Source organism: Typha latifolia, chromosome 7, assembly GCF_019914945.1.
Source record: "Typha latifolia isolate L0001 chromosome 7, TyphaL0001v2, whole genome shotgun sequence".
Taxonomy (NCBI): Eukaryota; Viridiplantae; Streptophyta; class Magnoliopsida; order Poales; family Typhaceae; genus Typha; species Typha latifolia.
The window spans coordinates 4,948,166-5,001,434 of NC_133092.1; the positions used below are offsets into that span (position 1 = coordinate 4,948,166).

The 53,269-nt window shown below is 36.6% G+C and overlaps 6 protein-coding genes and 1 long non-coding RNA gene across 10 annotated transcripts; 3 read left to right on the forward strand and 4 right to left on the reverse strand.

Moving 5' to 3' along the window:
* Positions 1-1,601: 1,601 nt before the first annotated feature.
* LOC140791663 (uncharacterized) lies at positions 1,602-5,157 on the reverse strand. Of its 2 annotated transcripts, none has more exons than XR_012109609.1 (6): positions 4,776-5,157; positions 4,587-4,662; positions 3,330-3,460; positions 3,152-3,248; positions 2,900-2,981; positions 1,602-2,121 (listed from the first exon to the last, which is right to left on the reverse strand). XR_012109609.1 is itself a non-coding variant. In XM_073142274.1 (6 exons), the coding sequence occupies exons 1-6, from the start codon at positions 5,052-5,054 to the stop codon at positions 2,101-2,103; spliced, it is 660 nt and encodes a 219-aa protein (XP_072998375.1). In that variant the 5' UTR covers positions 5,055-5,157; the 3' UTR covers positions 1,602-2,100. The 2 variants fall into 2 exon arrangements, 1 of the variants encoding a protein (XP_072998375.1); XM_073142274.1 differs by having other exon boundaries at positions 3,152-3,222.
* An 812-nt stretch (positions 5,158-5,969) lies between these two features.
* LOC140792464 (uncharacterized) lies at positions 5,970-8,707 on the forward strand. The gene is made up of 6 exons (XM_073143486.1): positions 5,970-6,318; positions 7,024-7,135; positions 7,215-7,308; positions 7,458-7,635; positions 7,709-7,778; positions 7,951-8,707. Exons 1-6 carry the CDS (start codon positions 5,993-5,995, stop codon positions 8,278-8,280), a joined length of 1,110 nt encoding a protein of 369 aa, XP_072999587.1. The 5' UTR covers positions 5,970-5,992; the 3' UTR covers positions 8,281-8,707.
* Positions 8,708-11,628: 2,921 nt separating this feature from the next.
* On the reverse strand, positions 11,629-13,284 carry LOC140792628 (probable methyltransferase At1g29790). The gene has a single exon (XM_073143731.1). The coding sequence runs from the start codon at positions 13,103-13,105 to the stop codon at positions 11,786-11,788; it is 1,320 nt and encodes a 439-aa protein (XP_072999832.1). The 5' UTR covers positions 13,106-13,284; the 3' UTR covers positions 11,629-11,785.
* Positions 13,285-16,949: 3,665 nt separating this feature from the next.
* Positions 16,950-29,167, forward strand: LOC140792704 (uncharacterized). Of its 2 annotated transcripts, none has more exons than XM_073143862.1 (10): positions 16,950-17,116; positions 18,714-18,785; positions 19,160-19,284; positions 19,379-19,539; positions 20,025-20,094; positions 20,895-20,949; positions 22,115-22,198; positions 22,835-22,873; positions 26,814-26,860; positions 28,614-29,167. In XM_073143862.1, exons 1-10 carry the CDS (start codon positions 17,030-17,032, stop codon positions 28,717-28,719), a joined length of 846 nt encoding a protein of 281 aa, XP_072999963.1. In that variant the 5' UTR covers positions 16,950-17,029; the 3' UTR covers positions 28,720-29,167. The 2 variants fall into 2 exon arrangements, 1 of the variants encoding a protein (XP_072999963.1); XR_012109794.1 differs by having other exon boundaries at positions 16,958-17,116; positions 22,115-22,221.
* Positions 29,168-38,478: 9,311 nt separating this feature from the next.
* On the forward strand, positions 38,479-41,159 carry LOC140792285 (uncharacterized). The gene is made up of 3 exons (XM_073143176.1): positions 38,479-38,975; positions 39,131-39,399; positions 40,073-41,159. Exons 1-3 carry the CDS (start codon positions 38,774-38,776, stop codon positions 40,688-40,690), a joined length of 1,089 nt encoding a protein of 362 aa, XP_072999277.1. The 5' UTR covers positions 38,479-38,773; the 3' UTR covers positions 40,691-41,159.
* Positions 41,160-42,019: 860 nt separating this feature from the next.
* Positions 42,020-46,015, reverse strand: LOC140792288 (uncharacterized). Its single transcript, XR_012109736.1, has 2 exons — positions 45,322-46,015; positions 42,020-42,471 (listed from the first exon to the last, which is right to left on the reverse strand). It is a non-coding gene; the product is annotated as an uncharacterized lncRNA (long non-coding RNA).
* Positions 46,016-46,359: 344 nt separating this feature from the next.
* LOC140792286 (probable phosphoribosylformylglycinamidine synthase, chloroplastic/mitochondrial) lies at positions 46,360-52,889 on the reverse strand. Of its 2 annotated transcripts, XM_073143178.1 has the most exons (6): positions 52,610-52,880; positions 51,548-51,633; positions 51,169-51,250; positions 46,877-51,078; positions 46,731-46,791; positions 46,360-46,642 (listed from the first exon to the last, which is right to left on the reverse strand). In XM_073143178.1, the coding sequence occupies exons 3-4, from the start codon at positions 51,232-51,234 to the stop codon at positions 46,882-46,884; spliced, it is 4,263 nt and encodes a 1,420-aa protein (XP_072999279.1). In that variant the 5' UTR covers positions 51,235-51,250; positions 51,548-51,633; positions 52,610-52,880; the 3' UTR covers positions 46,360-46,642; positions 46,731-46,791; positions 46,877-46,881. The 2 variants fall into 2 exon arrangements, with proteins under 2 accessions (XP_072999279.1, XP_072999278.1); XM_073143177.1 differs by lacking the exon at positions 51,548-51,633 and having other exon boundaries at positions 52,610-52,889.
* Between the last annotated feature and the right edge of the window lie 380 nt (positions 52,890-53,269).

A 53,269-nucleotide genomic window follows, 5' to 3' on the forward strand; every position in this document is an offset into this window, starting at 1 on the left:
TAAAGAGACACCAAGATAAATTGAAAGATTTCTGAAAACAATATAGCAAGATTATCCTTAGAAACCAAACTGCTCTACCAGAACCCATCAAAATCATATGGAATTCAGAAGATTATCACCTAAATGACAACAAATACAATCTGCGAAACTTCCAAACACATGCATGAAAAATTGCAAGCTAGAGAAGTAATTCAAACAAACAGCATAGATCGATATGAAAACAGTAAGAAAGACAAGATCATTGGCAAAGAAATTAAGTACCTAAATTCTCAGCCACCTGGAAGAAGTGAAATGTGACCTAGAGGACTATGGAGAGAAATTTCTTGATTGATTTCGGATTTATAGACTGTATGCATGGAAAGGTACAAGAAAAAGGTGCAAGCTTTGCAGCCGTAGGAAACTTCACTTTTGGTGGGTGGCCAGAGGAAGGCAATAAATTCAAATTACTCACAACCCGAATGCTTAATTTAATTTATGAGCAGATCTTCTATCTTTATAGGGAATGATTTCTTTCTCCCTTCGTCTTCATAAATTCTATTATTCCTTTCATGCAAGTTTAAGCTGGCAGCCGATCGATCGTCTGCAGAGACCGAATGCAGGGAATTTTTCTTCATTCGTGTACGTGGCAGCTAGATTTGTTCTGATTATATTTAAACCTCCTGGTACAATTATGCACCTCTGTATCTCTGATGGCTTCCCTTTTTTGCATGTTATCTTTTTCTTTTTCTTCCAAAGAAGTATAATGTTTGATCATTTTAAGCAATTGTGATTAACGATAAGGTTCAATCAAAGAGGAAGAACATAGGCTAACTACTCAATTGTCATAATTTGCAGAAGAGAAGCAGAAAATAGCTTTATTGTTCTTTGATTCTAACTGTAATTGATTCTTGCGACACTTTACCCTCCACAATTATCTAATATCTCACTCTTAATGAAGTAGGCAAAAAATATCAAATAATCCTATCTTTCAACTGAAATAAGCGTAAAACGATCCTATGACTGCCTAAAATTTAATACTTTCTTTAAAAAAATTAAACAAACAACTAATGAAAGATGAAAAGAGGCGATTAGGAGAATTTACATAATTTAGAGGGTTAATGTGCCGCCATAAATGAACAAGAAATCTATGTGAAAATAGATAATAGTTAAGAGAGTTTGAATCCTTGATTTTTCACTAAAAATTGCAACTGGGTTTCACTGCGTTGATCGCAGTTTAAATTCCAGCGTAGGATTATGCTGGTTAAATCATGGTCTTGGTAAAACATCCATCACTAAAGCTATACTACCATTAAGTTTCCAAATGATGCTACATAATGCCATTGTAGCCTTTCCATAGACAAGTAGGACAGTTCTTTTACAATTCTCAGCTAATGTTTACTTTATGGATCACCACCTGTTCATATACATCACACATGCCTAAAATAATTTATCTGTCAGCTTCTCTCATAATTAAACATTACAGAGAAATTGCTTAAGCTATTCATCTATTAACCATGAGTTCATACTTACCTAGAGATAAGGCTATCTAATCTGGTCAGGGCTTTTGTGAGCAAGATAAAGTGAACCCAACTATACTGTGAGATAATAAATCAACAATAATCTAATCAAAGTAGAACAATTAAATTGAACATAGTTTGAAATATATTATACAGTAAAAGTTGTCAGCTCAATCAAAATTAGCTGTTGCTAAAGTAGTTGTTAACATCAAAAGGGTAATGATACAATAGTAAAACACCTGTTATTTTATCACGTTAATAATGAATTAACTTAGCAAACTGGGACTTCTCCATTGCTACTCCTGATAGAAGAGAGTCAAGTATAGCACATCTATGAGGATGTCTAAAACCTTGACAGGACCTTCAAAGATAGGCCAGACAGGCCAATAGACCTGCTTATGGGAAATGGACAATGGTTCTTCACGATCTCATATATGATATTGTATCAGGAAATAGGAATTCTCTCATTCCTCGATAGCATTGTTGAATATCCATCCTGTGCTGAAAACCACATTCAAAGATCATAATTGAATTTCCTTCAAGAATCTAATCAGCATTTGTAGATCGACTTTACACTTGATCGAAATCAATTTCTTCAAGAATTTCATTTTAGAGGTCTCATGCCCTGCACAGGAGATTGGGAGAGTTACTTGCAGTTCTACATGGAAGTTATGTATGGAGATATTATTGCAGCCTATCCATGAAAAAGAATAGAAACAGATACACTAGCAAAGAATGTACAAACAGATCTTTTAAGTATATATATTCCCTTAGGAAGCACAAGTGCATGCCTAGTTATATATTCTTGCATAAAAAGAAAAATTAAATTAATCACATAAAACAAGATAACTAGTTCCCTTGTTGAAAGAGCTCCATCTAGAGGTCATACAAGATAATCTGTTATCCTTTTGGATAATGTAACATGTACGTATACAATTCTGTAATCTGTCAAATTTTGTTATTTTTCACAAAATAGTGCAGTAACAACATGTACAGGACTGGCATTTCTCATGGGTAGTGACATGCACTAAAGCATGTCATTAAGGCATGCGATGGATGAAATACTTCAGAAGGCATCACTGGAGTAGGCAGAATGCAATGTGCTCAACTGCAGATTCCTTCAATAGATGTCTAAAACCATCCAGTCTTTCCTTATAAATAATGACAATGAAATAATATCTTACTAAAAGTCATTTCAGCTACTTGCAGGATAGGGTGAGCTACTTTTAGTGTGCAGCCGAGAAGTCAAACACCTGGGAGCCAGTTTAGGAAGAATAATTTTCTGTGGAGAATTTATTGTCTTAACCTGCATTTAAGTTGCAACAATGCCATCTTTTTTACATCCATGTTCTATCATTTCCCAATATATTTGTACCTCACATTAATAAAAATATGCGAATTACCTTAGACGTCCTCAGTTCATTCACTGCCATCCGAAGAGAATCATCTGATAAAATCAATCTTGATAGAGCACCAGTGCTTAGCCTGCATTGTCAGATGGTGTAAACAGAAGCATTCACTGTTAATCTCAAACTCCTCAGTTCCTTTGAGAGATCCAAAGGATTTAACGTAGGATGTTACAAACATATGTACAAGAACCACTTTTCAAATAAAGAGGTTAGTGCAAATACTAAAAGAGATTGAACCATGTATACCCCAATATTTTTGCTGCCTCCGACACTGAACCTTCAACAGCAAATATTAGATCCAGCAAAGACTGCATTCCCTGTCAAAATAAATGAAGTTGAGACACTGCATGAATGCAATTGTCAGGATTGTTCATTCGTGGATAGGGAATTCAGCTGTGTCACTGAGGGAATAGTCTGAGCTTACCAGAGAAAACTTTGGATTATTTGGGCCAATTTGAGGACCAACATCTGATCCTCGGATAGTAGATTTAGCAGGCAGAATCTGAAGAAGATCATGAGGAGGAGCATATCCTTCAAGATCTATTGCCTTCCTGACTAATCAAGAAAGAACAAAAAAAAAGATGAAGAGAAAAAAACTCTCACTATTGGAAGATGAATTTACTTCTTTTAATCATGTCTTAGGAGGAAGAAGGGGGAAAATAATGTGCAAGAATGACAATACCAACATTGTGAATACAAATGGGCAGCAAATAATCATACAAGTAATGAAGATGGTTCTAGCATCAAATATCTGAGTGGACTTCAGAAAGAATATGTTGGTCAAGCAATTAGGCAATAAGGTCTGAAATAATACAATATGTTTCTGCAGGGCCATTAAACCATAGATAGCTAACTTGAACATGCCAAATGCCACTATTCTATTAAAATGAATTCCCACCTAAATAGTAGCATACATATGACTTCTTATCTCAAGCTTGGGGAACCTATCGAAATCGCAATAAACAGGCCTACAACCTAAGCAGAAGGCCCTGCCTTAGATAAAGAAATCTTGATTTGACAAGAGTATGCACTGGCTCAAACAAAATCTAGCAGCTAAATATGACTAGGAAAAGACTCTTTTTCCCCTCTCCTACAGCTTCCTCAGATCTAAGGCCTGACTTAATATGATTAATATAAAGCCCATGTTCATGTGGTGAAATGCACAAACTATTCTGGAAAAGATTTATGAAAATAATATAGATCGTGTTATGCACCTTAACTACATTTTTAGTGCTTCCTTATTTCTCATTGACAAGTTATCTTTCTAAAGTACTACTTGTCATGCTTGTAAGCAAATCAGCTCACCGCTTGAGTGTTTTTTTTCCCTTTTCAATCTGCTCAATTAGTATAAGATTTAACCAATTACATTATTAAATACAGATGCCTTAAGCAAGAGCCGTTCATGCTCCTAGATAAGTCCATCTGTCATCAGCTAACTAATTCCACATAATTCTAAGATAAAATCAATTACGAGACTCTAAGCTTTTCCATAATTTTGCGTACGATTTTTTTTTCTAAAAAAGATTAAAGCAAATGTCAGTAATGCTCCTTTAATTTTAAAACTTATCGAACCATTCGGTTAAAAAGACTACAAGATAGTCACAATCTGCAACTCACAACCAGTTTCAATTCATCAAATAGAAAGACCAAAAGACAAAAAGATAGAAACGTTCTCAATAACCTTTGAGAGCCAACAACGTCCGCAGCCGCGCCAGAGCCGAAGCCCGATTCTTGTGCTGTGACCGATCCTCCACAGCCTGAAAGTGTTCAAGAAGCTCTCAACGAACAAAACCAAGATTTCGATTTTGATGAAAATTAACATGAATTCCAATGAAATGCGAGGAGAAAGGGACATGGATTGTTTATCGACCTGGGCAACGATGCCGGTGGGGAGGTGCTTGAGGCGGACGGCGGATTCACGCTTGTTGCGGTGCTGGCCGCCGGGGCCGGAGGCCTTAAAAGTATCCAAGTCGCACTGCGCCATGAGCTCCTGGTCGGTGAGGACCAAGTAGTTCGTTGTGGAGGAGGAGGAGGAGGAGAAGGAGAGGGTTAGATTACGAGATTGATGGGTTCGCGGATGATGGAGAAGAGGAGGAAGGATAGGCTTCGGAGAAGAGAAGAGAGCCGATCTTAGGAGTAATCGAGCCATTGATTAATGAGAGAGAGAGAGAGAGAGAGAGAGAGAGAGAGAGAGAGAGAGAGAGCCTCGAACTGGAGAAGCAAGCCGATAAAGACTACATTTTTTAGGGGTTAATTACATCTTGACGCCTCAACTATATCTTTATATCAGTTGCACCCCAGAGAGAAAAATAATTTAGAAAGATACACCCCTAAAAACTATTTCACAATTTTTTTTATCATTCACGAGCCCAAAGGCTAGATATGGATTCGACAAAGAGCTAGCCCTCCCTAGATACAGAGACAGTTAGGCTCCACCGAATTTTTATCTACCTAGTTTAGGCTTTAAGTTATATGCGTCGCCGAATAATTGTTCTGAACAAAACGCCGCTGAGACTTGCTCTAAGTTGTTGTGTTGTCAAATTGTCTTCCAAGCTAACCACACTGTCAAACTATCAACCAAATTAAACCAAGCTATCAAATCACCAACCATCAAATAATTTCTCTATAAATATTAATTATTTGGGGTTAGAGTTGAACTCATAACCTCTTTATCAAGGTACCTATCAACTCTACTATAGTTGGCGAGTATTTTACACTTTGTTTGAACAGAGAGAGAAGAAAAAAAAAGAACATAGGGAATATAATTTTCTCTATCTTATTTGGATTTAATCTAGAGAGAAAAGAGAGAAAAATAATAAATTGACCTTGCCTGATTGAAGAGGAGAAAATAACATATTTATCATTAAATTAACTAGCTATAATATCTATAAAATTGCTTTTTAAAATAAATGAAAGTAATACAAACAAGCTATCGCAAGTTAAAATATCTAATACTTAATTATTTTTCTTTAAATTTGTAAATAGAATATCAAAAGATCCAGTACATTGTAATGACCGTTCTGCCCTTCCTCAAAGAACATTTGAGAGGATTGGTTGGGTGTGTGAGAGAGTACCAACTGCTAAGATATGGCTGTTGCTCTGCTTTCCTCGGCTCCGCCCTCTCAAAAACTTCATCTCCTATTCGTTAACAACTCTTCTCACTTCTCTTCTCGTTTCCCTTCTTCAACTTATTCCTTTGGCCATTTGAGAGGTACCCATCATCTCAAAGCTGCTTCAGAGGGCAGGAGCATAGCTCCCAAGCTTGGAGATTGCAGTGGAGAGCTGAGGGAGATTTATGAGAGCTGCAATAGTTGGAGGTGGAAAGAGTATCAAGTTAATTACCTTGTGAAGGGAGTGGGTCCTCCCTTGCTGCTTGTTCATGGGTTCGGTGCCTCTATTGCCCACTGGCGCAGGTAAAAAGACTAAAAAGATCCGATTTTGCTGGGTTTTTTCTTCCCCACGATTAATTTCTCTGTTTTCATTTGAGTTATTTATTTGTCCGTTACTTAGAAATATGGATGTTGGTATTAACCTGTGAACATGGTAAATGGTAAGAATTGCTTCTGAACCCTCTACACAATATGGGTGTGTAAAAATCTGATAGTAGGGTTTTAGGATTATTTAAGTGCATGAGAAATTCTTGACCTTGATAAGATAGAATTGTCGAGTGGATTGGGAAATATAGATGGGGATTTACATAAATCCCTGTCCAAAACTTGGACTTCTGAATACCTGGAATTCATCTTTCTTGATTAGTTCTTGGCATAAGTTTTGGTGTTGAGATGAATCTCCTTATCAATTCCTAGTTGTGTTTCAATTGTGGTCATATTCTGATAATGACTCCAATTTACTTTTAGAATTTAGTTCCTCCTGTTTGGTCCTGTTTGGCAATATATATTTAGAATTAAAATGCAGCTCACATCTTTGCTATCAACTGTTTGGTTTTGCTTACTATTAAATTTCATTCTCTTCCTTACATCGTCAACTTCTCCCATGCTATGTCCTTATGTTTGGCTCTTGTCAACACCGGATAGCTTGTGCAGCGTAGAACTGCCATTTTGTTCCGTCAAATGAATCATCACCCTTGAGTAACATTGGGTTATATATGTCTCGTTCAGGAATATTGGGGTGTTGTCAGAACACCACACTGTTTATGCAATTGACCTGCTTGGATTTGGAGCATCAGAGAAACCATCGGGATTTGCTTACACAATGGAAGTATGGGCTCAGGTAAGTTTTCTTCTTCTGTCAGTGAATCTTTTTTGAATTGATATCCATTACTTAGCCTTACATACTATATGTTCAATAGTTGATGCTGGACTTCTTGGAAGAAGTTGTAAAGAAACCCACGGTGCTTATTGGCAATTCAGTTGGAAGCCTCGCTTGTGTGATTGCTGCTTCAGGTAAAGAAGTTTTAACTTATATAGTTTCAAATTTCAATGATTTTCTGGTAGTTGCTTAAAGCCATTAAGCCTTATGTATGGTTTTATTATATAGAATAAGCTATGTCTTTCTTTTTGGCATGAAATGATGTTTCTCACTGATGAAACAGAATCTACTGGAGATCTGGTCAGGGGTCTTGTTTTATTAAATTGTGCTGGTGGCATGAACAATAAGGCAATTGTTGATGATTGGAGAATCAAACTGTTGTTGCCTTTGCTTTGGCTAGTAGACTTTTTACTAAAGCAAAGGGGAATCGCGTCAGCTATTTTTGAGCGGGTAAAAGAAAGGTAAATTGGCCTGCACTTCTTAGATTAAAAAAACTGACCTCATGTAGTATTCTGATAATTATGGCTGATATAGGGAAAATCTGAGGAACATTTTACTTTCTGTATATGGAAACAAGGACGCTGTTGATGAAGATTTAGTGGAGGTAACATAGAGTTCTAGTTGGTTTCTCTGCATTGTCTTTTATGCACTTTACCCTTGGTGAAATCAATTAATTGAGGTTTCCTTTCACACTCTACTGATAAGGTGTGCATCATCATTACCTATTCATCTAAGCTATAGTAATATTACTGACATGTGGTTGCCTTTATGTGCAGATAATCAAGAGACCTGCTGATGATGAAGGGGCTCTTGATGCTTTTGTTTCTATAGTCACTGGTCCTCCTGGGCCAAATCCTGTATCCTTGATGCCAAAACTCTCTCTCCCTGTCTTAGTCTTGTGGGGAGATCAAGATCCATTCACTCCTCTTGACGGGCCTGTAGGGAAATACTTTTCTACACTTCCTTCCAAGTGTTCAAATGTAAAGCTGCATGTTCTGGAGGGAGTTGGGCACTGTCCGCATGATGACAGGCCGGACCTAGTCCATGGACAGTTGCTTCCATGGTTGGCTACTCTTCCAGTTCCTAATGAGGTTCCAGTTATCTAGTTGCAAACAACACATGGATAATTCATCAACTTTTAAAGAAGTAATTGGCATCAAGAAGGGTTATATGGATATGTTTTAATCAACTTTTTGAGAAGTACATGGCATCATAGAGTATAGTGTGGATATGTTTCACTATTGGAATGAAATGAGAAGGCAGATGCTGAACTGTTGATTCGACTGACAGTACTCAGGACTCTCTATCTGCAGCCATGAGCTATCTAAAATTCATGAAATTCTGTCAACTTCGGCAGAAGATAGAGTGGAAAATAATGAATTGGCAAACTACTAGATAATTTGGAGTTTCAAAGTTACTGTATTTTTATTTTTGCCATTTTTTATTTTGTTTGTATATAGATGAGGATTTCTGCAATATGTACCTTTTTCTGTTGGAAACTTATGGAAATCCTATGCAATGACAATTTGTCTATGGATAAAGATTATGCTCACCTACCAGAATTTGAAAATATGTGTCATATATATATGGTTTTGATCATGCTCCTGATGATGTCTTTCTTCTATGTGATGATTAATTAAACATAGATTCTTGAAAGGATCAGCTGGGAAGTATCCATGTTTTGTAGATCATGGATGTTATCAAGGTGCTATTAATTAATAGTTTTCATGGTACATGTCTTGAGTCATGACATTCGAGGACCTAGTAGATGTTGATGATTAGTTGAGGAGGTCCCAAAGTGATGTTCCTCCGGGTAAATGATTCTCCCAACTTATGTCAAATAATTGTACATGCTATCCTTAGTCCTTAGTATAGTATTTCTGCATACATATAACATTTTTAAGGAAATATTGACTGATTGGTTGTGAAAATTCTGTATTGTCAGAGAAAGAAAGAGCCATATAATCACACTAGTAACAGCCCAATCTATAGTGAATCTTATCTTGATGCATTTTTTGTTCATAAAATTTAAGAATCCTGAATTTCTTCGTCTAGAAAATGGTATGAAATTCTGAAGTTATCTGAATTATAGCCTTACAGGTCATGCATCTATCTGAAGTTGATATATGTGAGTTAGTAGCTTTAGTTATCTAATATGTGACTGATTATCTGAGTTACAGCCTTACAGATCATGCATCTATCTGTAGTTGATATATGTGAGTTAGTAGCTTTACTTATCTAAGATGTGACTGATTATCTGAGTTACAACCAAGGATTCGAGTTTCGGCCGATCCCGATCCAGGCCGAAACCACTCGGTTTCGGCCTGCTGCAGGCGGCTGCTTGCAGCCACCTGCAGTAGACAGCAGCAGCTGACAACTACTGCTGCTGTCAGCAGCAGCTAGAGAGAGAGAGGGAGAGAGAGGAAGGGAGAGTGAGGGAGAGAAAAGGAGAGAGAGAGAGGGAAAAAGCAAGAGAGAGAGAGAGAGAGAGAAAATGAAAGAGAGAGTGAGGGAGAAGGAAAGATTAAAAAAAAGGGTATGAGAGAGAGGAAAAAAGGAAGAGAGAGTGAGAGAGAGGGAAAAGGCAAGAGAGAGTGAGAGAGAGAGAGAAAATGGAAGAGAGAGTGAGAGAGAAGGAAAGATTAAAAAAAAGGGTATGAGAGAGAGGAAAAAAGGAAGAGAGAGTGAGGGAGAAGGAAAGATTAAAAAAAAAGTTAAGAAAGAGAGAGAGAAAAAGATAAAAAAAAAAGAATGTGGGAGAAAATAGATACTTTAGACTAACAATTAGAGGGATAGAAAAGAAGAGAGGGAGAAAAAGAGATTTTTACTTTTTAGGCTTTATATGTGAGTAATTATTATTTCTTATTTTTTTATAATTTTTTCTAAATTTTTAAAAATTTCTCTAATATTTTTAATAATATTTAGAATTTTATTTAATTAAAATAGTCCGATCCGATACAGGCGGCCGATACGGCCGATACGGCCAATACAGCCGATACGTATCGTTTTTTCGGACGGCCGATCCCGATCCCGATACCGATTTTTGGAACCTTGGTTACAACCTTACGGATCATGCATCTATCTGAAGTTGATATATGCGATTTAGTAGCTTCAGTTTTCTAAGATGTGACTGGTAATTTTTCTTTTCAACCTTTGCGTCTGAGTCACATGGTGCTGTTGGAGAATGTTATAGATGAACTTTTGAATCAACAACTCAAACTATAATTGGACATAAGGATCAAGTCAGGTACTTCGATACATGGTATAGTCTTTTACTTCTTCTCTCTTCTTAGTTTCTCTATTTTCATCCTTTTATGTTTATGAAGGTTAATAAGTGGATTTTTGTCACATCAGAAGAAAGGAAGTTAGGTCATAACTATAAGTGAGCTACAACAAAGTTCTAAAGTTTATGCTTTTCAGATAGCACGTGCATAATCTTATTTTTGGTATATTGGAGGCTGCACCTCTCTGGAAACTTTCTGCTCTTCGAGTTGTTACCTTGTTTTCTCATCTTCAATTGACTGTTGATATATACAAAGATATTAGAGGAAATTAAACTGAAAGTGCCTTAAGAGGGAGAGGAAAAAGTGAAAAAGGACTTGAGAAGTACTAACAAGAAAAAACATGATTACTTAGTACATGCCTGAGATTGAGCGAAATGGAGGAAAAAAATCAACAACTTGTTAGTTGAATAAAAAATGCTTGTGTGTGCTGGTTATAATTTTTATTTTTGTTTACTCTGTATCTGTTTTATTTTGGTTCCGCTTCCATACAGGTTCAAGCTATCTACTATATCCTACTCTCTTTTTTTCATTTTTCTTTATTTTGGTCTTTTCCTTCTGGATTTGCAGAATTCTAGGCTGTAGCGGTTGCTTGATGATCATGAGTAATGTCTGCTTCTCCCTTCATTAACTAAGCTTCTTATTGCAGGCTTCCCAGACAACGTATGGAGGATTCTGTGAGGACAGCACAACAAGAAGTTAGGACCACGAGATAGAGAATTTGTTGGCTAGTAAAACTAAAAGATTAATCCAAACTGGCACTCATACAGCTGGAAATCCTCAATTTCAGAAAGAGCTACCTTCTTCCAATCAGAAGTGCAGGTGATTTATTTTTGTTTATTCCAGCACTAGTTGTATGAACAAACCGGTCAAAGTTGCTTGCCTTTTATATGTCTAATGCATTAAATTTTCTTGCTTGTGTTGTAAGTACTTGTATTGTACATACTACGTTCTTCTCTTACTGACATTGTATAGAATTATAAATATAAGAGGAATCGCCTGTCTCATTGAAGAAGGAAATCTGGGGAATAGTAAATTAATTCCTTGGTTTTATCAGCTTCATGACAGAACTTTCTTGTAGCCATTTTACCAAAAACCAACTCTGACAATGTGATGCTGCTACACTGAATTTAGTTGACTTTCATACTTCATAGTTCATACCAAAACAAGGAATAGTAAGACAAAATCCAAAATAATTATCATATTCGAATTTTAGTTTTAAGTCCTACATGACAAACAATAAAGGCAATACAACATCAATGATGCTGAGTTTTTTGCTCATTAAAAGTAATAGAACTTTTTTTTTTTGCTGTGACTGCAGTGTCCCAGCTCAAGACATAGGCTTCTCCAGCAGAGCAGAGAGGTACCACTCGTCCTTCTCAATTCCCCGGTCCAGCTTCCGGCCGGCGTTCCACCTGAGCTTGTTGAATCCAATCCGATTGAACATGGGCACGTACGTTGAGTTCATCTGAGACCCAACGCAGAAAAAGTGATCAAGCCAGAATAGGCCCCCAGGCCTCAGCACCCTATAGATATCATACAAGGCAAACTCCAGGACTGTGTCCGGGATCCAGTTGCTGAGTACATGCATGGAATGGACTATATCAAGCGTGTTGTCGAAGAATGGCAGCCGGTGAGCAACGCTGATATGCATCGGAATTAGCCCCCTCGATGCGATAAAGCTGTTGAACGGGCCGTCAAAGTTCATCGAAGTCGTAACGATGGTGATGTTCCTCTCCCTCATCCTTGCAGCGAAAGTTGCGGTTCCCCCACCGATGTCGAGCCCGATGCGCACTGTGCCAGGTGGTTTCGATGCGAGGACTTGGTCAATCGAGTAATCTATCTCCCCGAACTCGTAGAGCCACCGTTTCTTCTCCCGGCTTGATAGATCAAAGCAATCCTTGCAGTCGTAGCTTCCTTTAGCCTTGTTTCGGTTTACTAGACATGAGTAATTCTTGCAGGTGTAAGGGTCCCAGACAATGCTGGTGTCCGGTGGAATAGTCCACATGCTCTCTGGAAATGGCGTGGGCTCAACGTAGCCAGCCGGTGATTTAGGGTGGCAACGGCGGCGAGGAAGGGGTTCGCACCCCTTCAACATTAGCCTTTGGGCAAAGACGTCGTCGGACGGGCACTCCCCACCGGCTTGGTAGCTCATGTATTGGATCAGCTCATCTTGGAACCGGCGGCATTCAGACCCGAGAACTGGGTACATCTCATCGGTCCCGAGGTTGGGGGTGTAGCCTAAGGGGAGCTTGTGGGGTCCCACAGCAAGCTTGAGCTCCCCGTCGAGGTCACGCTGCCATCCATCTGAGCTTTCGACGTTATCTTTTGCCTTCTCCTGACCCATTTCGGCGATGATGGTCTCGAGAAGGGAATTGGCGACGCCGAGACGCTTGTAGAGCTCGGCGGACAGCTCCTGGCTAGCAGAGAGTTTATTCTGGGTGGCGTTGAGCTCGCGGAGGAGCATGTTAGAGTTGGAGAGGTAGATGCTTGGGGTGTAGCCCCACATCTTAACGCCGACGCCGGAGCCGGAGAAGAGGAAGATGCTGAGCAAGTTGGTTGCTACCAACAACAACAAAAATTTCAACTTGGCCCTCCTCGAATTCTGCTGTTGCAGTGGCTTGCGAGGGTAATCATCCATGCTACCCATCTCTTTCTCTTAAGATTCAAGACAAAGATGGAGATCCAATTTTCTACAGTTTTACCTCATGGTCACTTAATCATGGAACTTGATGGGTTCGAAAGTTGAGACAGAGATTTATATCCTCTGATTCTTCTGTCTCTAGAATCTAGATTGGGAAATTTTATAGAGTGATGGATAAGTAGGGGAGAAGCATTGGGGGCTTCCTTGCTGCTTCTGAAGTAAGGGAGGATGGGTTACTTACGATGCAGAAAGGCGGGAACCACGGGGGTCTCCCCTATAACGGCTAGCAATTTTAAAATCCATTCAGCTCCTCGCGCACTGTAATGCGGCGGGTAGACCGATCCAGCTTTTGGTGTAGAGGCCATGATCCAAGCAAGTATCAACCGGTGACGGTTGTTATTAAACAGTACGATAGAGTTGACATACTGATCAATCATAGATTAAAAAATAAAAGTTTTAATATATTTTATTTTTTGTACTTATATTTTAAAAAAATTATCCTCCTTTACTTTAAAATTTCTTAAATCAGTTTTTATTTCATTTTTATGTGATATAATTATTAAATTTTATAAAACTCAGATTTAATAAAACTTATTATATAATTTGCACAATCTTAAAAGTAAGATAATAAAATATGTGGGTATTTTTTGAAGAGAAAAAACATGTTTATATATTTAATTTTTGAAATTTCTTTGGGGTGCTCCGTTAATTTTAGTCGCAAATTTCTATTCATATTTGAACTGGGACCCCTACTCCCTCACTCTCTCATCCTATGCTAATAAACTTTCTTTCTCTAAAATTAGAAAAGTGTTAAGAGTTTCCAGGAAAAGGAGTAGTAGTGCTTTGGGTTTACTTCTAAACAAGTAGTAATCAAACCCAATAATACAAAAGATTCACCTAGTGGAGTGGAGTGGAGTGGAGTGCTGCCGACAAGCAGGACCCGGAAAGCCTTTGCTCTTAAATAGTGCATGTGATTTGGTGAATCATTAGCATTACGTGGCCCGGCTAATTTGGAATAATTAGGGTTTGTTAATGCTCACTTAGAGGAGGTATATATATGGCTAGCGTAGATCACGAGCACGCATCTCGAGATGACCATTCACACAGTCACACTCACAGCCTTGCCGATGTTGCCGTTTCTTCAACGTATTAAAAGTATCTACCCCTCCTTTTCATTGGGACCCTTCCTGATTTTGGAAAGAACAAAGATCTAGGTGCTTATCATTGAAATAATAATAACAATAATAATAATAATAATAATAATAACCGAGTAAAATCACTCCCAATCTAAGTAAACTGTTGGGAGTCATATCTTATTACATGCATGCACGTACTATGGATTCTTCACATGCCCAGAAGAGGCTCAGCGTTTACTACGAGTTTAGAAGTTAAAAAAATCAACTTTGGAAAGTCATATATACATCAGTGATTGGAGTCTATTAATTATTATTGTGTTGATTATTATAGGAATTAAGAGATTGAGTCCAAGTCTTATGCATGAGAAGGTTGACACTGTGTGTGTCTAGTCTATATATATATAGTTTAGAGGCTCAAAAAGTTATACAAATATAAGAATAATTACAAATTAGATCTGGCGAGCAGTTTTCTCTCAAAAAGAAAAAAAAAATAGTTGTTGATTTCATTTTTATAAGCTTGACATATACAAGAAAATAATAAATATCTTAAGTAACTAACAATAATATCTAAACAAAGTAACGAGATATAATAGCAAGTGCCCTTTGAACTGGATCATTGTGCTTTCCAATAATAATAAATTGTAGGTGACCATAGATGTTGACAAAATTGTTTATTGAATAAGTAAATTTAGGTCCGATAAGAGTACAATATTGGAGAGCATTAACAATTGTGGCACTGGGTAATGAATCTTTTAATGTAGCAAGTCTAAGATAAATGAAGTTCTAAAGCATATCGAGTTGCTTGAACACTTAAAATATATCCAACCTGAGCTTAAAGTCAATTTGTAGCATGGTAATAAGAGACAATCTACAGATATAAGAACAAAGATGTGAGAATTAGATTTGTGATAAATAAAGAGAGGTGCATCAACTTTTGATCCTTTGGATCCAATTCAAAGACATTGGGAGCTTGTTTGAAACCTATAGTATTTTCCAAAGTCAACAAACATAATATGAAAATGTATGATTGATGAACCTCTTTAGTTGTTCAGTATAGACAACCTCATTCAATATACCATGCAAAAATACACTGGACACGTTAAGTTGCTTAATTTGCCGACCAAAATAAATTACGAGAGTAAGAACAATTCTTATAGTGGCAGGTATTCGATTGAAATTTTGAACAAAATCAATCCCATTAGACTCGCTCGTACCCTTTTCCACTAACCGAGCCTTATACTTGTCAATCATGCCATCTTTCTTCTGCTTCAGTTTATTAACACATTTAGTATAAACTATATGTTGATCAAATGGTCTAGAACATAATTCCCATGTCCCATTAGTATCCAGTGCACTATACTTCTTTTCCATGGCCTTAAACTAATTTTCAGACTTGACAACTTGATTGTAACTAGTTGGCTCTGGATCATATATGGCAGTGTGAATGAGTGACTGGATGAGTAATGATATAAAAGAATTGATAAGCAAGGTAAGTCTTGGATTGTAGGTTACTAGTTTGAGATCTAGTAACCAAAACTAGTGGATGTTGGGAAAGTAGGTAGGATATGATGCATGTAGCAAAATAGTAGGTATGTTATGAGATATGAGAGATATGGTTGGTGAAGTAATTACTTCCAAGGAGAAAGTATCATTTTAAGTGAGAGAATTTCCTTTTGATCTTCCTGAGTTATCTCATACATTCTCACAATGACTTTCTGAAACTTCTGAATTTTTTTAGTACAATAATAACCTCATAACGGAAGGAGTTATGTGAGATATTTTTGATAATACAAAAATCATTATGCACAAAATAATAGTCAAAAAATAATTATAAAAATAAGTGATAGTTTAGAGTGAAAAAGAAATCATCCCTTTTAAGAACTGAGCATAGATAGAGTTGAATCAAAGACAAGACTTTGGTGCTAACAGGGAGTCACATTCAAAGAATTGCCTAAGAGAGAGTTTGTTTGAGGTCATATGTCCTGAAAAATAAGCTAGAAATGCTCGTTCATCCAAAATAACATGCCTTGACAAAATGACTTTCTTTGAAACAATATCTAAACACCTATAACCTCTATTATTAGATATGAGTGTCATACGAAAATACACATTTTGCTCCTAAAAGTAAGTTTATCTAAGGCATATGGTCTTAGTAATGAAAAACAAGCATACCCAAAAGAAATTTAAAATTTGTGTAGTCATGAGCACAAGGTATTGAATTGACACTCTCGAAGAACAAACTTATGGAATTTAATTTGAGCGTTATATATATTTATAATGACTTTGATATATTATAATATATTACTAAATTATAATGTGACTATAATATAACATATTAGAATATATTTGTTGTGAAAATATTTTGATATGAAATATTCATTTGTGAAAGTTTAAATTAGAGGAGGGCAAAGTAATACAAATGAAAGTTTGAGAATAGGATTTTAGACATAACAACTTAGGGGTAGTTTGAAATTTACTCTTTTATTAATTTGATTTTAGGCATGCCTTCGTAGAACAGTTAGAGCTCAAAGATTATAGTCGGTATGAAGAGAAGAAAGAAAGAAAGATTATAGTCGGCACCTCGGAAAGTTTTACATGGGGATGTTGCCGTGTTCATTCTGAGAAGAAGTCGGCAAAGTTAGCAGAGCGAGCGCAGATACTAAATGAATGGCCGACTTTTTAATCGGTTTCGAGGATTGTGGTCCGCTCCTCGCCACAGCACCGCTCCTCGCTCGCTCTCAGTCGTCCACAAAAGAAAGGACGGAGAGAGAGAGAGAGAGAGAGAGAGAGAGAGATGCCAATGAGAACCGCGTTCTCCTCCTCCACCTCCTCGGCTTCGCCCGTCTTTATGGCTAAGAACAAGAATGGCCAATCTCAAAAGGTATCCTTCTCTCTCTCTACTTACTCTTCATTTGCTACGAAATCTTGGTTAAGAACATGTATTTGACTCCCTCTGTTGGGTTATTTTGGGTGAGTAATTCTAATTTTTCCACCTCTTCGTCTGCGATTAGAAGAGCGAGAAAAAAAATGTGGTTTTTTAGTTCTATTACCCTTCGAGTTCTGCTCTAGAATAGATTGTAAAGTAGGAATTAGCTCTCTGAGCAATTGAATCAAAATATTCGAACATGGGTTGTCGCCACTTCATTGGATATCACCTCATTGGTGGAGAAGTTTTGATCTTGTTGTTCCTTATGTTAAACCCCCACTGGTTAGGTTTTAGACGAATTGCAGCCAGAGAACATTGGATTATTTCAGAAGTTTACTAATATCATGACTTTCTAAAGAAAAACCCGATATTCTGATTAGGATGAGAATTAATCAAAGTAAAACTATACATGAGGATAAATTTGCCGAGCTCTTTTATATTCTCGAAGGTGGAACACTCTACTACCCAATGCGTCTTATTCATAGGGACAGTGTAGAATGAGAGCGCAGAATATCATAATGTTCTAATTCAACATGGCCTTGTTGCACCATTGCATGCAAATGAACAAGTATACACATTCAAATATGCATTGAAAGTAACAGTGGTAGTATATATATTGTGGAAAGTTTGGTCAGCAAGTAGGTAGTAACTTATAAGTTCTTAATTCTGATTCGATCATCTCAAATAGAATTTTTCAGAGGGTCAGAAAGTTTTTGATTAACCTATTCATCATGGAATGTACATTTACTGTGGAATTTCTGAATCCATTAATTGGGACATAAAGCATATCGTTCTTTTGTTTATTGTGTTGCTGTTTCTCTTAAGATGTCTCCCCACAAGCGGCGTCTTGTATGATGATATCTTCCGTTTGAATAATATAAAGATATATGTTCGGATTGCAACCTCTTAACAATCGTATAGTCTTAGTGTGGTGCAGATCTTTGCTTAAGTAAGCATAATGAAAGTTGCTAAACTAAGTAGTAATCCTACATGCTATTTTTTCCATTTTAATTCCACTTCCGTTCTCCTTGTCCATTTTTACCTTCACATAAATCATTTGTGTTAGTTCTGGAGAAAATTTGCAACTTAAGATGTCTTTGATGCTTGATAGTCGGTTATGTTCCGAAATTAATCTTTTAAATTAGCTATAGAATCTATATGGATAAACCATGTGTACGTGATATATAGATTAGGTGTCACCATCCATTGATTGACTTCCTATCTGTGAAACAAAATAACTAAATTCCACACCTTTCAGTGCATCATAAAGCTTGTAATGGGTTAAAGTAATTTTTGGTCGATCCCAGGTGATTAAAGACAATAACAGAGAAACTGTCCATTCTAGAATTTAGATGTCAGGAAGCATCAAGTTAGAGGATTGAATGTGCTTCTTGTATCATACTTGGATTGCTGCTAACATATCTACAGTCTCCCATGTATGCCTTGAGGCTTGTTATTATATTTGTTTGACTTTATATTTCTTCGCATTATGTTTGTATTTGATTGATAGGAAACTACATCAGGGTCTGATACAAAGTAATTGTGCCTGTAGGGTTCTGATCAAGCTCCTCCAAGGATTACATCAAATGTTAAGCAGAACTTGCAGTTCTTAAGGTTATGGAAGGTATGACATTTAAACTATGTATCTTCAATGGTGAATGTTTTCCATGATTGAAGCTGTTGTAACTTAATGTATGACCCAATTGGAAGGGTTTCTCCTTGTTATTTCGCTGGAAGATTATAGTACTGCATGTCCTCAGCCAATTCTTGGTCTGCATGCTTCAGTGTCTTCCTCTTCTTTATGCCACCTGTCTATAGGCCATTCTGAGGCAGGCTATCGAATTTTAAACTTTGACAAATTAGTAACATAAGTTGCTATGTTTCTATTTGTCTAATGAGATGAAATTTCTTCCATGAAAATATTTAATCTCTGAAATAAACTTGAGCTCCGAGAGGTTGATCAAAGAAAAGTAAATACCTTTGTGTATTGGATTGCAGGATTTTCAAAAGCAGAAAACTAGTACACCTAAGCCTGCCACTAGTTACCGCAAAAAGAAGGTGGTGAAAGAAGATCTTCCAGAAGATACAGAGCTTTATCAAGATCCCACTTCAAACCTTTATTAGTCAGAATCTTTTCTACTTCTACATACTCTGAAGAGTACTCTGCAACGCCATCAGGTGAAATGGCATCCTAACTTCATGTTGGTTTTTCTGTAGCACAAACCAGGGTCTGGAGACTGCTGTTCCTGTTCTTCTTGTCGATGGTTATAATGTATGTGGCTATTGGGCGAAGCTGAAGAAGCATTTCATGAATGGAAGGCTTGATATTGCTCGCCAAAAGCTAATCGATGAACTGATAACGTTCAGCGTACTTAAAGGTTCGTTCTGCTAGCATCAAGTATTTGATGTATCATCTTTTGCTGCTTGTTCACGCCTAACGAAACTGTTTTCATGGACTGTCATATTCTTGGCTTCATGTTGCTTTCAAGTCTTTATGATGGAAGAACTAAATAATATCTACAATGACTATTTATTTCTTGTTTAAAAAACTCTAAAAGAAATCTAATTAGTGGTTAACTTAGATTAGACTATTAATTAGGGTCCATGGAACTGAGTCTCATATTGTAGTCACATGATACAGTTAACCAAAGGTAACATGGGGCATGAATTTGGTGTTAGACCTTCACATCCACATTACTTGAGTATGCTATTTATCTGGTTCTGAAGAATGATCTGAACTCCTGTACTGAACTGTTGTCTTTTTCAACTACATCTTCACTTCCTCAAAATTTAGGAGGTGTCAGTTTCTAAAGCTTTCTAATATGCACACCAACTTATGATGCCATCTTTGCAAGCTATACAGAGGTAAAAGTTGTGGCAGTGTTTGATGCTATGATGTCTGGGATTCCTACTCACAAGGAAAGTTTTGCCGGGTAAGATGATAGCTTTCGACGTGTAAATGTTTTTCTCTTAATGATTTCTGAAATTAACAAACCCAAATCAAGATAGGGCAAGTTTGAGAATTGCCAAACCACTTATAGGTTTTTCTTCCTGAAGGTTTCTTCATATCTTGGTGTCATGTCCAATATTTTCTCATTGAGTTAGATGGTCATGAAATTCAGAGTTAAATTCTACTTGTTTATTAAGGGATTTTCTCTAAATTAATCCATAATATTTGACAAATTATGGTTTGTTCATAAGTATGGTCTTCAGATAATCATTACTAAGCTGTTACGTTGAGATATTCTCCTAGCGGTATTATTTTTTATTGATCCATACTGGCATTTATACATGTAACTTTACAGATTGTTGAGAAGATCATACAACAATGTAATGCATTTCTGGTATATATTCCAGGGTCCCTGACTTGCAAGTTGATTTCAGCATCACATGTAGAATGATTATTGATGGTCGATACTCGATAAATCTTTCATGTGAAAGGCTTCTGGAGATTTCATAATTGACATGAGCTTAGACACATGATTTTCTTTTATGATTTTAATTTCTCCAGATTATCTGGTTTTTTTCCTCAGATATTTTGGAAGGGGGCACCTTTTGTTTGTACAATAGGAGGTTAAGCATTAGGCCATCAGATCAAACTTGATTCTTTTTTCTCCAGCTAAGCCATGTGCACAGCCCTCTATTCTGAACATATATAAATTTTCTTCCTGTTTGATGGTAATCCAGTTAATGATATATAGTTTACTAAATGCTTTTTCTCTTAAAATGACAGGGTTGACATAATTTTCTCTGGCGAGACATGTGCTGATGCTTGGATTGAAAAGGAGGTAAGCAATTGTCAAAGTGGATGAAGATAATTTTGATCATGTTCTATTGTCTGTATGTGAAAAATCTTCGATTGATGTTCAACATGAAGAAGGCTTCGTAACACTTGTGATCTTATGCTTTTCTTGATTAATGCTGGATGCTGCCAGTGTAAGAGATTTTAATTGTAAGTATGAAGTTCTCTAATTCTTTAGTTGGGGATTTTGTTTTAGTGTGATGCAAAATGTTGCTTGGATAGACCCTGTTCTTTGGGGAGGTTTATCTGCATCCTTATTGATATGGAAAGAACAAATAGCGAACTACTTTTGTCAACTTTTAGTGCTTCTGGTTGTTTGGAAACTTGTACTACATAGACATAGACATTTGCATCAAGCATGAATGATCACATTGTGCACTCAGGATATGTTACATTGTTTCCAGGTGACAAGTTATGAGCTTTAATGATTGTTAACCACAAAGCTCTTCCAACTAGTTTGAGAAAATCCTGAGATAGAGTGGACTGGTATCAAATTGGTTTTAATCTTAACTCCAAAATATGTTTCTAATATATACTTTCTTCTAAGGGCAGCAATACTCATCTTTTCTTCATTATACAAATGATGGAAATTCTACATTATCTTCTCTTCATGCTTTTAGAAATTACTCAATTAGAACTATTCAAGAACAATTTGAAAAGTAATAACTGCATCTTTGGCTTACTAAATTTAGGACTGCTATTTATGTCCAAACCATAGAACATTTGGTTACCATGCTTTACATATAGAAATTTGGTGTTGGTTAGCAGAAGCAGAAAGTTTTCTTAAAGCAGATAAGAAGATTGAGTCCATGATTTAGGTCTTTCATGATATCATTGGATTTGTATAATGCAAATTGCTTTTCTGTATTTACATATGATCATGATGTGTCCTCCATGTTATTTCTGTCCTTTCCAATAGTTTTTATAAAATGTACAGAGTTGGTACAGTGTTGATAGTCCCACTGAATCCTTTCTTTCTAATTGCATCTTTTACTTGTGTGAGTGCCTGGTTGCATGTATCTATTTCATGTTGTTTGTCATATTTATACCATTATGAACTTATGATAGGCAATATGTCTTATAGATCTTTTTTGATGGTGTAGTCTTCTTTTGTTGTTGATGACTGGTGGCTGAATTTTTCATACATATAGGTTGTAGCTTTGAGGGAGGATGGCTGTCCAAAGGTTTGGGTTGTGACATCTGATGTATGCCAACAACAAGCAGCATATGGAGCAGTATGCACTTCTCTGATTGTTTGGTAGATACTGATTACGAACTTGATTGCCTTCAAATATATTGATAATATGTTCATGTAATACACATATCTAGAACACTTTATGAGTCCTATTATGGATAGCCAAGTTTTACTGTATGTTATGTAAATATGCCTAAAGTTCATAGAGTTGCACTTCTGAGGAAGTCTCTGATTAGCCATGACTATCACAGTTATATGAGGCCATCTATTTATCATACATATAAATCAGTAATCTTAATGCTTCGGTGAAATATTGCAGTTATATCGGCTGTGTGAATTCAGCAGCCTCTATTCTTTTCTAGTACAATTACAAAACGTTATCATGTTTCCATGGAAATAATATGGGTGTCCAATTTCATGTATCTCAGTCATGTGCTCTTCCAATATGTTTGTTTGGATATGCAAAACTACTGATGGGCTGTCCAATATAATATTCAAATCAGTGAGCATAATCTACATTTTGAAAATGCCTGGAAATCTGATATGCATTATATAATCACATAAAACTCAACCAATTTAGTCATATCTTGTTTTATTTCTTATTTTAGGACATAGTACATTTTTATAATACCCACTTGTTTTGTTGGCAATTAACTTTAAATTTCACATTTCCTAGGGTGCTTATGTCTGGAGTTGCAAAGCATTAATCTCAGAGGTGAGTTAACCTTATTCTTCATTAGTCAATGATAATGTCGTTCTTGGTGATATGGATTGCTGTTGGGCAATCTTTCTCTATCAATGACTTTACAAGCAAGAATTGTCATGCCAGTATCTTGTCGTCATGGGGCGTGACAACACGACATGCATCTAATATGTTTTTTGAAGATTTTATTCGTGCTTTTAGTTTGAATGCATATATATATTAAAGCCTATATTAGAATCTTTATCTATAGATAATATTGTACTATGTTGTTAAAGATATAGCAATAGCCAAGTAGAAATATGATTCAACACATTAACATGATTGAAAGAAAAATTATAAAATTTGAGTTCGAATCAACTCATATTGATTAATCTAACAATTCCTACACTAATTATGATCCAATTTGGATGAATTTGACATTGAAGATTTTTGAAATTTGGGGAATATTTTGAGGGCCCCTTTGATTCATACATTTGAAAGAATACTCTTTATACATCTAGCACCAAAATGCTTAGATCTACGTAGAGAGACTCCTACAAATGATACACAAATTAGTTTTGATAGTGTAAAACAAAGGAAATACTTGAGAGGATGATAGAAAATTTATATTTTGATGGGATTAAAAAGAAATCTTAAGTTCCTCCTAAATCTCCTTTATCTCTCCTCTATTTCTTTGTCTCTAAATTCTACTTTTTCTATTTGGGAAAGTGGCTGCCAAATAGGTTTCGGGCGGTATCCATCTTGTTCCCTTTGGTACCCCATCCGTGTAGGTTGGCACGGCACGAAAATACACCCATGCCGGTTGGCACAACACGGCATGGAACATCCCGTGGCTGGTGCCAATATCCACTAGCACAACCGGTGCCAATATCTACTGGCACAACCATCCTTGTTTATAGGTCTCATTATTGCATATTTCTTATATGACTTCTTAGAAGTTGTGACTTAGGGTAAGAGTCTACCCGGTATATATTTATACTTCAACAATTCAATGCACCTTGCTGATAGAGGACCATGTTAGTCCGTTACAAATTTAGCTAGAAGCCAGTGAGCTTAAAGGGGGGTTTATTTCCAAGGATCTCTGTGCTGACACACAACAAGTCTCCTGTGTCTACGGCATGATGTGGAGGCACATCAAACTCCTTTCCTGTACCTCCCTTGTTTTCAGTATTCACAACTCTCTTCCTCTCCTTTCTCGCTTCTAGTGATTACATGACATGAACATTGCACAGCAGTTTATATTTATACCATCTAAAAGTAAGCTTAACTACTTTTAATCAACTCTAAATGAATTGTGTATTTACATATAATTTGACAGATGGTAGTAATCGATTCTCTTTAGGTATGGTGTAGAACTAAGGCATTTTTCCACAAACAAAACGTAATGTGCTCAGAGTATAACTTGATAATTTTTTGTGGAGGTTAATTGGTTTCATGGGCACGTTCTACAAAGGTTACGTAGTCCAAATCAGGTCAGGCATCAAATAGTAGATTATGAGATGAGACTGAGTGACAAACTGAAAACCAGATTTTGTTGCAGTAAATAAATAAGGCTAAATTTATGAGGAAGAACCTGTTGAGCTTAATGCTTTGATAGAAGATGTGGAGTCAGTATTGTTTACTGAATGTGCACTCTAGTTCATCAGTCTGATTGTTTATGGTCTTTTTCCCCTACCCATTGATTGTGGCACAAATTTGTCAGATATTTCTGGAGATGTTTTTGTCAAATGATTCATATTATATTTTGTAAGGCTTTGATGGTACGATAGTGTTTGGGCAATCAGAGAACAATATTCAAAAGTTTAGTGCCATCAAGATAAGGATTTTAAGGTGGATGACGAGGTGAACAGTGCCATTGATTGTGGCACAAATTTGTCAGATTTTTCTGGAGATGTTTTTGTCAAATGACTCATAATATATTTTGGAAGGCTTTGATGGTACAATAACTTTCGGGCAACTAGAGAACAATATATTCAAAAGTTTAGTACCATCCAGATGAGGATTTTAAGGCAGATGACGAGGTGAACTGTGTTAATAGAAAATTAGAACAAGGAATGGATATTTGATGAAATATAGGTACCACCTTTAGAGAATAAGCTACGTGAGGATAGATTAAGAGGATTCATATCCAATGAGATTGTGCATAGTGCACTAACACAAAGCAGTGATTTCATTTAAATGGAAGATTCTTTTAGAAGGAGGGAAGACCAAAACTAAGGTGGGTAAATTTATTTGCAATGATATGTAGTGTTGATTTGATGCAAATTGTTGCACTAAATAGAAATGTATGGAAAATGGATTCATATGCCAATCCCCAGTAGTTGGGACTAAGGCTTGGATGCTGTTGTTTTTGTTGTTTGTGGTATGTGAGAAAGAAGTTCTAAATGGCTTTATAGCATATGTCTTTAAATTGAAAGTGAAATTCATCCTTTGTTTTTTTTTCCTTTCCATTCACTCGGATCTCTTCTTTTTTATCTATTTTCTCTATCATCCTTTTTGGCCGAATAAAAGAAAAGATTACTCCAAAGTTATGGTTTCTTTCAAGATTCCAAATATTAGGATCGGGATCAAAATCGAAATCAAAAACGATATATATTGGCTGTATAGGGGGTATTGGCTGTTCGTATTTGCTTGTATTTTAAAATAGTTTTTAAAAATATAGAAAAATAATAAAAAGTATTAGACAAAATATTAATAAGATATAAATATAAATTATTCATATATGAAGTCTAAAAAATAAAAATACTATTTTCTTAATCTTAATCTCTCTCCCTTTCTAGTTTCTGCTACTCATGCTCTCTCTCTCCCCTTTAACTCTCTTCCACTAACTCTCTCACTAACTTTCTCTCGCATCTCCTTATCTCTATTCTCTCTCATTCTCACTTCAAAAAAAAGCCCCCAATCTCTCAAACCTCTCCCCCTCCCTCCCTCCCTCTCTCCCATGCACTCCCATCTTCCTCTCCTACTCCCTCTCTCTTCTAATCAATGCTTCTTTGATGTAGTTCTAGCCTTCAACATCCGACGAACTCCTCCGATGTAGTTCTAGCTGCATTGACCTTGGCAAACTCCTCCAACGTAGATCTGAATCCACCGACCTTATATAGATAATTTTTTTTCTTTTATTCTCTCTCTCCGATGAGCTCCCTACTCTCTCTCTCTCTCGCACTCTCTTCTTTCTCTTTCTTCCTTTCTCTCTTGCTCTCCTCCCTCTCTTTCTCCCTTCTTCTCTCTCGATTTGGTTCGTTTTGGTTGATCCGGACAGACTAGTTTCAGAGTGGGATCAAGATCGGCCGAACCGTGGAACCATGGTTTCTTTGTTTCAATTTTTTTCTCTATTTTGATTTTGCATATAAGTGGCGCATGATTGATATGGCCGAAGAGTGGTCCAAGCCTCCTGTATCTAAGAGGTTGTTATCCTTAAACCTGGTTATGGCATCAAAATGTCGATCTAAACATTAAGTTTAGCTATTCATACAGATGATTGTTTCCAAGTTGCCATCAAAACTGTTTTGCATTTATGGTGAATTCATAGGTGTGTAATGGTATAAGTATGTAACATGTTATGTCCTTAATTTTTTTTTTTAGTTTAGTGTTCTTTACAGATCCATTATAACTTTGTATTGCTCCTATTCCACAATTTTTTTACATTGTCTCATGGAACATTGAACTGATTCTACATATCACGTCATAGTCAGAGATGATTCATGGTTGTTACTCCTTGACATCTTCTCCTCATCCTCTGTGTGTGTTTTAACATGAGTGTGTGTTTCCAATAACATAATTTCTTAAGAGCTACTTGAAGTGAAAGAAATGGAATGACATCTTATAGCATTTCCGCCATTGACAATTACTTGGTTGTAATCTCACATTGTTATTATTTTCATTTACATAATGGATAGATTCCTTTCTTTTTTTTATCTCAGTAGGAATTAATGAGCTGATAACTTTGTAGATAAAGGCTTCAGAAAAGGAGTTTCAACACATACTAAATGAACACAGGTTAGATTATTTTCTCTCCTCACTGACTACAGCATTGTGATTTACTTTGTGGTTCCTATCTATCATTAAAAGTCCAGGAGAAATTGCATTACAGAGAAAAGTTCTCATCTTTCCATTGTGACAAGTTGATTAACCTAATATGTACATAATAGGTGGAACTCACTTTATGGTAATTGTAGGCTTATTTCAGATCACAGCAAGTGAGAACAGATTTACATTCTATACATTTAAACATAGTTCGAGAAAAGATCAAAATTTTGCTAGAAGATAGGTGGTATATTCATTTGGTTACAAACTATGACTAATAATTCAGGGATGATCCAGGAGGATCAACAGAAGCTCGATTGATGGGCTAGGTTACCCATAACTGGGCAGGTTTATATGATTCAAAAGTAAGATCTAGGACATTGGAGTCCAAATTGTACTCATGAAATTTGTAGGCTAAACTTTCTCATACAATGTTTCTTCCACACGCAATATATGAAAATAGGGTATCTGGATGAGTTCTCAAATGTGACAACAAGAAAAGGTCATAGAAGGTCATTTAGTGCCTCATATTGTCTGATCAATTCATTTTTGTTATTTGTGGAAGCTTAGTAAACGATAAGTCAAATCCCTGGAGAAGATGGATTCAGCTCTTATTTAATCATAGAATGTCACATCAAGTCAATTGGAGTGCCTCAGATTGTCTGATCATGCTCATTTCCATTATCCATGGAAACTGAGACAGTAAGACCAAATTTCTGAAGACTATGAATTGCGCTTATCCCTTGTCATATGCCTTGCAATTGAAAGCAACCACAACAATTCTGGGCGAATGCTTACAGCCTTAATTTAAGATAACATGGGACATAGGATTTATTACCCCAACAATTTGGTGTACTTATTATATTTATTATAATAGGATATTTTGGTAATTTGGGCATGCTCTATTAATTTGGACGGAAACATTCACTTTTGTCATAAATAAATTGATTGGTTTGGTAGAAAAAATTATATAAGAGAGTAAAGTGGATTCACGCACAAGTACACAAAGATAAAATGTATTAAACCTTTTATATTCTAATAAAACTTACCTTTACTTTTGCTCTTTAGATTCATCTAATGTTATTCATCAGTGTACAATTCATATAATTGTTAGTCTGCTACGAGATTGATAAGTCTTGGGACTACTTTCTACATGATTATTTAAATTGTTGTTAATTTGTAAAGCAGTATAGATATTTATGTTTTAGATCACGATTTACTCGATCTTTTTCTTTCTATTGGAACTCTAGTTTAGAGATTGTTCGGATACCTCAGCAACTACTCGTGAAGATACTTAGGTAGCCTTTAGTTTATACATTACATAAGGGATATTTATTCATGAATTAGGTGCTCCTTAAATATGTTTTGCAATTAAATACTTATGGATATATATCTTGGTTATACTTTGTATAAATTATAAGTCACGTGATAAGTTATATACAAAATTTTACACAGGTATAATGATACAATAAAAATTTGCATGTTTTATAAGCAAGATTTTATTACAGTTAATATACTTATTTACAGTTTAATAATTAAACATAAATTCTTACTTTAATTTATTCAAAGTAATTGTTATGTTTTACAACCAAACAATAAAATATGAGTAAAGTTATAGATGTTCCTAGTTAATATTTAAAGAGTTGTGCATAAATTTATCCTTAAAAAACTATATGCACGAAGCGAATGAGGTTTTATGTTTTCATGTTTTTCCTTAAATTGACAGGTCGACTTCGGTGCAAGGGAAACTACTCCAACATAACCTGGGCCCTAAAGTTGTTGACGCGTTGAAGGATCTCAAAAGGAAGCTATCTGAAGATGAATCTACATAACTTGGGTTTCTCAATGGACTAACAAACTTAAGGATTGATGAACTGATGATCATCACATCAGGACCATCGGCATCCTTGCAAAGATCAACAATTGATCATGCTATAAGAGGAGGAAGAGCACAAGTAGATCATAGAGTATGTTAGCAAGAGGGAACCTCACATGGAGGCTGCCATCCTAAATTTATCTTCATGGAGGAACATCCACCCAGCAATGGATAGCAACTCTCATGGTATGACTTTACTGATGGGCTATGAATAGTGCTAACATCATTCTTTTTTTTCTTTTCTTCCATATTGTGAAACGGAAATCTTTTCTGCTAGAGAAAGATGTGTTTCCCCATCTAACCATCTCATGAGAGAGTAAACTTTTTGTATGTAAAGTCCTGTGCCATTTGCTCACACATCTCTCTCCTACAATATTGATTACTAGAGTTGATCCTTGATCTCATTACAGCTTGCAATTTGTTGACTTATTGAAAGTTTGGTTAGTAATTAGTTTAAGCCAGCCATTTCTTTTGGGCTGAAGGCAAAAACACAAGCCAAGGTAAGCATCATATCTGTTGAGGGTCTGAATTTTAAGAGAAACAAATAAACTGGGCTCTGAGAAGTATTAAAAAAAAAGCGTCTTTAGTTGGTAGATTCATAACTAAGAAATAAACCTACACAAATCAAATAAGAAAATAGAATAAAAAGGAATGTGTTCTGTCGAATCCTAGACCACTCCCAATTCGGTGGAGAGGAGAGGTGGGAAGTAATGGTGGTAAATGGGAGGGTAGAGGAAGCAGCAGCCTCGATGATGAGAGAACGGAACGGCGATAGTGTAGAACGGAGAGAGAGAGAGAGCTCTCTCCTTCCTTTCTAGGCGAAAATTGTTAGGGGAGAGGAGAATGGAAAAGTCACTTATTTCGTTAGCGTCTGAGCTATGTTAGAACGGGCAATTTTCTTTTCCTTCAAATTTGAACTCTTTCCTCTCACTTTGTTTTGAAACCTCAATTTTTTGTAATTTGATTGATTTGAAATTTCAAAAAAAAATTTTCTAATCTGACATCGTTGGGTTACGATAATATTTCAATTGAAATCAGATGATTTGAGATGAGAGTTAGGAGGATATCATTTTCTGTAGAAAGTTAACTTTTCTTTCTAGATCTAAAAACAACCCTAATTCATCTACATTCTCATTGGTGGCCGAAGACGAAATCCATTTCTTCCTTCCAAAATTTCCAAACAATAAAATCCATCTCAAAATTGAGGTTAATCCATCCAATTCCGCACCTGCCTCTCACGTGACGCTCACCAACGCCACCACACCCCCCGACCAACCAGTCAACGACTACCGAGCCAAGTCAACGGTCAACACCCCAGGTGGCAAGGTCAATCAATCATCGGATCGGATCTGATCTGATCGGATCCAGCTCGATCCACATATCATCACGCGATTTAAAGGGGGGGGGCGGCGGGCAACACCAACTGAACCGCCCGTTAATAACTGCCATTGTCCCTCCAAGGAGTCCAGTTAAGAGAAGAAAAGTTAATGTCAGGAATCCAAGCGACCCATCTCACCGCAGGGAATTGAATGCTTTAATTCAATCACCTCCCCATCTCCTGTTGACTAAATTTCTTTACAATCTTCTCCGAGCTCAGGGTGGTGCCATTAATATCGCAACGCTTATGTGGATGGTAATTATAACATTACACATCCTTGTAGCTGTAATGCATGCATATATGAACTTATCTCTCTGCTACGTTAAAACTCTTTTAGCTCATTCTTTTCTTGTCCTCAGAAACTTCTGTTGACTAGTGCTTCATTTACTTACACACCAGAGAAAGAAGAAAACGTTAAATTGTTCGTGTGGTAGAATAAGCATCATAGAAAGTTCTAGCTCTCAATTGATTTGTACGTATGATTTGTAACAGTAGTTAACCATGAAAGGATTAATGTACTCCGTATACATGTAGCTGAATTATATCTGTTTCTTCTTACACATTTTATTTTTGCTACATTTTCCTTGTTAAGAAATTTCATATCTAGGAGTACTTCTTACTCCTTATGAGATTTTATTTATTGGCTGTAGAAAAGTAATAACAAGAGATACATTGGCCAAAGAACAAAGAGGGAAGTATGTATCCTTTGGATGAGAAATATTTTCATCATTCTTTTTTTTTCTTTGTGTTTTTGAACAATTAACTTAATATGCTTGCATCTATATGCACATTATCTCATGGTAAGAGAAATTTTGATTTATCATGTTATTAGAAGTATGGATCTTTCAACATTTTGTTACTAATTAACGTTTGGTAAGATTTCCTTCGGTCGACGGTCATAATAACGTGTGGTCCATACATGACACGCTTTCGAGCATACGACAAATTTGTCAGGTCGAGAACCTACTAACTCTGCGATAGAATCAAATTTAATGATGATAGCAATTGGTCGCCTACGGGCATCTGTATTCGTTTCATCTACTTGTTAAATTTTAGTGTATGAAAATCGGCCACATGATAACTTATTTTGCTTACACAATTTTGAAGGAAATTGAGGCAAAACTAGCCATCTAATTTGGTCTTAATATGCAGCTATACTGTATTGGTTCAGGTCTAGGATAGATGGAGACCAAGATGTTTCTTTCTCGGGTAATAGGAACAGTATTTATCTTGCCTTCCAAATAACTTCTAAAATTAGTGAAATGTTAAGAGTTACAATGTTTCTTTACAGTTAAGCCAAGTAAAATTTACCTTCTTCTATAGTGTTGGCTTCTTTGGTGCAAAGAACACACACACATCAATTTCTCACCTATAAATGTTACTGTGGAAGAGAAAGAATCAAAGTTCTTTGTGAATTTTCTAGAAGAGGCCATTGACCTGTCAGCCAATTTGAGTAACTCAATTTTGGATTTATCTAATGTGGTCATAAGTGAAGTCTGGACAAATCCTGCCAATGGACTAAAATTATATGGCATCAAATAGTACAGTACTTGATATTATTTTCATCTGACTGGCCATGCAATCACATGAGTATTAGATTACTGTCTGAGTTGACTTTTTTGGAAGCCAGCAGTATCATTTGGCTTACCCAAGAGGGGTCAAATGAATATATTGACTCTCAGCGATCAGAATTAGCAAGTTTCAACATATTTTGATATATTTTGTATTGTGTTAGAAGTTTTTCGACTTCAATTTACAAGAATTCAAAACATATATGGATCTATTTATTATTTTTTTCACTGAAAACCTTTGAGTTACCATCTATTAGCAAATCTTGTGACCTAGTTTAAAGGTACTTAAAGACAAATAATTTTTGTTTTCTACACAATATGTGTCATATTTATTTGCTCTTCCTTTACTTGATCTTGAAATATTTCTCTAGCAGATATTTTGTGCATACAGAACTCTGAAGGTTCTTTCATTTCTTAGATGCATACAATACTTCATAGATAGATTTAGAGACAAAAATGTTCTACATATGTTTACGCTTTTAAAAGTTCTCTAGGCAAAATTTCTTGCTTCTATTAATCAACTCTTGTAAACAAACGGCTTGTTATAAGTTTTTTGCAGCAGAATATATTTCACACTAATTTTGAAAGCTAGGACTCTATGTATACTAAAGGTGACTGAACGAAGCTAACTTTTCTGGTAATTTGTTTGATAGAAAATGGAGAACAATGACCATTTGCCTTTGAAGAACCAGCAAGATTGTTTGAATATTTGGGGGATAAATATAATTAATATATTGCTTTTAGTTAACTATCTCCAACAAGGAAAAAGATCTCCTATATATTCAAACGATTGCCTTCAAGACTAGAATTAGTCTGTCTTGATACTCTATTCGCAAGGAAATATAAGACTTCCATATATATGCTTATCCCTACTGTCTACTACTATATTGGTCGCATGATTGGATGACACTATTTTATAATCTTATTTAAGACTACAAAAAAAGAAAAAAGAATTAGATAATAGACATATTTCTCTCGTTAAACCATGCATCCTATTTATTCCCTCAATTTTAGAGAAAGCTAGACATGAAATCATATATCCCTTGAAAAATAATAAACTAGCTTAAATTAGCAAGAATCTCCAAGGCTATATTATATTGCCCATTCCCTCCAATGTTGTGGATGACTAATATTTCCTACTTTAATATCACTTAGATCACACTTTCTTCCATGCCTACTAATTAACAACATTTTATTCATTAACAAGTGCCTCTTGGTCTGTTAGACCCCAGAATTAATGCTTCAATCTCATGTACAGATATTTCACTTAATATCAACTAGAATACGCAAACAAACATAATAATAGCCTCTCTCTCTCTCTCTCTCTCTCTCTCTCTCTCTCTCTCTCTCTCTCTCTCTCTCTCTCTCTCTCTCTATATATATATATATATATATATATATATATATATATATGCATGTATGGATAAGTATTTCTTTATTTTCATTAAAATGCCGCCCAAATGATCCACGCCACGGAACCCACACCGACTACGTCTTACCCAAGCAAATGGGGCCCAGCCACACCCACGCTAATCCTTTTTCCCAGAGATGCAAAGTTTGACCTTGTCAAACTACATACTAATAACTTCCCCACATAGAGCTTTAAATTTAAAAAAAAAATTATCTATGATTAGGACATATTTCTTTCATGTAGGCTGTGGTATTGCATTGCATAATGATAACAATCGGATTGAAATGATACGAAAAAGTATCGTTGTCGGATGACAACAGAAGTTATTTCAATGGGAAGAATTGTCAACACTGGGGATATAGACTAGCTACTTGACTGTTTGAACACTAATTATTAACTAATGTTGTTCTTCATACTTATCAATGCAATTAGAATCCAAGGAAATCATATGATAACAACATAAAACATCATGTTCTTACTATCTGCAAGTTGCAACTTGACCCTCTTGCATCTTTCTCACATATAACTCATAGTCTTAGTTGAATTAAGATGGAGGTAATAGATCATATATAATTGGTTAAAAGAAAAACTTGTAATAAAGCTTACCTTGGTCAGAACTTTATGATAGATGTTATTCAACAACTCAGGAAGTCCTCTAGTGTTATTATATTATGTGGTCCCAATATAGGGTTAGAGTTTGTGCTAGTTCTTGAGACTTCCATTAGATAAGCACACATCTAACATGAAGTCATAAATATGGACGGTACGTTAGCTGTTAATTTGGATATAAAAGGCTTTGTGGATACGTACTCGCGTATACTAGCAAAATCTACATGCTGCTGCAATACTATTTGCGTCTATTACTTCCTTGTCAAAGTTGCATCAAAAATATGATCTTATGCAATGGGTGAAGTGGCTGAATATATTAATGCACGGGTTGTTGAGTTCCTGCATTTAATAGGCTACTCTAGAGATGGAAGAGTAAGATGGGGTTCTTGGGTGGTCACCTCTTCAAAGCAAATTGAGAGATAGCACTGTGGCCTTTCATGGGACCAGAGCATATCAAAGAGCATTTAATGGTGGTGACATCTTAAACTCCTTATCTATCGTCGCCATCATCGTCTAGTACCGTCTCAACTGACACTGATATGAAGCACGCGGCGCCGTAGTCACCGAAGTCACTAAATTGGCCTTTTTCTAGCCTTCATGCATCCCTAGTTGCGCTTTTATTCGTTTTCCTTCTTGGTTCCATGCAGGGCATGCAATGTATTATTAGTAGCACTTCAAGGAGTTGAAAAATATATCAAGAGACAATATTATTATCGACCAAGAATATCAACTATATATGATTAGTTACATGTTATTAGGCTTGTTTATTTGAAGTCCTTACTTTTTATCTTCAACTATCTAGTCTATGTAGATTGCATCATTGCATTAATATGCTTTAATGATATGATAAGAACATCTTCAAAAGTAAGCTTGCATGAACACAACATATCAGAAAAATTATTGACAACCTGATCTACTTCGGATAATGCTACTTATTTCTTTATATTTGGTCATAGTTTAAGTCCAAAAGCATCACATAATAAATATCTATATATGCAGCCATCTTACTATATCAATTAAACTAAATATCACTCTTATTGTTCTATTTTCTGAAGATTAGGTTTTCCTTTTACAGATGCTTAGTAGAAAAAAAAAAAAGAATAATGTCAATTAGTAATGGTATTGTTAATGTCATTAGAATTTCTAATAAATTTAGCCATTTTACTATTTTATTGGCATCTAACTGCTATTTTTTTCCTATCAAACACAATTGGCGAACAAGGTTGTACATTTAATTTGTCCAATTTTTCGCCAAGGGTCGTTGTAGGACCATCTACATTTGTCGGCATACACCGACATGCCACGAGCGACGCGCGCAACCTGTTCATGCCGTATGAAATCAGCTCAAAGAATTCAATTTGAAAGCTATGTATCGCGACGCCATTAGTTGATAGAACTTATCTACCATCAATGCGTTAAAAATTAGCCTATGTAAACACTCACTCAGCTACCTGAATTGGGTATGAGTGGTAGGAAATTCTCCATAGAACTTATTTCCATCAATGCATTAAAACTACTTGTTTTGACTATCACCATGGTCAGTAGAAAGTTCATCCATAATGTTTACATTATTTGTTAGAAACTTTGATAAAGTAGATTTCAAGCTTATCAGAATAATGTAAACTTATATTAGATTGCAATCCAATACACAAGATAAACTACAAATTATTTCAATCCAATACACAAGCTTATCAGAATTATACATTACAATTCTTCTTTTATTTCTTATGGCATGATTCATGATTTCAATCTTATCAGATTATGTAAACTTTTATATACCAATGTCCAGTAAAGTTTGAAAATTGAATGAAGTATCTCAATAAGAATGAATATCCTTCTGTTTAAGTCCAATTTCATTTTATTTGGTAGTGCTCATATTATTCGCTTGTTCTTGGAGTTAATTGTAATCAAGTTACTCCATCAACAATGTCATTAATTCGCTTTACTCATGATAAGTTACATTATGCAAACTATTTAAAGTGACAAATTGATTTGCAATAAAGGGCTAGAGTGCAAATAATACATTACGGAGTGTTCGTAGAAATATTTAAAGATTTCCCTTCTCACCTTCAATATTTATATTTTCATATATAAATGAGAACATTCATTAAGCTGTAATTGTAGAATTATGGTCAATCATAACTTAGTTTCTTACATATATAAGTTATGGTAGTCGAAAGATACATATAGCAGTTAGTCTTGTTTGTTTGGCTTACCAAATTGTCATTTTCTGTCTTCAATGGAAAATATAAATAACAATGACTATCCTTGTTTGTCTACCTAAAAGAGTTTTGTACTCAAAATTCAGTTTCCTAAAGGTTCCAAAATACTGGTCATTCATCCAATTTATAGTCCACTAGTATGATGCATGGAAGCTCTTCCTTATAAATGCCTCTTAATGAATAAGAATCGTCATTTAATTGAAAAGCATCTCAGTCCAAAAGTTTGGTTGGCTAATGGTAACTAAATTGTTCTTAAGATGTTCCTTCAAAGTCCCTTTTGAACTTTGTTGGTACATAGAAATCTACTAACCTAGCTTAATATTAGGTTAGAAACAAGGACATAAATGATCTGAATATGCGGTAGCAAAGAAAGAAAAATTAAGTGATCATCTTAACAGACGTATGAATTAATTTGTATAACCGCCAAACACCTCTATCAACTGTGCATGTAGATTTTAAAATAGAAGAGTATGTGTTGGATGTTTGCAATAAGATTGAGAACTTTGTTTATCCTTCTTTAATTTCCTAAGAATAAAAGAAACCAGCAATGCTGGGCATGCAAGCACATGCACAATTAATGCAACATGCAAAAAGGTACTTTTTATGAATTTTTATCGTCACCAATATGATAGGATCTTTAAAGCTTTTTCTTTTCCTATTTTATATAACATCATGAATTTACATTGCTATTGCCTCTTTGATTAAGGAGAAGATGTATCTGATGCCCAAAATAGAGAAGGGAAGAAGTAACTGAAGTAAAAGTTGAATATTAAATAGTTGATAAGTTGTATATATCTTTGAATGACGCAATACTTGTTGCTAGTTGGAGGTATCAATCTTGATGGACAGTTAAATTGGTTTTGGTTGGAGGTATCAATCTTGATGGTCAGTTAAATTGGTTCGCAGTGCTGCTAAACTTCATCTAAGTCAAGCCACCCCCAACAACTCATTGATTAAACTACCTTGGTTTAGTTAGGAAGCCATGACTTAATTAACTATCTGTGTTTAAATAATATTTCACATGGTCTTGTTTTTTTTTTTCAGTTTTTATTCATTTATGACTTTGAATCTTCTCAAACATAAACATATCATGACTTTGAAGCATTCTGAATGTGGAGGAAACTTTTTAGTTTGTGGATTCAATCATTGACATAAAAGAGTCGGCTAAAGTCTTGTGGAAAAGAGACGTATCTAGGGTCTACTAGGAAGCCTCATGGAGATCATCTTGCTTCTAGTATTCGCTTTTCATGTGGGGGATCTCTCTTATTCTCGGCAAAAATTTCAAAATTTCCGTAAGGAATGTGGATTACTTTTCAATGGTAAGGTTGAAGCAAAGACTTGTGGGATTCTCTATGCTTCTTCTCCCTTCTACAAGCAATAGAAAAATAAGTAGAATGGTCAAATACAAGATCATCTCATATAGTTATATAATATTACTTGTTCACTCGACATCACATGACAAAAAAAGAATGAATATTCAAAAGGGTTACAGTTTCCCCATGGTTATGTTTTGGAGCCTCCCATGATTCCCAATAGTACCCATTTGTAATTTAGCATTTCTAAGGAGCCAATCCATGAGAGGATCATAGTGGCTATGATGGTTGGGTGAGTGGTCGAGAGAGAAGGGGGTGGGACCATGCATGAGAGAGAGAGAGAGAGAGAGAGAGAGAGAGAGAGAGAGAGAGAGAGAAGGGTGCAATGGTTCTTGCACCCAACTTGTTGTTGGTCCCATTTAATGCAAAAAGGGCTATTGAGACATATTGTGAGGTGAATGCAGGCAGTATCATATATAGAAGAGAGAGAGAGGGGAGAGGAGAGGAGAGGAGAGAGATCCACTGTGATGACTCACCAGAAAGTGGTCACGGATTTCACTTGACTCCACAGCCTTATACACATACAACCCCATGCCTAAACTTGGAAATTCTTCTGCCACTCCTGCCTACTTGTCTATGTCAGCATCAACGTGTGTCAAACTATTTAACCCCACTTGCAAGAAATTCTTCTGCAATTCATCTTGCATTCAACCCTTTCCTGTGTCAAAAATACATACATCATACATGCATGCATGCAGCTAATGGAGTTGAACATTCATAAATGAGTACAAGAGATAATTGTAAGAGTGAATTTAAGGTCTAGTTTTTTAAAAAAAAAATTTGCAACATCCCTCATTTTTCTTTTTTTCACTTTGTAGAATTACACCACCCCCCACCCTAGATTTGGTTAGTTCTGTAAAGAAAAAATAAAAACTGGGTGACCCTACAAAATGGAAAATTAATTTAGATTTTTTGAACCAATTAAAAATTAACAAAAATAATAATAAAAAGAGATGGGAGAGAACTGGTTGAAAAGATGCCAAGGAGGAAAGATTTGGTGTAGATAGAGGAGATTTTAACTAGAGGAGATAAGAATGGCCAATAACCTCGCAAAGACCACCGCCAAGCTGTCCTCTCCTTGAAGGGTCTCTATCTCATCTTTAACTCCTCAATACTCCTCTCCTCTCCATATAGGCCCTCCTAGAACTATGAGAGACTTATTTAACCACCTCTCTACCCTTTCCTCTCCTCTACTTGGAGTTGAGTAGAATGATATAGCCAAGAGAGGCATAGTCTGATATGGAGTGGAAGAGGATGATATCCAAGTAATAATCGAAATAAATACTAGTCTCAATCATTTTTCTCTACTACTGTGTACCAACATTACCACCACTTGCACCAATCTTGGAGCAAAGAAACCACTTGAAAGTCTCAGGTATATATATACATATAAAAGGGTGTACAAGGAGCGGCGAAGAGGCTGATGATTTCAGTGTGCAGTAGTTTATGGCCATCGCGACGAGCATGAGCGGCGACGACGGCAAGGACTCGCATGAGCATGACCTCGTGATGCCCGGCTTTCGCTTCCACCCTACCGAGGAGGAGCTCATCGAGTTCTACCTGCGCCGCAAAGTCGAAGGCAAACGCTTCAATGTGGAGCTCATCACCTTCCTCGATCTCTACCGCTATGATCCATGGGAGCTTCCCGGTTTGATTCCCTCCCTCCTTTCCTCTTTTTTTATTTTTATTTTTATTTTTATTTTTCTTCCTACATGTGGCCAAAATTTGTAGAAAAATTAGGATTGTTGATCTTTCCTCAATTTGCTTTGTTTGCTGTTGTTATACATGGACTACTTGAAATAGCATTGGCGGCGATAGGCGAGAAGGAGTGGTTCTTTTATGTTCCTAGGGATAGAAAATATAGGAACGGCGACCGGCCGAACCGAGTAACTGCGTCGGGGTATTGGAAGGCCACCGGAGCCGACCGGATGATTCGGGCGGAGAACAACCGGTCCATCGGGTTGAAGAAGACGCTGGTCTTCTACTCAGGGAAAGCTCCCAAAGGCATCAGGTCTAGTTGGATCATGAACGAGTACCGCCTTCCGCATGGCGAAGCAGATCGGTATCAGAAGGTATTAATTCTTATACAATTTATGCATCTCTTTTTCTTTCTTTCTTTCTTTTGTAGGTAGATAGATCTGAAGGCATGATCCATAACAAATTAAATTTAGCAGTATATATATATTTATATATATGTTAACTAACCTCTTCTCTTCCCAATCTCTCTTTCTTCCAGCCCCTTCAAAATTATAATCTGATCTCTCTTGTTCTTTGTTCCGAAAATTTTGGGATTAGTGCTTTGTTTTAACGAGTTCTAGGAGTTAGGGTTTTGCTTCTTGGCGTAGTTAATTTCTGGTTTCTCTACCAGATCAATCAAATCTCGTTAGAAATTAATTAAATTGTTCGCCCTTTGCTCTTCTACTTCTTTCTGTTTGTTCCTAATTATGGGATATGTTTCTTAAACTCTTCTCTCTATGCTTCTTTTCTTCTACTTCTTATATTATCCCTGGAGGTGTGCGAATTATACGTGAACTTTTCGAGTATTATTTCTTGTGAAATTCTCCTCTCCTCTCCACTCCACTCCTAAATTTCTTCTTCTTTTTCCCTCTTATTCTAGTGGCTTTCGATTGTTATACTTCTCTATATGATATAGAGATCACTAACCATCTCACTGTAGAAGATCAAATGAGCAGATCAATCTCTCAATCCTTACCAAAATCTCATATATTTATATATTTGCTGCAGGCTGAGATCTCCCTCTGCCGAGTCTACAAAAGAGCCGGCGTTGAGGACCACTGCCAACTCCCTAGCACACTAGCTACAAAGCCATCCTCCTCCAAAGCAACCGCAACTGAGAAGAAGCACGGTTCGTCGTCGTCGTCTCCCTACCCGGCGGCGAGCTTCCAAGCATTCCAAGGAGATTGTTCGTCATCGTCTGCGATAGAGAAAGCGCGCAAAGCAAACGTCGATCTAAGCAATCCTAACATGTCGACGGCTATACTACCTAAGCCCGCCGTCTACGGATCGACCGCCTCGGTTGCATCCTTGAGCTCAACTACATCAACCGAAGAAGACGGCACGTCACTCTACCACCACTCGAAGAACACTGGTAGTGCTTTGCCCTCCTCTTACTCCCTCCTCAACTTAACCACTTCCTCCATGGCCTCCACCCCGATTGATGAGCTAAGTAGGTTAGTAGGATACAACCAGACCTACATCAACCAACCCAGCCAATTCCTCCCATTGCCGCCGCAAAACCAACTGCTTAACACGCTGCCGATCACGTTGTCGACCATTTCAGACAAGCTTTGGGAGTGGAATCCTCTTCCAGATGCAGGAAGGGACTACTCTAGTTTCAAGTGATCATCAACATAAGGACTTATATAAAATGTACGCATCTGGACTATATATTGATGTGGGTAAGAACATAGGTATGTGGTTTGATTAACCTTTCTATCCATTTACTTAGCTAGTGTACGTGTTGCCCCTTGTCTGAATTAATTATGTTCTTGGATCCGCTGGTATGTCTGTTCTTTAATTTTTAAAGAGAGAAAGAAATCGTACGTACACTTGGTCTCAGTTAGCTTCTGGCTTTCACTGTTTGACTTCTGAACATGAAATAATGAGTCCACGATTGGAAGAAGACTTGCAGAGATTGATGTCAGGGAAGGAGGAGATCTAAGTACCACAGCAGTCATGTGAATGTCTTTTGTTTGCATGGTGGGACTGACCAACCCAACGGAAGCATCTTTGTTTATCTGAAGGTATAAATATATATGATATATCTAGTGACTGATATTTTGATCTAGTGCTAGAAAGGTTATCAGATCAATTTTATGAGTGCTCCTTTTCTCTCTCTTTTTTACTCGTGTTCTTTTTTATGTAGCTTATCCTTTTGGAGTTGTGATGGTGTTGCCTTATTTGGGCAGTCATAGTAGAAGATGAAGTCTATATAGTAGGCTAATAGTTCTGCGCATGCACTACAAGTGTACAAAAAAAATTTTAGCTGGTCCATATTTTCTTCCAAAGAAATTAAGCATGGTGCACCCTATCAAGAAAGATCGCAAGTTTATAGGATAGCGAGTGCCACAATCTCCACTCATTTCTTTAGGCCCACTTCATATTGCACGCCATAGAGAAGTCTCACAACATGACCAAGTCCATTAGCTGTAATTTCCATATCCTTGTAAGATATATGCGAGTGATTCTATGTATAGGTTTACAGACTAAGGCTTAGGTTTCAGGTTGACTTTTGACTGTAATGTCTATCATATCCCAGTTCCAGTGAGAATATATATATATATATATGCATGTCAAATTTGGCATTAAGTTGCATTCTGGCATTTGTTAGTGGGTTCAAATAGAGTAGGAATTTGTCTCTCCTCTTTCCTTTTTTCTTTCTTTCAAATTAGTCGACCTGGATTTCTTAGTTTAGTTTGTTTCAGGGAGCTAACAAACTGCAATAATTGATCAATGGCTTTTATAAATAATTCAGTCATTCATAGGCCATAGACTGAACAGTGGGGTAAACCCTCTGACCTAATGGGCGTATTCTAGCTTTTGCCTTTTCGAAGTTCGAGTCATGCCATGCCATGCCATGATTTCCTTCCACCCAGGAAGAGATGAGATCCAGAATCAATTCTGGTAAACAACATTTTAGGAGAGAGAAATGTGAGCAAATGAAACAGGACATTACATGCAGAAGTTTAATTCTCTAATGAGATGTTTGGATGGGAAACATATCTTTCTTCTAACAAAAAAGATCTCTGTTTCACAAATACGAAGAAAAGAAAAAGAATTATGTTAACCGCATTTAAAGACCCACCAGTAAAGTTGGAACATGAGAGTTGTTACCCATTGCTGGATGGATGTTCCTCCATGAAGATAAATTTAAGAACATGCTCTCTGTGATCCACTTGTGCTCTTCCTCCTCTATAACTTGATCAATTGTTGATCTTTACAAGGATGCCGATGGTCCTGATGATATAATCATCACTTCATCAATTCTTACGTTTGTTAGTCCATTGTAAAAACCAAGCTACGTAGATTCGTCTTCAGATAGCTTCCTCTTAAGATTCTCCAATGCAGCAACAACTTCAGGACCCAGGTTATGCTGGAGTAGTTTTCCTTGCACCGAAGTCGACCTGTCAGTTCAGGGAACAAATTGAAAATAGAAGTATCTTTAATGAGTAACTGCAGAGAGATCCACCAACTTTTATTTAGCAGTTCAACAGCAAGAAAAAGATTTTGAGTAAATCGTGGTCTGAAGCATAAAAGTCTATACTGCTTTAGTTAATAACAGTTTAAACAAGCATGCAGAAAGTAGTCCCGAGACTTTAGATCAATCTCTTAGCAGTTATATGAATTCTATGTTAAGGAATAATGTTAGATCAATCTAAAGAGCAAAAGTAATGGAAAATATGATATTTTATTCTAGAGGATAAGTAAGCAGAGGAGGAAAAAATGATACTTGCATGGCTCAAAACAACCATGCCTTCCCTATCTCTGAGAACTTAATTTTTTTTTTTTTTAAGTAATGGAATAGAGCAAGAGGGTGCAGACTTGAAACTCATCTTTTGATGGATACTTACCTAGCACTGAGACTCATCTGTTGACAGCTAGTTACCTAGCTTCCAATCATCCAGACTACTTGCATGTCCCGTGTGATCACAAATTGAAGCTGAAAGTATCAGCCCAGCTGCTTTCAATTGCAAGGCATATTGATAAAGGATAAGTGCAATTCTAGTCTTAAGGACTTTGATCTTATTGTCTACTCAACTTCCATAGAGAATGAAAACGAGCATGATCAGACATTTCTTGTTGCCACATTAGAGATCTGCTCCATCTACCCTATTTTCATATATGGCGTGTTGAAGAAACATTGTTCGAGAAAGTAATCTAACTGTGTTCATTAAGTATGTTTAGAGACATTATATGAGAAAATAATCACGATGTTGTAGCGAGGAGAGGAAATAATCTAATCTGTGTTCATTATGTGCTGAAACTCCTTTCCTGAAGCCTTTGTCTACAAGTAAATAATTGTAATGTAGATGAAAATAACAACATGAGATTACAAGTAACTAATTGTCACTAGCAACAAGTTCTTACGAAATTATGATACTGAAACACAGACTTGAACACGTGGAGGATGAGGAGAAAACAGACAGGGTGAACATGCATGAATCACTCAATCATCTTATATGAGAGGTAGAATCAGATCAATGTTTTGTGAGGCAATGTAAAAAATTTATGGAATGGAAACAAAGTTACAATGGATCTGTAAAAAGCACTAGACTAGGGAAAAAATTTAAGGACGTAAAACAGGTTTTACCATTATACATCTATGATGCCACTGAAAAATGAAAACATGGCTAGAGCAAGTAATTTATAAATATACAACACAGTTTTAATGGCAAACTTGGCAGCTCTCATCTTCATGAATAGCTAAAACTCAAAGTATAGATTGACATTTTGATGCCATAATCAGCAATTCTTTAAACTAGATAGCTACTTCTTAAATGCAGGAGGCGTTTAATCTTGGGCCAAATCAGTGCTGTACAAATTATATCCCAAATCAAAATAGGGAAAGCTGTAACAAAGTCATAATTGTTGAGTAATCTTTCCATTTATTCAGGAGAAAATGAGGATGGACAAACTAGATGAAATGGAGGAGATTTGAGTGAACGGAAAGTAAAAAAAACCATTGCTAAGGAATTAATTCAAAAAAAAAAATCTATAAAGAAAGTTAGAAATTCTACCTTTCTCACGACTACCATAGACAATAACAACAAAAAAGACCGCAGCAACAACCAAGCTTTAGTCCCAACTATTTGGTTTGGCTATATGAATTTGTTTTCCATTCACCTCTATTTAGTGCAATGGTTTGCGTCAATCAAACACTACATATCATTGCAAACAAATTTATCAACCTTAGTTTTGGTCTTCGCCTCCTCCCAATAGAATCTTCCATTTAAATGAAGTCGCCGCTTCATTTTAGTGCACAACACACATTTTCATGGGATATAAACCCTCTTAATCCATCCTCACATAACTTATTCTCTATAGTTGATACCTTATATTTCGGCAAATATTTTCATTCTTTGTTCTAATGTTCTTTTAACACCACTCATCTGCCTTAAATTCCTCTTGATGACACTCAACCTTCAAATATATTGTTCTCTAGTTGCACAAAAGTTATCATACCATCAAAGCCTTGTAAATATATTATAATTCATCTGACAAAAAATCTCCAGAAAAATCTGATACAGGCCACAATCATAGGTACAGAAAAAATAGACTCAGGAAAAATAAGACTGATGAAAAGATTACACCTTCAACAAACACCACCGGACTTCACATCTTCTATCTAAAGCATTAATCTAAACAGGTTTTACCAATGAAATCAATTAACCTCAAAAAGTTAAGTTATACTCTGAGCACATTAGTATCAACCATCTTTCAAATTATTTTGAAGTAAGCAATTTATTGAAAGTTGATTAAAAGGATCTGTTAAGGTTACTTTAAGATGATATAAATATACACTGATGTACATCGTTCATGCCTCGTAATCATTAGAGGTGGGATAGAGAATTGTGAAAACAAGGCAGGTAGAGGAAGGAGTTTGATGTGGCTCCACATCATGCCATAGGAACAGGGGACATGTAGTTGTCAGCACAGAGATACATGGAATAAGCCCTTTAAGCTCACTGGTTTCTAGCTAGATTTGTAACAGACTAACATGTTCCTCCATCAGAAAGATGCATTGAATTGCTAAGGTAGAATATATACTGGGAAGACTCTTAGCCTAAGCCAAAGCCTCTAAGATCTTATATATGAAATATGCTATAATAAGACCTGTAAAGTCATTGGCAGAGGAGCACTGGCCTACAGATATCTACATAAAATCACCAAGAACTATATTATCTTAGCTTATGAAGAAAACAATTTGTAAAACAATTTATGCATATACACCAATACTGGAGAGGTCAACTCACCTCTGAAACTAATGCTTTGCAGCTCCAGACATAAACACCCTAGGAAGTGTGAAATGTGAAGTTAATTACCAACAAAAATTCCAAAAACAACTGGCTATTATAAAATCGTCTTGTGTCCTAAAATAAGGAATAAAACAAGATACAACTACATTGACTGAGGTTTCTTATGGTTATATGATGCATATGTGTGACCTTCAAGCTTATTAGGTTTATGGGCATCATAGGAGCACAAGCATGTGTGCATGAGGTTACATGAACATGGAATTGGACATGCATATTATTTGGCCACAGAAAGATGATAAATGCTTTGTTATTGTGCTGGAAAAGAAGAAAAGCTACTGAACTCACATAACTGAAAATAACTGCAATCTTTTGGCGAAGTACTAAGATTACTGATTTACATGTATGATGAATAGATGGCCTCATATAACTGTGACACTGTCAAACACGACTAATCAGAAACTTCTGAAAACTACACATCACTACCTGACAGAAAGGGTCCTGAGAAATGCAGCGCCATGAACTTAAGACATATTTACATTCTTAAAAAAAGGTTTAGCCATCTATAATAAGACACACAAAACATTCTAGATAGGCATATTACGTGGACATGTTATCAGTATATTTGAAGGCAATAAAGTTTGTAATCTGTCTACCAAACAACTAGCGAAGTACATACTGCAAACATGATATAACTATTGTCTTACCCGGCAAAACTTTACTTGTGAGTAATCCCAGACATCATAGATCAAACACCGCCACAACTTTTACCTATGTATAGCTTGCAAACATGACACCATAAGTTGGTCTTAAGAAAGCTTCGGAAACTGACACCTAAGATTTTAAGGAAGTGAAGATGAACTAACATCAATTATGTACACTGAACATTATATTTAATAGAAACTACATATTAGAAGAAAATTTACCAGATAAACAGAATTTATCAAAACTAAAGAAAAAATATAGCAAGGTAAAGCAAGTAACTAAACTATCATGTATATGCAATCATATGAAAAGATCAGAACAGAGGAGAATGGATGACACACAAACCATCATTGGTGATAGTTTATCTTATTATATTACCAAACTTACACTAATCCCACAAAAGGAAAACAGACAACAAATTGATATAGTTTTGACACTCATTTCTATAGAAATAACTTAAGTCACTCAATATAGACTTTGGACTTATTGTCTATATGTGCCAGGATTTAACTAAAACTGAAATATCTTGAAGCTATATCTGCAATACACTTTCTTGAGTACCATTACTGGTAATCAACACTAGCAAGAATTCAAGCTCCAACTCTGGAATCATTATCTGCACAAAATCAGAACTTGGGGAAATTAGTATCATATGTTGAGAAACGAGAAGTTGCATATTTCATGGGGACAGAACAAAATCAAACCTTGAATGGTTATCTCTATCAGCAACCAAGCGGAGCACAGAATCAGAAGCATAAGAAAAACCTGACAGAGTGGGAGATTTAATAAGAGAATAATTTTATATAAAATGGTTTAATTAATGAATTGATAATGATATAGTTTGATATACCATTTTTATGAGCACCATTCCCGAGCATTTTGAAACATACGTAACCATGGACTTGGGCCTTTCTTCTCGACTTCCCATAACTTGGGATACCATGGGAACTGCCACATCATGAAGCAACGTTCTGGATGGGGCATCATAGCAAGGTGCCTTCCATTGGGAGAACAAAGGGCTGCAATCCCCAAAGGTGAACCATTTGGATTAAACGGATAGACCTCAGTTACGTTACTCTCATCATCACAATATCGCAGAGGGGCCAAATTAGACTTAAGAACACGATCTAGAATACCATCATCAGGAAAGTATGCTCTTCCCTCACCATGAGCAGCCCAAACACCCAATGTAGAGCCCTCCATACCTTTAAACATTATAGCTGGAGAATCCCCTATGGTCACACTAGTAAACCGACACTCGAATCGACCAGACTCATTATGAATGAACCTTGGCTGAGACATATCACCTCCCACACCAAGAGAACCTCCGACATCAGCTCCAGGAACCCATCCAAGAAGAGCCATGAGTTGACACCCATTACAAACTCCAAGGCTGAAAGTGTCTGGCCTATTGTAGAACTCTTGAAATTGCTCTAGGAGGGGCTGATTGAACCTTATAGATGCTGACCAACCTTTTGCTGAATCCAAAACGTCGGCATAGCTAAAACCACCAACAAATGCAATCCCACGGAATTCATTTAATGAAATGTTTCCACTCAGAAGGTCAGACATCGTAACATCCCAGGTTTCAAAACCAGCAGCATAGAATGCTGCAGACATCTCCCGGTCCCCATTGCTCCCCTCCTCGCGAATGATGGCTATCTTTGGCTTCAAAGATTCAGTCAGAAGTTTCTCATCAGTGAATCTGGGAGAAAAAGATAATGACCACAAAGGTGATTGTCTGCTCTTTAAGCCTTCTTTCTCAAGCATGACACAAGATGCAAGCCTTTGGAGGCCCTCAAGCTGAAAACTAGTCTCCTCCCATAAGTCTCTAAGGCAAGAAGTCTCCTCCTTCAGGTGCAGATCTCCATCAACGAAGAACTCTATGGTTGGTGATGCAGTAACCTCTCCAATTATGTCACTCAAAATGCCTAATGCCTTGAGCTTTTGCCTCACAATGTCAAGGTCTTTTGAATGGACCTCAAGAACAAGACCAAGCTCTTCAGCAAAGAGTGTTTGAAAAAGGCTATGACCTCTCGAGTTTAAGTTCAACTTCACACCACAATTCCCAGCAAATGCCATTTCAAGAATACAAACAATAAGGCCTCCATCACTAATATCATGGCCGGCAGAAATCAGGCGTTCACTAAGCAGTTCCTGAACAGCTTCAAAGACATTCTTCAGGTAAGGTACATCATCTAGATCAGGGCAATCATTACCAACTTGGTCAAAAGCCTGAGCAAGTGCAGAACCACCTAAACGACGCTTTCCTTTAGCTAAGTCAATGTGCAACAGAACACCATCACTTCCAAGCTTCAAGTCTGGAGTAACTGTTAATGTTATATCAGGACAGGTGACATAAGCACTGATGACCAGATTTCCCGGAGCCTTGACAACCTCACCACCTGCATGAGCTGCCATAGAGAGACTGTCCTTTCCCCCATCAATAGCTATACCCAGTTCAATCATGGATTCTGACAGTGAGATTGCAGCATCATACATAGCTGCACCTTCACCATCAAGTTTCGCAGCATACATCCAGTTACCACTGGCTTTGACATCAGCAAGAGATGTCACTTTGGCCCAGACTAGATTGGTCAAAGCTTCCCCAACAGCCAATCTTGCCATCGATTTTGGGTTAAGCAGACCCTTTATTGGTTGTTCGCCTATGGCACATGCACCACCAGTCAGATCCGTGTAAGTTTGGGCAATGACAGCAACATCAGAAAGTGGAAGTTGCAGAGGCCCCACTGTTTGTTGTTGTGCTATGAGACCTGTTACGCACCTGTCAACTTTTGTAGTCAAGAAACGTTTTGAACATACTGAAGGAAGCTTCAGAACCCTCTTCAAAGCATCTATTAATGTAGTCCCAGGTGCAATGTCCAGTGGCTCTAATATTGGGGAAAACCTCTTGAATTCAAAGGACTTTTGAGGCATATCTCCAAGCACTTTCTCAAGTTCAAGATCCTCAATTGGGGATGGAAGAGGGACCCCATTTGACTTACAATGCTCCACAGCAGAACTGTCAATTAAAACAATCCGTCCACTGCCACTGATTGTACCAATAACAGCTACTGAAACCCTTTCTCTCTCACAGATTGATTGCAACAATTTCCTGCTTTCAGGTTTCACTAATAAAGCGTCTTGTTCCTGATACTCAGCGCCCCAAATTTCTAAGACTGACAAGGTCTGATCACCAAGAACTATGGAACGGATATCAATTTCAGCTCCCTTGGGATAGATAATTTCCTTAACGACATTGCAATTTCCTCCAGCTCCCTGGTCATGAATACTGATGATAGGATTGTTCTCTCCCATTTCAGCACATGCACGCACCACACGGTACAGCTTTTGTGCCATCTCAGCATCTCCCCTCTGCACAGCATTGAAATCTAGGTCTGCATCATTTTGACCACTGACCATGCTTGAGGCAGCACCACCTCCCATCCCAATCCTATATGCTGGACCTCCTATCTTCACGACTAGCATCCCCACATCTGGTTCACCTTTTGTTATATGTGCATGGTCAATCTGCCCAATTCCTGCACTAAACATTATTGGTTTCAGCCACTCACGCCGTTCTCCACTTGGCAACCTCATCCCAAAAGTCCTAGTATAGCCTTGAATCAATGGTTCCCCAAACTTGTTCCCATAGTCAGATGCGCCATCACTAGCATCAACTAAAATCTGCAGAGGAGGGGCTAAGTTTGATGGATATACAAAAGATGTATCCTCCCATGGGGCATATGACCCTTCCATGCGAAGGTTGCCAACACAGTAACCTGCAGTGGAGGCAACAACAAAGGATCCCCTTCCAGTTGCATGTGTATCCCTAATGCGACCTCCAGCACCTGTCTCTGCCCCAGGGTAAGGAGCCACAGCACATGGAAAATTGTGAGTCTCTGCCGTAAACAGAATGTCAAGCTCACGCATAAATTGGCACAATGGAGAGGTTGAACCAGGTACCAATGGTCGCAACTGATTTACTGGGTATCCCTTGATTGCACTTGAGTTGTCCTTGAAGCCTATGACAGAATTATTGGGATTCACTTTCAAAGTGCTCTTTACAAGCTGCATCAATGTCTTATTCATAGTTTCCCCATCGATAACAAGTTTTCCATTGAAAAACCAATGTCTGCTGTGCTCACTGTTAGATTGTGCAATGTCAAATAGTTCAACAGTTGTTGGATTGCGTTTGATGTCATCCTTAAACAGATTGGTGTAGTACTGAATATCTTGCTCATCAAATGCAAGACCCATCTTTGTGTTTATTTCTTCCAATGCTTCCCTACCCCTTTCGATGACTGGAACCATGCTCACAGCTTCAGGAACAACACTAGATTGAAAAGATGTGAGCTTGTGAGGATAGACACATTCGGTCATTCTATCATGAACCATAGCTGCAAAATTATTAAGTTGGCTTTCATCTAATGGGCTGCTTCCAGGCTTGAGATACAAAAGATATCTTCTTGACCTCTCCAATCTGGTTACTTCTGTTAAAGAGCAAGCTTGGCAAATTGACACTGCATTCGCTGACCATGCTGTAGAAAATGACATGCGAGGACCAACCTCAATTAGCACAGAGAATGCACCTTTGGAGACCTCCTCTTCCAAGAAGCTCTCAGCCCGTAAATTCTCAGGCTCATAAGTCTCCTGTAGTAGCCACTTAAGTATTCCAAGCTTACCAGTAGACACTGCATCATTCAAACCAATGTTGAAACATTGCTCAGTCTTTATATCAATGATATGAGGAGATATCTTTGCTTGAACCTGCCTCACTAGTTCAGCAGCTGCACTTTCCCGAATAAACGGATGGCGATAGAAGTGAATAATTTCAGGGCTGTGTTCCAATGTGTCAGATTCTTCAGCTAATGGACTCTCCAACCCTCCGGAAACTACAGCTCTTGGATTTGTCAACAACGGTATCCTTGGTTTTATATTTTTCCCAACAGATAAAACAGGAAGATGTCGGAGTCCAAAGCAGTGTTTAGTCACTCGAAATCTCCTTGAACTAAAAGTTCTTTGACAAAGAATGTTGGACCTTCGTGATCCCTACAATTGAACAGAAGCAGAACAATGAATAAAACATTTGCAGAAAACAGAGAAAGATGAATAAAACAAAGAAATTACATGGTTTCTTACCCTATTAGTAGGAAAAGCTTGAAGCCGCAACAAATCAGTTGCCACATTTTCCCCAAGGGCAGCCATAGAGTGATGCAATATTCTGCTCTCATCAATAAAAGTAAAATTTTCAACTTGTAGTTACTATCGTCAAAACTAAAAAACCCAAATCATTCCCACACATCTTCACATGAAAAATATCAAATTTTGGACTGAAAACATAAAATATAACAAAAAATGAAAAATAAAAAAGTTACTTCAAAATTTTCACTAGATGATAAGAGATCACAATAATCTCAACTCAACCCAGCTAAGATCTCCTTAAAAATACTCAACTCAAAACACCAATTTTGTCAAATTAGGTAAGAATAAAGAGATTATGGGCATAGCAAGACAGTACCTTAGATGTAGGGGTGAAAACTGAAAATAGATTGGATACCAATCGAATTGGATAGTAGTCAACCCATGTCCAGATAAATATTTTTGCTACACATATGGATTTGGATACGAATATTAAACGAGTAGGAAATTTAAATTTAAAACCATATCCTAAGTCTCAACTAAACAGATAGATATAAAACGGATACGGATAGGATTTTGAGAGGATATAGATACAGAACAATTACTGATCGGATTTTTAAATGGATATGGATATATATCGAATACGAACTAGATCTTACATGAATTTGGATGTAAGTTAGATATTAATTGAAACAAAAGAGATACGATATACTCTAAAAGGATAATGGTCTTAAGCATTTTTCTCTCATAATATCCATACGACACAAAAATAAATAGTACATATGCTATAAAATACATTCACTCTATTGTTTTGCTAATTAACCAACAAGATTGGTTGGCATATTACATAGACACATGGGCATCTTCAAAATAGCATTCGTTACATCTTAAAGTAAAACAAATTATGAAATAAAATCAACATAAAATTAAATTAAATTACACAGTGAAAAAAAAAAGAGATCAAAATTTCAAAGGGTGGCCAAAAGTTAATCATTCTTATACAAATCTTGAATCCTAAAGCATTTGAGCATATTGAGTACATGTGACAAGATTAAAGTATGGTTTCTATCCAAAAAAATTGATCAAAGCTACAAAACCCTGTAAGGGAGCCTCCTTCTAAACTACAACGACTAAAAATTTCTTCAAATTAAAAGATGCAATCATCAAGTTCTAGCTTGAAACCCTGAATTGTATGGTTATCTGATTTAAAAACCAAGAATGCATACTAACCAAGAAAAAGAAGCATAATCGAACAAGATATTTGTCATTGCATCAGCACCAATTTGCAAACTTTAAGTTTGCTTATTAAGAATAATAAGGAACTGTTATTTCTAATCACATACACTACAAGTTAGATGTTATTTTCGCTAACTAAGCACTAAACCGAAAGACCCAACTCTGAAATTATCAATCGAAGGCGCAAATTGCAGTAAGTCCTCACCTTTCTTCGGAAATCGACGGAGTGGACCTCTGCCTTGTAAGCAGAAACCACAATCTCCTTGAAGGAGGACTTAAGCGAGAGGGAGACGGCAACGGAGGCGAGGGGCGATGGGCTACCGAGGCAGCGGCCGATGGAAGTGGAGCTTGGAGGCGGATGGAGAGGCACAGTAAGCGAGAGTGCGAGAAAGCGAGAGTGCGAGAAAGCGAGAGAGGGAAAGCCGGAAAGGGTTATAGATTGATTTTTTTTTTTTTCCTTGTTCTTTTTTTTTTCCCTAGGGTTCACTCTCTTGGGATTCTTACCTTTAAATACAGCTTAAATACTCACAATATTTTCTTTTTCATATAATTAAAACTAAAATAAAACTGCTAAAATTTTCGTCCAAATTAACACCAATTACTAAAATATTATTTTATATTAATTATGATAAATATAAAATAAATTATTCAAATATTCAAATTACCTTTCGCCCCCAATGAGTTTGTCTAACTAATTTTGGGTGGACTCTGATAAGATGGAAACTCTATAATAGTTTTAATATTTTTATTTTGGTCACAAATATAAAGACCGATTTAATATGAAAATTATATATAAGTGAAATTAATTTTAGTCATAAATACAAAAACTAAAATATATTTAGCCCTTTAAAATATTATAAAATAT

What these genes read in the sequence shown, in the direction of transcription:
- LOC140792286 (XM_073143177.1), bottom strand. Translation starts at nt 51,234, where the DNA reads ATGGCTGCCCTTGGGGAAAATGTGGCAACTGATTTGTTGCGGCTTCAA. An exon ending in AAGCTTTTCCTACTAATAGG is followed by an intron (nt 51,079 to 51,168) that starts GTAAGAAACCAT and finishes GTTCAATTGTAG; the next exon opens with GGATCACGAAGGTCCAACAT.
- LOC140792704 (XM_073143862.1), top strand. Translation starts at nt 17,030, where the DNA reads ATGCCAATGAGAACCGCGTTCTCCTCCTCCACCTCCTCGGCTTCGCCC. An exon ending in AGTTCTTAAGGTTATGGAAG is followed by an intron (nt 18,786 to 19,159) that starts GTATGACATTTA and finishes ATTGGATTGCAG; the next exon opens with GATTTTCAAAAGCAGAAAAC. An exon ending in CACATACTAAATGAACACAG is followed by an intron (nt 26,861 to 28,613) that starts GTTAGATTATTT and finishes TTAAATTGACAG; the next exon opens with GTCGACTTCGGTGCAAGGGA.
- LOC140791663 (XM_073142274.1), bottom strand. Translation starts at nt 5,054, where the DNA reads ATGGCTCGATTACTCCTAAGATCGGCTCTCTTCTCTTCTCCGAAGCCT. An exon ending in ATAATCCAAAGTTTTCTCTG is followed by an intron (nt 3,223 to 3,329) that starts GTAAGCTCAGAC and finishes TTATTTTGACAG; the next exon opens with GGAATGCAGTCTTTGCTGGA. An exon ending in ATGAACTGAGGACGTCTAAG is followed by an intron (nt 2,122 to 2,899) that starts GTAATTCGCATA and finishes TCTCCTGTGCAG; the next exon opens with GGCATGAGACCTCTAAAATG.
- LOC140792285 (XM_073143176.1), top strand. Translation starts at nt 38,774, where the DNA reads ATGGCCATCGCGACGAGCATGAGCGGCGACGACGGCAAGGACTCGCAT. An exon ending in TGATCCATGGGAGCTTCCCG is followed by an intron (nt 38,976 to 39,130) that starts GTTTGATTCCCT and finishes TACTTGAAATAG; the next exon opens with CATTGGCGGCGATAGGCGAG. An exon ending in AAGCAGATCGGTATCAGAAG is followed by an intron (nt 39,400 to 40,072) that starts GTATTAATTCTT and finishes TATTTGCTGCAG; the next exon opens with GCTGAGATCTCCCTCTGCCG.
- LOC140792464 (XM_073143486.1), top strand. Translation starts at nt 5,993, where the DNA reads ATGGCTGTTGCTCTGCTTTCCTCGGCTCCGCCCTCTCAAAAACTTCAT. An exon ending in TTGTGTGATTGCTGCTTCAG is followed by an intron (nt 7,309 to 7,457) that starts GTAAAGAAGTTT and finishes CTGATGAAACAG; the next exon opens with AATCTACTGGAGATCTGGTC. An exon ending in TTGATGAAGATTTAGTGGAG is followed by an intron (nt 7,779 to 7,950) that starts GTAACATAGAGT and finishes CTTTATGTGCAG; the next exon opens with ATAATCAAGAGACCTGCTGA.
- LOC140792628 (XM_073143731.1), bottom strand. Translation starts at nt 13,105, where the DNA reads ATGGGTAGCATGGATGATTACCCTCGCAAGCCACTGCAACAGCAGAAT.